At 35.5% G+C, this 72,089-nt stretch overlaps 1 non-coding gene and 1 pseudogene across 1 annotated transcript; both read left to right on the top strand.

The window, feature by feature from the left end:
• The first annotated feature begins 24,447 nt into the window (after nt 1-24,447).
• On the top strand, nt 24,448-24,555 carry LOC112798678 (small nucleolar RNA R71). The gene has a single exon (XR_003200278.1). It is a non-coding gene; the product is annotated as a small nucleolar RNA R71 (small nucleolar RNA).
• Nucleotides 24,556-54,796: 30,241 nt separating this feature from the next.
• Nucleotides 54,797-69,363, top strand: LOC112794847 (acetyl-CoA acetyltransferase 1-like; annotated as a pseudogene).
• Nucleotides 69,364-72,089: the final 2,726 nt, after the last annotated feature.

Below are 72,089 nucleotides of genomic sequence, written 5' to 3'. Positions count from 1 at the left end.
TTTTTAATGATGAGAGAGAAAAACAACAAAAATGACTCACAACATGAAAATTATGAATCAAAACTCATGATGCATGCAAGAACACTATGAATGTCAAGATGAACACCAAGAACACTTTGAAGATGAACATCAAGAACATAATTTTGAAAAATTTTGGATGCAAAGAAAACATGCAAGACACCAAACTTAGAAATCTTTAATGCATGGATTCTAACAAACGAAAAATGCATATGAAAAATAACAAAAGATGCAAAACAAGAAATCATCAAGATCAAACAAGAAGACTTGTCAAGAACAACTTGAAGATCATGAAGAACACCATGAATGCATGAATTTTTTCGAAAAATGCAAGAAAAATTTTTAAGGCATGCAATTGACACCAAACTTAAAATTTGACTCAAGACTCAAACAAGAAACGCAAAATATTTTTTATTTTTATGATTTTCTAATTTTTTTGTATTTTTATTTTATTTTTTCGAAAATATTCTTTTAGAAAAACAAAAATAAAAGAAAAATTTTGAAAACTTTTCGAAAAAAAAATAAAAAGAAAATTACCCAATCTGAGCAACAAGATGAACCGTCAGTTGTCCATACTCGAACAATCCCCGGCAACGGCGCCAAAAACTTGGTGGACGAAATTGTGATAAAAGAGTTCCAGGCCCTGTTAGAGAAGCTCACAACTCTGTTCAACTTAACCAGCAAGTGTACTGGGTCATCCAAGTAATACCTTACGTGAGTAAGGGTCGATCCCACAGAGATTGTTGGTATGAAGCAAGCTATGGTTACCTTGTAAATCTCAGTTAAGCAGATTAAATGGTTATGGGTTTCAAAAATTAATAGTAAATAGAAAATAAAAAGGGATAGAAATACTTATGTAAATCAATAGTGGGAATTTCAGATGGGCGTGTGGAGATGCTAGAATCCTTTCGAATCTCTACTTTCTTATTGTTTTCATCCAATCCTTCTTACCCCTTTCCATGGCAAGCTGTATGTAGGGCATCACCATCATCAATGGCTACTTTTAATCCTCTCGGGAAAATGGTCCTATGCGCTGTCACTGCACGGCTAATCGTCTGGAGGCATCACCCTTGTTGATGGCTACATCCCATCCTCTCAGTGAGAATGGTCCAAATGCTCTGTCGCAGCACGGCTAATCATCTGTCAGTTCTTAATCAGGTTGGAGTAGAATCCATTGATTCTTTTGCGTTTGTCACTAACGCCCAGCCTTCATGAGTTTGAAGATCGTCACAGTCATTTAATACCGGAATCCTACTCGGAATACCACGGACAAGGTTAGACTTTCCGGATTCCCAGGATCCTACTCGGAATACCACAGACAAGGTTAGACTTTCCGGATCCCCATGAATGCCGCCATCTATCTAGCTTATACCACGAAGATTCTGTTGGGGAATCTAAGAGATATGCGCCCGGCCTAGAGTAGAACGGAAGTGGTTGTCAGTCACGTGCGTTCATAGGTGAGAATGATGATGAGTGTCACGGATCATCACATTCATCAAGTTGAAGTGCAACGTATATCTTGGAATAAGAATAAAAGAGAATTGAATAAAAAGTAATAGTAATTGTATTGAAACTTGAGGTACAGCAGAGCTCCACACCCTTAATCTATGGTGTGCAGAACCTCCACCGTTGAAAATACATAAGTGAAAGGTTCAGGCATGGCCGAATGGCCAGCCCCCATGGTCTAAGGACTAATCGTCCCAAGATGTCTAATACACTAGTAAAAAGTCCTATTTATAATAAACTAGCTACTAGGGTTTACATGAGTAAGTAATTGATGCATAAATCCACTTCCGGGGCCCATTTAGTGTATGTTTGGGCTGAGCTTGATCTATCCACAAGCTGAGGCGTTTATTGGAGTTGAACTCCAAGTTATAGTGTGTTTTGGGCGTTCAACTCCGGATCATGACGTTTTTCTGGCGTTTAACTCCAGACAGCAGCATGTACTTGGCGTTCAACGCCAGGTTACGTCGTCAATTTCCGAATAAAGTATGGACTATTATATATTTCTGGAAAGCTCTGGATGTGTACTTTCCAACGCCGTTGAGAGCGTGCCATTTGGAGTTCTGTTGCTCCAGAAAATCCATTTCGAGTGCAGGGAGGTCAGATTCCAACAGCATCAGCAGTCCTTTTGTCAGCCTCCTATCAGAGTTTTGCTCAAGTCCCTCAATTTCAGCTAGAAATTACCTGAAATCATAGAAAATCACATAAACTCATAGTAAAGTCCAGAAATGTGAATTTAACATAAAAACTAATGAAAACATCCCTAAAAGTAGCTTGAACTTACTAAAACTACCTAAAAACAATGCCAAAAAGCGTATAAATTATCCGCTCATCACCTGTCAACACCAAACTTAGAGTTTGGTTGTGGCCTCCCAACACCAAACTTAGAGTTTGAATGTGGGGGCTTTGTTTGACTCTGTATTGGGAGAAGCTTTTCATGCTTCTTCTCCATGTGTATAGAAGGAGAACCTTGAGTCTTGAATACAAGGTAGTCCTCATTCAATTGAAGGACCAACTCACTGTGCCCCACAGTTGCGAGTTTGAAGCCCGTCAGAGTCATCCCTTCCCAGATCCTACTCGGAATACCACAGACAAGGTTTAGACTTTCTGGATCTTAGGAATGTTGCCAATTGTTTCTAGTCTATACCACGAAGGTTCTAATCTCAGATTCAGATGCCCCATTGTCAGAGGGGAAACGATGTGAATCGTTGATTAGAGACCGAAGAGATATGCATTCAAGCTTGTTTTCATGTAGAACAGAAGTGTTTGTCAGGCACACATTCATAAGTGAGAATGGTGATGAGTGTTACTTGATCATCACATTCATCGTGTTCTTATGTGTGAATGAATATCTTGGAATAATAATAATTTTGAATTGAATAGAAGAACAATAGTACTTTGCATTAATACTCGAGGAACAGCAGAGCTCCACACCTTAATCTATGAGGTGTAGAAACTCCACCGTTGGAAAAACATAAGTGATAATGGTGTTCATTGGTTTTGGCCCCAGAGAGAGAACCAGAATAACCAAGACCTAGGTCTAAGGACTAAACGTCCAAAGATTTCCAAAGATCTCCCAAGATTGTGAGTACAATAGTAAAAAATCCTATTTATACTAAACTAGTTACTAGGATTACAGAAATAAGTAAATGATGCAGAAATCCACTTTCGGGCCCGCTTGGTGTGTGCTTGGGTTGAGCATTGAAGCTTTCGTGTGTAGAGACTTCTCTTGGAGTTAAACGCCAGCTTTTATGCCAATTTGGGCGTTTAACTCCTTCTTTTATCCTGTTTCTGGCGTTTAACGCCAGAATTGGGCAAGAAGTTGGCGTTTGAACGCCAGTTTGCGTCATCAAAACTCGGGCAAACTATGGACTATTATACATTTCTGGAAAGCCCAAGATGTCTAATTTCCAACTCAATTGAGAGCGCTTCAATTGGGCTTCTGTAACTCCAGAAAATCCATTTCGAGTGCAGGGAGGTCAGAATCCAACAACATCTGCAGTTCTTTTTTAGCCTCTGAATCAGATTTTTGCTTAAGTCCCTCAATTTCAGCCAGTAAATACCTGAAATCACAGAAAAACAAACAAACTCATAGTAAAGTCCAGAAATGTGAATTTTTCTTAAAAACTAATAAAAATATACTAAAAAGTAGCTAGATTCTACTAAAAACTACCTAAAAATAATGCCAAAAAGTGTATAAATTATCCGCTCATCAAATTCTCACCCTTTTGGCTGTGAGTTTGATTCAAAGTATGTTGTAGGAAATGTGGACCTCAATGACAACATATATCAAGGATGGAACCATCAAAGATGGGAGGAGCCTCAAGGAATTGATCACTCCTCTTGGCAACAACCTCCGAATACTCACAGGTATAATTTCCCTCCTAATACATGTCAATTCAATATCTATGGTGAATCTTCTTGTGACTATCAACAACCACCATCATATGCCTATGAGCCTTATGTAAAGGAATATGCTAGAGTTTGTGACTAACTTGACTAAGGTAGTGCACACTTTAGCTTACCAATGCTTGAACATTCAAGGTATCTCTGTGACCACATGTGAGAAATCAAAAGAAGAGCAAAGCATGAAGGAGAGATTAGAAGCTCTGGTGGAGAGTGAGGAGTTAGGTTTTGTATTGGAAGAATTGGAAGAAGCCATGATTGTTGAAGAAGAGGAAGAAGTGGTTGAAGATTTAGGAGATGCGGAACCACCATGGGAAACTCAAGAGCCTCTCTCCAAGAAGCTTAATATTGATGTTGAGAAGGGTGTACAACCTCCAAAGCATATCATAGTTGGAGACTTTAAAGAGGGTAATCAAGAGGAAGATTCCATCATCAACGAATTCTTATCTATAATGGAATCCTCTCCCATGGAATTTGAAGTTGAAGCTATTGAAGACAACTCTATACCAAGGAACATTGATGACCTCATTGAAGACTCTTCCAATGAATGTGAAGTTGACGTTGAAGTAGATTTCACACAACCTCCCAAGTTTGACTTAATTGATAATGAGGAGGAATTGGAAGAAGTCAACAAGCAAGATGAAATTGAAAGGAGTTGTCAAGAGGTGGAAAACACCAAAGAAGAGCATAAGGGAGTGGACCTCGCATTGTCTAAGTGTGGGGAGGTTTCCGTTCCTAAATCACCATCCAACACATCATTCAAGTGGGTAAAATTCTTACCCTCAAGCTTCACTTTCTCACTTGAATATGGTCTGATTGAAACAGTTGGGCAACCTAGAGCTCTTTGTAGAACTACGAGTAAGAGGGAGTTGTGTAGTGGTTGGAGGTTTGGAATTAGGCTCATTGAGGTCAAGCTTTAAAGGCATAGGGACCATGATTGGATGAATGTTACTTTGCGTGGGCCTAGGAAGATGATTTAGCTTTCTAAAGAGAATTCTATCTGTCAACCACTGGTGCACGAAATTGTGATCACACTTTTCACAAATCCGCACAACTAACCAGCAAGTGCACTGGTCGTCCAAGTAATACCTTACGTGAGTAAGGGTCGATCCCACGGAGATTGACGGCTTGAAGCAAGCTATGGCATCTTGTAAATCTCAGTCAGGCGGATTCAAATGGTTATGAGGATTTGATAATTAAAAGATAAATAAAACATAAAATAAAATAAAGGTACTTATGTAATTCATTGGTGGGAATTTCAGATAAGCGTTTGGAGATGCTTTGTTGCTCCTGAACCTCTGCTTTCCTATTGTTTTCATCCAATCATGCGTCCTCCCTTCCATGGCAAGCTGTATGATCCTCTCAGTGAAAATAGTCTAGCTATGGTTTCTGTACGGCTAATTAACTATTGGTTTTCTCGTCTCAGATGAAAAATACCAGGCACAGGTACCGCAGGGCTAATCATCTGTTGGTTCTCACCTGTGTCGGAATAGGATCCCTTGATCCTTTTGCACACTATCACTGTGCCCAACAGTCGTGAATTTGAAGCTCGTCACAGTCATCCCGTCCTAGATCCTACTCGGAATACCACAGACAAGGTTTAGACTTTCCGGATCTCAAGAATGCTGCCAATTATTTATAGCCTATACCACGAAGGTTCTAATCTCAAATTTGGATGCTCTGTTGTCAGGAGAGATGATGCAAATCACGGATCAGAGACCCAAGAGAATATACTCCAGCTGTCGTCCAATGACTACGTTGAACATCATGTAGACCGCTTGTGGTTGTCAGGCATGTAGATCTTGGCTAAGCGAGTAATGAGAATAGTGGGTGATTGTCACGGGTCACCCCTTCATTTTGACTTAACTGAATTAAGTACGAGAATATATCGTGGAGAAGAAGTAGGCGTGAATTGAAAGAGAAACAATAATACTTGCATTAGTTCATGAAGAACAGCAGAGCTCCTCACCTTAGTCTATGAGGTATAGAAACTCCACCGTTGGAAAATACATAAGAACAAAATGGTCTAGGCATGGCCAAATGACCAGCCTCCAAAAAAATTTTGAAGAACTCCCAAAAGGTCAAAGACTTTGAATACAATAATAGATAGTGCTATTTATTCTAAACTAGTAAACTAGGTTTACAGAAAATGAGTAACTAAGTGCAGATAGTGCAGAAATCCACTTCCGGGGCCCACTTGGTGTGTGCTTGGGCTGAGCTTTGAAGCTTTCACGTGCATAGGCCATCCTTGGAGTTAAACACTAGCTTGGATGCCATTTTGAGCATTTAACTCCAATTTTGGTAACAGTTCCGGCGTTTTACGCCAGAAAAGGGTCTCTGGTGGGCGTTTGGACACCCGTTTGGGCCATCAAATCTCGGGCAAAGTATGGACGCCCATTTTGGTAACATTGCTGGAAAGCCCAAGATGGATAATTTCCAACCCAATTGAGAGCACGCCAATTGGGCATCTGTAGCTCCAGAAAATCCACTTCTAGTGCAGGAGAGTCATAATCCAATAGTATTTGCAGTCCTTTCTCAGCCTCTGAATCAGATTTTTGCTCAGGTCCCTCAATTTCAGCCAGAAAATACCTAAAATAACAGAAAAACACACAAACTCATAGTAAAGTCCAGAAATGTAATTTTTGCATAAAAACTAATAAAAATATACAAAAAACGTAACTAAAACACACTAAAAACTTCCTAAAAACAATGCCAAAAAGCGTATAAATTATCCGCTCATCACAACACAAAACTTAAATTGTTGCTTGTCCCCAAGCAACCAAAAACAAATTAGGATAAAAAGAAGATAATATACAATAAATTCCAAAACATCAATGAAGCTTAGTTTCAATCAGATGAGCGGGGCTAGTAGCTTTTTATTTCTGAATAGTTTTGGCATCTCACTTTATCCTCTGAAGTTCAGAATGATTGGCATCCATAGGAACTCAGAATTCAGATAGTGTTATTGATTCTCCTAGTTCAGTATATTGATTCTTGAACACAACTCCTTATGAGTCTTGGCCGTGACCCTAAGCATCTTGTTTTCCAGTATTACCACCGGATATATAAATGCCACAGACACATAATTGGGTGAACCTTTTTAAATTTTGACTTAGTTAGAGGTGCGCAGAGTTCTTAAGCACACTCTTTTTGCTTTGGATCACAACTTTAACCACTCAGTCTCAAGCTTTTCACTTGAACCTTCATGACACATGCACATGGTTAGAGACAGCTTGATTTAGCCACTTAGGCCAAGATTTTATTCCTTTGGGCCCTCCTATCCACTGATGCTCAAAGCCTTGGATCTTCTTTACTCTTGCCTTTTAGTTTAAAGGGTTACTGGCTTTTTTGCTCTTGCCTTTTGGTTTAAAGAGCTATTGGCTTTTTTTGCTTGCTTTTTCTTTTTCTTTCTTTTTTTTCGCAAGCTCTGTATTTTTCACTGCTTTTTCTTACTTCCAGAATCAATTTTATGATTTTTCAGATTATCAATAACATTTCTCTTTTTTCATTATTCTTTCAAAAGCCAACAATTTTAACATTCATAAACTTCACTATAAAAAATATGCACTGTTCAAGCATTCATTCAGAAAACAAAAAGTATTGGCACCACATCAAAATAATTAAACGAATTTCAAGATAGAATTCGAAATTCATGTACTTCTTGTTCTTTTGCAAATAGAAATATTTTCCTTTTAAGAAAGGTGAAGGATTCATGGAACACTCATAGCTTTAAGACATAGACACTAGATACTAATGATCATGTAATAGAGACACAAACATAGACAAAACATAAAGCATAAAAACTGAAAAAACAGAAAAATAAGAATAAGAAAATTAAAGAATGGGTCCGCCTTAGTGACGGCGGCTAGTTCTTCCTCTTGAAGATCCTATGGAGTGCTTAAGCTCCTCAATATCTCTTCCTTGCCTTTGTTGTTCCTCCCTCATGGCTCTTTGGTCCTCTCTAATTTCATGGAGGATAATGGAGTGCTCTTAGTGCTCCATCTTTAGTTGCCCCATGTTGGAACTCAAATCTCCTAAAGAGGTGTTGACTTGCTCCCAATAGTTGTGTGGAGGAAAATGCATCCCTTGAGGCATCTCAGGGATTTCTTGATGATGGACTTCCTCATGTTCTTGCTAAGGTCCATGAGTGGGCTCTCTTGTATGCTCCATCCTCTTTTTAGTGATGGGATTTTGAGATGAATCTCTCTATCTCCCATGACTCAGAGGTGGAAGAAATTGCCTTCCTTTTGCTCTAATTGCCTTCATTTTGCTCTTTCTAGAGGTTTCTCCGGTCTTAGGTGCCATTAATAGTTATGGAAAAATAAAAAGCAATGCTTTTTCCCACACCAAACTTAAAAGGTTTGCTCATCCTTGAGCAAAAGAAGAAAGAAAGGAAGAGAAGAAGAAGACATGGAGGAGATGGAGGTGTAGGAGTGGTTCGGCCAAGGGGGGTTGGGAGTATTTGTGATGTGTGAAAATGAAGGAGTAAGGAGGGGTATTTATAGGGTAAGGGGGAAATAATGGATGGATGTGAGTGGTGAAGAGATTGTGGGGAAGAGGGTAGGATTTGATAGGTGAATGGTGTTTGGGAAAGAGTGTTATGGAAAGGTGCGAAGAGGAATGAGAGTGAGTTGGGATAGCTAGGGATCCTGTGGGGTCCACAGGTCCTGAGGTGTCAAGGATTTCTCATCCCTGCACCTTTTTGGAGTTTAAATGCCCTCTGTGTGGCATTTCTGGCATTAAACGCTAGGCTGATGCCCCTTTCTGGCGTTAAACGCCAGTTTGGCTGCTAGTTCTGGCATTTAATGCCCAGAATGCTGCAAGACTGGGCGTTAAACGCCCATGCTGCTATCCTTACTGGCGTTTAACGCCAGCCAGACACCAGACTTCTTTTTCTGGCATTAAACACCAGTCTGGCTACCATTTCTGGCGTTTATCGCCCAAAATACTATCAGACTGGGTGTTAAACGCCCATTTTGCTATTCTTACTGGCGTTTAAACGCGAGTAAGCTCGTCCTCTAGGGTGTGCTATTTTTTATGCTGTTTTTTATTCTTGCTTTAATTCTGCAGCTATTTTTGTGAGTCCACATGATCATCAACCTTAAGAAGACATATAATAACAGTGGAAAATAAAATGAAATAGTAGTTAATATAGATAAATAAAATTGGGTTGCCTCCCAATAAGCGCTTCTTTAATGTCAATAGCTTGACAAGAAGCTCTTACAAAGCTTCACAGGTGCCCACAGCGTAATTGTGGCCTCCTAACACCAAACTTAGAAGTTGAGTGTGGGGGCTCTGTCTTACTTTGTATTGAGGGAAGATTTTCATGCTTCTTCTCTATGTTTACAGAAGAAGATCCTTGAGTCTTAAACACAAGGTAGTCCTCATTCAATTGAAGGACTAAATCTCCTCTGTCCACATCAATCACAGCCCTTGTTGTGGCTTGGAAGGGTCTTCCAAGGATAATGGATTCATCCTCATCCTTCCCAGTGTCTAGGATTATGAAGTCAGCAGGGACGTAAAGGCCTTCAACCTTCACTAAGACATCCTCTACAAGTCCATAAGACTGTTTCATTGATTTATCTGCCATCTCTAGTGAGATTCTTGTAGCTTGTACCTTAAAGATCCCTAGTTTCTCCATTACGGAGAGTGGCATGAGGTTGATACCTGACCCCAGGTCACACAGAGCCTTTTCAAAATTCATGGTGCCTATGGTGCAAGGTATTAAGAACTTTCTGGGATCCATGTATTCAGTTCATTGATGAGCAATGGAGGTTCATCCTCCCAAGTCTCATTACCAAATAACTTGGCATTCAGCTTCATGATTGCTCCTAGATACTGAGCAACTTGCTCTTCAACAGTGTCTTCATCCTCTTCAGAGAAAGAATATTCATCAGAGCTTATGAATGACAATAGTAAGTTCAGTGGAATTTCTATGGTCTCTGTATGAGCCTCAGATTCCTCTGGTTCCTCAATAGGGAACTTCTTATTGGTTAGTGGATGTCCTTTAAGGTCTTCCTCACTGGGAATCACTGCCTTTTCACTCTCTCCAGGTTTGGCCATTTTGGTTATAGTTATGGCCTTGCACTCTCTTTTGGAATTCTCTTCTGTATTGCTTGGGAGAGTACTAAGAGGAGTTTCAATAACTCTTTTACTTAGCTGACCCACTTGTGCCTCCAAATTTCTGGTGGAGGACCTTGTTTCATTCATGAAATTGAGAGTGGTCTTAGATAAATCAGAGACTATAGTTGCTAAGCCAGAGAGGCTCTGCTCAGAATTCTCTGTCTGTTGCTGAGAAGATGATGGAAAAGGTTTGCTATTGCCAAACTTATTTCTCCCACCATTATTGTTGTTAAAGGCTTGTTGAGGCTTTTGTTGATCCTTCCATGAAAAATTTGGATGATTCCTCCATGAAGGATTATAGGTGTTTCCATAGGATTTTCCCATGTAATTCACCTCTTCTATTGTAGGATTCTCAGGGTCATAAGCTTCTCCTTCAGAGGAGGCTTTTTTAGCACTGCCGGATGCAGCTCGCAATCCAGCCAGATTCTAAGAAATCATATTGACTTGCTGAGTCAATATTTTGCTCTGAGCTAATATGGCATTCAGAGTATCAATCTCAAGAACTCTTTTCTTCTGAGTCATCCTAATATTCACAGGATTTCTTTCAGAAGTGTACATGAACTGGTTATTTGCAGCCATCTCAATGAGTTCCTAGGCTTCTGCAAATGTTTTCAGATGAAGAGATCCACCAGCAGAATGGTCTAATGACATCTTAGACAATTCAGACGGACCATCATAGAATATGTATATGATGCTCCATTCTGGAAGCATGTCAGAATGACACCTTTTGTTTAATTACTTGTATCTTTCCCAAGCTTTATAGAGGGATTCACCTTCCTTCTATTTGAAGGTTTGGACTTCCGCTCTAAGCTTGCTCATCTTTTGAGGTGGAAAGAATTTGGTCAAGAAAGCATTGACCAACTTATCCCAAGTGTTCAGGCTTTCTCTAGGTTGTGAGTCCAACTATATCCTAGCTCTGTATCTTATAGCAAAGGGGAAAAGCATAAGTCTGTAGACCTTGGGATCAACCCCATTGGTCTTGACAGTAGCACAGATCTGGAAGAATTCAGCTAAGAACTGATGAGGATCTTCCGATGGAAGTCCATGAAACTTGCAATTCTGCTGCATTAGAGAAACTAATTGAGGCTTAAGCTCAAAGTTGTTTGCTCCAATGGTAGGAATTGAGATGCTTCTTCCATAGAAGTTGGAAGTTGGTGCAGTATAGTCACCAAGCATCTTCCTTGTATCTCTAGCATTGTTGTTGGGTTCGGCTGCCATGTCTGCTTCTTTTTTGAAATTCTCTGTAAGGTCCTCTCTGGAGTGTTGTGCTTTAGCTTCTCTTAGCTTCTTCTTCAGAGTCCTTTCAGGTTCAGGATCAGCGTCAACAAGAATGTTTTTATCCCTGTTTCTGCTCATATAAAAAAGAAGAGAACAAAAGGGAGTAGTGCAATCCTCTATGTCACAGTATAGAGATTCCTTGATGTGTCAGAAGAAAAGAATAATAGAGGAATGAGGTAGAGAGAGTGATGACATGTCACCATGTCATGTTTTTCTATGCTTTTTCATACAAGAAATTGATGATTTGTGCTTAAATATTGAATTCTTTTGTGCTTAATTGGTATATTTCTTTGATCTTTTAATTTTATAAATCTTGTAGGAAATAAGAAGAAAAAGATGCAAAGAAGCACAAAATAAGCTAAAAAGGAGAAAAAAAGAGCTTTTGGGAACACTTTGAAGTTGGAGCACACTTTCGAGCCTTAGGCCACGCTTTTAAAAAGCGTGGCCCATGACCAAATTAAAGGAAAAATTGCAATCAGCACACAAAGCTCCGCTCATGCCAAGAGCGGAGCATCATCCTGATGCATTTTCAACTTGGAAGCAAAATTTTGGCCAAGTTAAAATCTGGGCGCTTACAGCATGACCATTCCTCCTTCAAAGGGCTATAACTTGAGCTACAGATGTCCGATTGATGTGCTTCCAGTTGCGTTGGAAAGCTGACATTTAGAGCTTTCCAACGATGTATGGCAATCCATATTTGGCATGAAATTGAGTAACGAATGAAATGCATCTTTAAGGGCCAAAAACAAGCAAAAATAGACCAAAGTGCAACCACCAAGATTCGAAGAGGGAGCCTCACTCCAAGGCAAAGAGGCGCTTCTAATAGCGCTCACTTGGAGAGCACAACGCTCACTTGGAGAGCATTGTCATGCTCTCTTCATAAAAATTCAAGGAAAATCTTTTCTCCAAATGCTTTCCCCAAGGCTTGAACTTAGGACCTCCCCTTGGAAGCCAATGCTCAGCTCACAAGGTGAGCAGGGCGCTACTCATGAGTGCACACAAACATGCTTGACACGGTGCAGGCAAGGAAGGCGCGCATCATGACACGGCCAAGGCACGCTACAAGGGATCTCCAACATAAGCTCCAATGCTCTGCTCCCCACTTGAGCTGAGCATCCTCCTGGGAGCAATTTTCACATGGGCCAAAAATTTAATAAAAATCCAATTTAATTCAATTCTTCTCCAAATTGAATCAAGGCCAACCAAACCCATTTCTCCTCAAATCCAAAGCAAGCAAAGCCCACATCATCACTCAAAGGCACAAGAACAAGCTAGAATTAGGATTTTAATTAATTTGTTTTTTATTTCATTTTCATTTTGTAAAAAGCCTATATAAGGCACCATTTTCATCTTTCTTAAGAGGGTGAGCTCTAATAGAGAACATTGGTAGGCTGGCTCCAATAGGGAGTTTTGCACTCTTTAGTTTTCATTTTTGCTCTCTCTTTTAGTTTTCATTTTCTGTTTTAGAATTTTGGATTGAGATTGAAGGAATTCTGTTTCAATCATTGATCTAAATTTCACCTTTGTTCTTCTTCTACAATATTCTAAAAATCAAGGAATTGAATTTAAACTTCACTTGCTGTTTCATTTACATTTCTTCTGCAAATTATTTTCTGTTTGATCAATTGAGATCCAGATTTGCTTCCTGAGCTCGTTGCTTTTCTTGGATCCTCAAATTCTCTTTCTGCAATTTTTCATTAGAGCTGCTGTAATCTTGATTTACTTTTCTGCAAATTGTTTCTCTGTTGGATCAAGGAAGGATTTGAGATCTAGACTTGTTTTCTAGTCTCTTCCACTCCTGATATCTTCAACCCTCTTTTAAATTGCTGCAAATTAAGCATCGCACACTTTCTGTTCTTAAATTTTCAAAGCATTTTTACTCTTCTGTTTAAGATCTACCTTAATTCAATTCATCTTCTACTTGTATGTTTATTGCAGTTCACTTGTTCTTGTTCAATTCTTGCAATCCTAGTTCCCAATCCCTTTACTTTTGATGCAATTTACATTTCTTGTCATTTAAGTTTCTACAATTTACATTTCTTGCTCTTTAAGTTACTTGCCAATTTACATTCTGCAACTTTAAATTCATTGCCATTTACTCTCTGTTGGCTACAATTTCACACAATTCCTGTGGGATCGACCTACTAAATTCATTGCAACTTTAAATTCATTGCCATTTACTCTCTTTAAGCTAATCACCTACTAAATTTGCTTGATCCATAAATCCCCGTGGGATCGACCTCACTCTAAGTGAGTTTTACTACTTGATACGACCCGGTACACTTGCCGGTGAGTTTTAGGTGTTTTGGAAATTCGTTTTTCCACAAAAAACATCATCAAGTTTTTGGCGCCGTTGCCGGGGATTGATTTAGATCAACAATGATTAAGTGGGTGAGAAGTCTAGATTAAGCAGTTTTTTATTTTTGTTCTCTGTTTTAAAGTGAAACAAAGGTGTTTGAGTTTTTGCCTCACTAAGAAATTCTCATCTCTGATATGAGTAATTTCAATTTTCATTGGTGTTGTGTTTTACAAAATTCAAATGGAGTTCAACTCATCTTATGATCAAACAAATTTTATGGGATATTACCCACCATTACCAATTTCCAATGATGGCTGGGAATATCACCAACAAATTACAGATCCCGAGCACTCCAATTCATGGAGATTTGCTTCAGAGACACAAGATGAGCAAGAGAATCATATGGGATACTTCCCACCACCACAAAATGATTCAAGTCATTATTCTAATGGTGGCTGGGAGTATCACCAAGGAATGAAAGAGCATCCACCCTCACGTCCAAGTTTCTCATTTGAAAGTTCTTCATCACTTGATTATGCCTCAACACAAAGTTTCCTCCAAAATCCATACAAGTCGTCCCATCAATCACACAACTCATTTCACACCCCTCAACACAACTTCACCACAACACATCCACGTCACGAAAATTACTCTCAACCTTCATCTCTTAAACCAGCAGATGAGGATTACCTTCAAGCCATTGAAATACATAGAAAACTCGTGAAAAGATACACACAACCCCAATCCTGGAAAGAAATCATCCTCAAGAAGATGAATGGGCCCTTAGAGCAAACAAAGGGGAACTTAGAACCAACAAACAGTGAGGATGAAGACCAATTTGTGAGTGAGGAAATGGAAAAACAAGAACAAAAGGTCCCTGTTGCAAGTAAAATTGCAATAAAGGATGAGGGACATGAGCCAAGGATTTTACAATCACAAAAGCTACTTGAGGTGACAATGAAACATAAAGATTCCATCCCAAAGGAATTAATGGAAAATCATGACAAAAAAAGGGAGGAAGATACTCAAGAGAATTCACACTCAAGTGAAGTAAAGAAGAAAGAGGAAAGGCTCAAGGAACCACCAATACAAGAGGCTCTTGATGAAAAGAAGACTCCAACAATCACACAACCACTAAGACTTGGATTCAAGGAAGTGAAGGCAATTAACAAAAGCACCAAGAAGAGGATTGTGACCAAGCTACCAAAGACAATATTCATGAAGAATAAAGGGTCAACCACAAGCAATCCAACCCCTGGACCATTAGCAAGCAAGCTCAGTCAAGCCATTTACAAAAGAAAGCTTGCTGAGAGGAAACCAAGACAGGGGGCAATAGCTGAATCTTCTCCCCCCTTGAGGTCATTCCTCTTAACAAATTGGAAGAAGAGGAAGAAAGTGAAGAACAACATGCCAATAGTAGGTAATGTTTCTCTTCCTTGCTTTGCTTTCTTTCTTTGCTTTGTTTAAATTCAATAAATTGGCATATGGTTACATTCCAAGTTTGGTGTTGCCTTGCAACAAATTGTTTTCAATATTTTTGGATGATTGCATCAAATCAAAAATGAATGTGACACACCAAGATTCTAAGTTTGGTGTGCCACTTATTCTTCTAGGCAATTCATTCAAGCAACACTACTTGTCTGCATAATCATAATGCCTCTGCAATTTTATTTTTCTCTTTTGGTTTAACATTTTAGTTTCCTCCTTATTCATTTACGTGTTTTTAATGCTTTCTTTTATTAACTGTATTTGTTTATACATCACCAAGAGAGCTTTATTCATGACAAGATTCTTGGCTTGGTGATTGTATTTAACATACAACAGTTTTATTTAGTCTTGTTTCAAATAAATTGACAGAGGATTGCATTCTAAGTTTGGTGTTGCTATGCAACAAAATTTGGTTCCAATTCTTACAAGATACTTGCATTAATTCCAAGTGAAAGTGTCACACTAAGTTTGGTGTGCCACTTATCTTTTATGCAATGTATTGTGCTCACCTTCTTATATTTGCAATCAAAATGTCTCTTTCTCTTGTGCCTTGATTGTTATCTTTAATTTTGCTTGCTTAAACACATGTATTGCTAACATTTCATTGTGTAAGACATTCATGATCCATCTTAGCCCCATAGCCATTGTTCTAATTGTTGCTTGAGGATGAGCAAGCATTTTGAGTTTGGCAAGGAAAAGAGGAAGAATAGAGGAAAAAGGACAAAAATAATGAAGATGAACTACAAGGTTGTAGAGTTCCTTTTCTTCTCATTTGTTTTCAGCACTCTAAATTGCATGATTATCTTTATCTCTCTGTTTGCATGTGTAGTATGACTAAGCATAGCTTGAATTTTGATTTGTAACATGTTGCTGTGGCATTATGACTACCAACTTGAGTTTTGTGAGTTTAAAAGCAATAAAGCATCATGATCATAAACAAACAAGGAATTAAAGAAGAGTTTAGCATGTGCATACAAGTATTGGAAAGCTAGTATGATTAATTGTTGCTCAATTGCATTTGATTTTATTTAATTGAAGTTTTCATCTAGTACATTTTGTGAAATCTTTTGAAATCATGAAAACCTTGAAGAAGCAAATACAATTAAAGCAAGAAAAGAAAAAGGGAAAGAATGAGAAAGCTGAAGGCTCTGAGTACCAATGGCAATTTATTTGCTAAGTGCTTGTGGTATTTATGTATCAAGCCAAATGCTTGAAAACAAAACACTTAGAAGTCAAGGCTAGGCTCAAGTGCAAAAGCATTCCCTCAAAGCTCAAGGTTCTGAGCATCAATGATTAGAGAGTCAAGAAAAGAAAAGAAAAATGAACTTAATGAGGTCCTCTAATTCAAATGCTTGTGGTGCTTATGTATCAAGTGGTAATACTTGAAAGCAAAGCATTTATAATCGTAGCTTTGTTATTAACTCATGGGGGCAAAGCACCCAAAAGGAGAAGCTAATAAGAAAAATCAAAAGCTTGTTTCAAGGAAGAAATATAAGAGAAAGATTTCATAAATTGAGCTAGATAGAAGCATCAATCATTTACATCTCTTTTGTGATTGTAGCATGCTTAGAAAACTAGCTAACCATGAACATTGAGTTGCTATTCTTCTTACCTTGGATTGTCAATCTTTAATGCATGATTCTTTTCTTGCTTGGGGACAAGCAAGGTTTAAGTTTTGTGTTGTGATGACATGTTACCATGTCATGTTTTTCTATGTTTTTTCATACAAGAAATTGATGATTTGTGCTTAAATATTGAATGCTTTTGTGCTTAATTGGTATATTTCTTTGATCTTTTAATTTTATAAATCTTGTAGGAAATAATAAGAAAAAGAAGCAAAGAAGCCCAAAATAAGCTAAAAAGGAGAAAAAAAGAGCTTTGGGGAACACTTTGAAGTTGGAGCACACTTTGGAGCCTTAGGCCACGCTTTTAAAAAGTGTGGCCCATGACCAAATTAAAGGAAAAATTGCAATCAGCACACAAAGCTCCGCTCAAGCCAAGAGCGGAGCATCATCCTGATGCATTTTCAACTTGGAAGCAAAATTTTGGCTAAGTTAAAATCTGGCCGCTCACACCATGACCATGCCTCCTTCAAAGGGCTATAACTTGAGCTACAGATGTCCGATTGATGTGCTTCTAGTTGTGTTGAAAAGATGACATTCAAAGCTTTCCAACGATGTATGGCAATTCATATTTGGCATGAAATTGAGGCACGAATGAAATGCATCTTTAAGGGCCAAAAACAAGCAAAAATAGACCAAAGTGCAACCACCAAGATTCGAAGAGGGAGCCTCACTCCAAGGCAAAGAGGCGCTTCTAATAGCACTCACTTAGAGAGCACAACGCTCACTTGGAGAGCATTGTCATGCTCTCTTCATAAAAATTCAAGGAAAATCTTTTCTCCAAATGCTTTCACCAAGGCTTGAACTTAGGACCTCCCCTTGGAAGCCAATGCTCAGCTCACAAGGTGAGCAGAGTGCTACTCATGAGTGCACACAAACATGCTTGACACGGTCCAGGGAAGGAAGGCGCACATCATGACACGGCCAAGGCACGCTACAAGGGATCTCCAACATAAGCTCCAATGCTCTGCTCCCCACTTGAGCTGAGCATCCTCCTGGGAGCAATTTTCAAATGGGCCAAAAATTCAATAAAATTCCAATTTAATTCAATTCTTCTCCAAATTGAATCAAGGACAACCAAACCCATTTCTCCTCAAATCCAAAGCAAGCAAAGCCCACATCATCACTCAAAGGCACAAGAACAAGCTAGAATTAGGATTTTCATTTAATTTGTTTTTCATTTCAATTTCATTTTGTAAAAAACCTATATAAGGCACCATTTTCATCTTTGTTAAGAGGGTGAGCTCTAATAGAGAGCATTGGTAGGCTGGCTCCAATAGGGAGTTTTGCACTCTTTAGTTTTCATTTTTGCTCTCTCTTTTAGTTTTCATTTTCTGTTTTAGAATTTTGGATTGAGATTGAAGGAATTCTCTTTCAATCATTTATCTAAATTTCACCTTTGTTCTTCTTCTGCAATATTCTAAAAATCAAGGAATTGGATTTAAACTTCACTTGCTGTTTCATTTACATTTCTTCTGCAAATCATTTTCTGTTTGATCAATTGAGATCTAGATTTGCTTCCTGAGCTCATTGCTTTTCTTGGATCCTCAAATTCTCTTTCTACAATTTTTCATTAGAGCTGTTGTAATCTTGATTTACTTTTCTGCAAATTGTTTCTCTGTTGGATCAAGGAAGGATTTGAGATCTAGACTTGTTTTCTAGTCTCTTCCACTCCTGAGATCTTCAACCCTCTTTTAAATTGCTGCAAATTAAGCATCACTCATTTTCTGTTCTTAAATTTTCAAAGCATTTTTACTCTTCTGTTTAAGATCTACCTTAATTCAATTCATCTTCTACTTGTCTGTTTATTGCAGTTCACTTGTTCTTGTTCAATTCTTGCAATCCCAGTTCCCAATCCCTTTACTTTTGATGCAATTTACATTTCTTGTCATTTAAGTTTCTGCAATTTACATTTCTTGCTCTTTAAGTTACTTGCCAATTTACATTCTGCAACTTTAAATTCATTTCCATTTACTCTCTGTTGGCTACAATTTCACACAATTCACTTCAATGTTTGCTTGACTAAGCTAATCACCCACTAAAGTTACTTGATCCATCAATTCCTATGGGATTGACCTCACTCTAAGTGAGTTTTACTACTTAATACGACCCGGTACACTTGCCGGTGAGTTTTAGGTGTTTTGGAAATTCGTTTTTTCCACAAAAACATCATCAGAGAGAATAAGAAGAATTCAAACATAGAGGGAGAGAGGGTTCAAATTATAAGTAGAAGAGAAGTGTTAGCAAATAAATAGAAAGAGATGAGAGAGAAAGTATTCAAAAATTAAAACTAAAACAATTAGTTAATTAAAAAGATTTTTGAAAAAGTGGTTAGTGATTTTCGAAAATTGGAAGTGGAAAAGTGGTTAGGTGGTTTTGAAAAAGATAGGAAATAGTAATTGGTTGAAAAAGATTTGAAAATAATTTTGAAAAGATAAGAAGTTAGATAAAGATTTTGAAATCAAAATTTTAAAAAGATACGATTAAAAAAATATTTGATTGAAAAAGATATGATTTTAAAAAGATATGATTGAAAAGATATGATTGAAAAAGATTTTATTTTAAAATTGATGACTTGACTAAGAAGAAACTAAAAGATATGATTCTAAAATTCAAAGATTGAACCTTTCTTAACAAGAAAGTAACAAACTTGCAATTTTTTGAATCAAAACATTAATTGTTTGCAAGGATTTTTGAAAATGTGGAAAGATAAGATTTTAAAATTATGAATTAAAATATGAAGATTTGAAAAAAATTTGAATTGGAAATGAAATTACCTCCCTTGTGTCATCCTGGCGTTAAACGCCTAGAGTGCTATCCATTCTGGCATTTAACGCCCATTTGGCTGCCTCTTTGGGCGTTTAACGCCCAGCCAGATACCCATTTTGAATGTTTAGACACTATGAATTAAAAAATGTATATGAAAAATAACATAAAACACAAAACCAGAAAATCATGAGATTGAACAAAGGAAATTGTTCATACCCTGGGTCAAGCTGTCCGACCCGGGATGCTTAGCGACAAGCTGACCGACCTCTTCAGGCCAAATGCCCGACCTCTTCTCAAAGAGCTCGGCCAAAATGCCCGACCTCTTCTCAAAGAGCTCGGCCAAAATGCCCGACCTCTTTTCAAAGAGCTCGGCCAAATGCCCGACCTCTTCTCAAAGAGCTCGGCCAACTCGCCAAAGGAGCCCAAAGCAGGCCCAAACGAAGGAACACAGCCCAACCTAAAGGCAGCTAAAGCCCAGAAAGATAATGGCGGTTCCCTTGAAGATAAGATGACCTCACTTAAAGATAAGGTAAAGATAAGATAAGATAACTAACTTATCTTATCCACAAGAGGCCACATCTCACCATTATAAATACACTGGAGCACCCAGGTATAACTCATACTCTAATTCTACTCAATATCTGCTTGGACCCATGCTAACTTAAGCATCGGAGTGTCATTGCAGGTACAACCCCCAGCCGCTCAGCACACCAAGCTCGGGCCACGGAGCCCTCACCTCGGGTCCTGCCAGACGACCGAGCTGCACGTTTCAGGTAACCCCCGGAACAGAAATCATCAAGAAAAACTTGAAGATCACAGAAGAACACAATGCATATTTTTTTTTTCGAAAACGTAAAAAAATAAAAACATGCAATTGACACCAAACTTAGGATTTGACACTAGACTCAAACAAGAAACACAATATATATATATTGGTTTTTATGATTTTATTAAATTTTTTTCTTTTTTTGTATTTTTCTAAAATAAAAATAAAAAAGCTTAAACATAAAATAAAATTACACAATCTAAGCAACAAAATGAATCGTCAGTTGTCCAAATATGAATGATCCCCGGCAAAGGCGCTAAAAACTTGGTGCACAAAATTGTGATCACACTTTTCACAACTCCGCACAACTAACCAGCAAGTACACTGGGTTGTCCAAGTAATACCTTATGTGAGTAAGGGTCGATCCCATAGAGATTGACAGCTTGAAGCAAGCTATGGTCATCTTTTAAATCTTTGTTATGCAGATTCAAATGGTTATGAGGATTTGATAATTAAAAGATAAATAAAACATAAAATAAAATAAAGGTACTTATGTAATTCATTGGTGGGAATTTCAGATAAGTGTTTGGAAATGCTTTGTTACTCCTGAACCTCTGCTTTCCTATTGTTTTCATCCAATCATGCATCTTACCTTCCATCGCAAGATGTATGATCCTCTAAGTGAAAATGGTCTGGCTACGGTTTCTGTACGGCTAATCAACTATTGGATTTCTCGTCTCGGATGAAAAATACTAGGCACAGCTACCGCAAGGCTAATCATCTGTCGGTTCTCACTTGTGTCAAAATAGGATCCCTTGATCCTTTTGCACACTGTCACTGCAACCAACAGTCGTGAGTTTGAAGCTCATCACAGTCATCCCGTCCTAGATCCTACTAAGAATACCACAAACAAGGTTTAGACTTTCTGGATCTCAGGAATGCTGTCAATTGTTTCTAGCCTATACCACCGGTGCACGAAATTGTGATCATCAATGGCGCCATCAACATGGTACGCTCAATTATAATCTCAACTCTTTATCACAACTTCGCACAACTAACCAGCAAGTGCATTGGGTCGTCCAAGTAATAAACCTTACGCAAGTAAGGGTTGATCCCACGGAGATTGTTGGTATGAAGCAAGCTATGGTCATCTTGTAAATCTCAGTCAGGCAGATTCAAATGGTTATGAATAATTTATGAATAAATCATAAAATGAAGATAGAGATACTTATGTAATTCATTGGTGAGAATTTCAGATAAGCGTATGGAGATGCTTTGTCCCTTCCATCTCTCTGCTTTCCTACTGTCTTCATCCAATCCTTCTTACTCCTTTCCATGGCAAGCTGTATGTTGGGCATCACCGTTGTCAATGGCTACAGTCCCATCCTCTCAGTGAAAATGTTCAACGCGCTCTGTCACAGCACGGCTATTCAGCTATCGGTTCTCGATCATGTCAGAATAGAATCCAGTGATTCTTTTGCGTCTGTCACTAATGCCCCACAATCGCGAGTTTGAAGCTCGTCACAGTCATTAAATCCTTGAATCCTACTCAGAATACCACAGACAAGGTTTAGACCTTCTGGATTCTCTTGAATGCCGCCATTAATTCTAGCTTATACCACGAAGATTCTGATTAAGAAATCCAAGAGATATCCACTCAATCTAAGGTAGAACGGAGGTGGTTGTCAGGCACACGTTCATAGGTGAGAATGATGATGAGTGTCACGGATCATCATATTCATCAAGTTGAGGAACAAGTGATATCTTAGAACAAGAATAGGCTGAATTGAATAGAAGAACAATAGTAATTGCATTAATACTCGAGGTACAGCAGAGCTCCACACCTTTATCTATGGTGTGTAGAAACTCCACCGTTGAAAATACATAAGAACAAGGTCTAGGCATGGCCGAGAGGCCAGCCCCCATAATCTAAGAACTAGACGTCCAAAGATGATCTAAAGATCTAAAGTGATCAAAAGATCTAAGATTGAAAGATGAAAATACAATAGCAAAAGGTCCTATTTGTAGAGGACTAGTAGCTTAGGGTTTACAAAAATGAGTAAATGACATAAAAATCCACTTCCGGGCCCACTTGGTGTGTGCTTGGGCTGAGCATTGAAGAATTTTCATGTAGAGACTTTTCTTGGAGTTAAACGCCAGCTTTTGTGCAGTTTGGGCGTTTAACTCCCATTCTTGTGCCAGTTCCGGCGTTTTACGCCAGAATTCTTGAGCTGACTTGGAATGCCTGTTTAGGCCATCAAATATCGGGCAAAGTATGGACTATTAAACATTTCTGGAAAGCCCAGGATGTCTAATTTTAAACACAGTTCAGAGCTCGCCAATTGGGCTTCTGTAGCTCCAGAAAATCCACTTCGAGTGCAGTGAGGTCAGAATCCAACAGCATCTGCAGTCCTTTTCAGCCTCTAAATCAGATTTTTGCTCAAGTCCCTCAATTTCAGCCAGAAAATACCTGAAAAGTGAATTTTAACTAAAAACTAATAAAAATATAATAAAAACTAACTAAAACATACTAAAAACATACTAAAAACAATGCCAAAAAGCGTATAAATTGGTTGTGGCCTCCCAACACCAAACTTTGAGTTTGACTGTAGGGGCTCTGTTTGACTCTGTTTTGAGAGAAGCTCTTCATGCTTCCTCTCCATGGTTACAGAGGGATATACTTGAGCCTTAAACACAAGGGATTCTTCATTCACTTAAATGATCAATTTTCCTCTGTCAACATCAATCACAGCGTTTGCTGTGGCTAGGAAGGGTCTGCCAAGGATGATGGATTCATCCATGCACTTCCCAGTCTCTAGGACTATGAAATCAGCAGGGATATAATAGTTTTCAACTTTTACCAGAACATCCTCTTCAAGTCCATAAGCTTGTTTTCTTGAATTGTCTGCCATCTCTAGTGAGATTCTTGCAGCTTGCACCTCAAAGATCCCTAGCTTCTCCATTACAGAGAGAGGCATGAGGTTTATGCTTGACCCTAGGTCACACAGAGCCTTCTTGAAGGTCATGGTGCCTACTGTACAAGGTATTGAGAACTTCCCAGGGTCTTGTCTCTTTTGAGGTAATCTCTGCCTAGTCAAGTCATCCAATTCTTTGGTGAGCAAAGGGGGTTCATCCTCCCAAGTCTCATTACCAAATAACTTGTCATTTAGCTTCATGATTGCTCCAAGGTACTTACCAACTTGCTCTTCAGTGACATCTTCATCCTCTTCAGAGGAAGAATACTCATCAGAGCTCATGAATGGCAGAAGTAAATCCAATGGAATCTCTATGGTCTCAGTGTGAGCCTCAGATTCCCATGGTTTCTCATTAGGGAACTCATTGGAGGCCAGTGGACGTCCATTGAGGTCTTCTTCAGTGGCGATCACTGCCTCTTCCTCCTCTCCAAATTCGGCCATGTTGATGGCCTTGCACTCTCCTTTTGGATTCTCTTCTGTATTGCTTGGAAGAGTACTAGGAGGGAGTTCATTAACTTTCTTACTCAGCTGACCCACTTGTGCCTCCAAGTTTCTAATGGAGGACCTTGTTTCAGTCATGAAACTTTGAGTGGTTTTGATTAGATCAGAGACCATGGTTGCTAAGTCAGAGTGGCTCTGCTTAGAATTCTCTGTCTATTGCTGAGAAAATGATGGAAAAGGCTTGCTATTGCTAAACCTGTTTCTTCTACCATTATTGTTGTTGAAACCTTGTTGAGGTCTCTGTTGATCCTTCCATGAGAGATTTGGATGATTTCTCCAAGAAGGATTATAGGTGTTTCCATAGGGTTCTCCCGTGTAATTCACCTCTTCCATTGAAGGGTTCTCAGGATCATAAGCTTCTTCTTCAGATGAAGCATCCTTAGTACTGCCTGGTGCAGCTTGCATTCCAGACAGACTTTGAGAAATCATATTGATTTGCTGAGTCAATATTTTGTTCTGAGCCAATATAGCATTCAGAGTATCAATCTCATGAACTCCTTTCTTCTGATTTGTCCCATTGTTCACAGGATTTCTTTCAGAAGTGTACATGAATTGGTTATTTGCAACCATTTCAATGAGTTCTTGAGCTTCTGCAGGGGTCTTCTTCAGATGAAGAGATCCTCCAGCAGAGTTGTCCAATGACATCTTGGACAGTTCAGCCAGACCATCATAGAAGATACCTATGATGCTCCATTCAGAAAGCATGTCAGAAGGACACTTTCTAATCAATTGTTTGTATCTTTCCCAAGCTTCATAGAGGGATTCACCTTCCTTCTGTCTGAAGGTTTGGACTTCCACTCTAAGCTTACTCAATTTTTGAGGTGGAAAGAACTTTGCCAAGAAGGCATTGACTAGCTTTTCCCAAGAGTTCATACTTTCTTTAGGTTGTGAGCCCAACCATATCCTAACTCTGTCTCTTACAGCAAAAGGGAATAGCATGAGTCTGTAGACCTCAGGGTCAACCCCATTGGTCTTGACAGTATCACAGATTTGTAAGAACTCAGCTAAAAACTGATGAGGATCTTCCAATGGGAGTCCATGGAACTTGCAATTCTATTGCATTAGAGAAACTAATTGAGGTTTAAGATCAAAGTTGTTTGCTCCAATGGCAGGGATAGAGATGCTTCTCCCATAGAAGTCGGGAGTAGGTGCAGTAAAGTCACCCAGCACCTTCCTTGCATTGTTGGCATTGTTGTTATTTTCGGCTGCCATATCTTCTTCTTTGAAGAATTCTGTTAGGTCCTCTACAGAGAGTTGTGCTTTAGCTTCTCTTAGCTTTCACTTCAAGGTCCTTTCAGGTTCAGGGTCAGCCTCAACAAGAATGCTTTTGTCTTTGCTCCTGCTCATATGAAAGAGAAGGAAAACCAGAAAATATGGAATCCTCTATGTGACAGTATAGAGATTTCTTGAGGTGTCAGAGGAAAAGAAAAATAGAAGGAGGAGGTTGAAGAATTAGGATGTGAGAAAAGGGGAAGAATTTTGAAAAATAAGTTAAAAGATTTTGAAAAAGAATTTTGAAATTAGAAATAAAAAGATATGATTGAAAACTATTTTGAAAAAGATATGATTGAAAAAGATATGATTGAAAAGTTATGGTTTTGAAAAGATATGATTGAAAAACAATTTAAAAAAAGATTTGATTTTTAAAATTAATGACTTGGCTAACAAGAAAAGATATGATTCAAACATTAAACCTTTCTCAACAGAAAAGGCAACATACTTGAAATGTTGAATCAAATCATTAATTATTAGCAAGTATTTTTGAAATTGGAAAGAAATCAATTTTGAAAAGATATGATTTGAAAAAGATTTGATTTTGAAAAATTATGAAAACTTAAAAAAATTTGCATTAAAAATAGAATCTTCCCTCTTGTGCCATCCTGGCGTTAAACGCCCAGAATGGTATCCATTCTGGCGTTTAACGCCCAAAATGCTACCCTTTTGGGCATTAAACACCCAGCCAGGTGCCCTGGCTGGCGTTTAAACGCCAGTTTTCCTTCCTCACTGGGCGTTTTGAACGCCCAGCTTTTTCTGTGTAATTCCTCTGCTGTATGTTCTGAATCTTCAATTCTCTATATTATTGACTTGAAAAGACACAAATTAAAATGTTTTTTGGATTTTTAATGATGAAGAATAATCACAATGCAACTAAAATCAAATAAACAATGCATGCAAGACAACAAACTTAGAAGTTTGTATACTACTGACACTAACAAATTGAGAATGCATATGAGAAATAACAAAACACACAAAACAAGAGAATTTAAAGATCAGAGCAAGTAAATCATCAAGAACTACTTGAAGATCAATGAAGACACATGAATGAATGCAAGAAGAATAGAAACATGCAATTGACTCCAAACTTAAAATGAGACACTAGACTCAACAAGAAACATAAAATATTTTTGGTTTTTTATGATTTTGTAATTTTTTTGGATTTTTCGAAAATTATATGGAAAAGAAAATAAAGAGATTCAAAATTTTTAATAAGAATTCCAGGAATCATGCAATGTTAGTCTAAAGCTTCAGTCTAAAGAAATTAGACATGGCTAGCCAAGCTTCAGCAGGACATTGCATTTAAGAGCTAAATTGATGAAGATCAATCAGCTTTGGTGATGATAAGAACATCACCTTGAAACACTAGAATTCATTCTTAAAAATTCTGAAAATACCTAATCTAAGCAACAAGATGAACCGTCAGTTGTCCAAACTCAAACAATCCCCAGCAACAGCGCCAAAAACTTGGTGCACGAAATTGTGATCATCAATGGCGCCATCAACATGGTACGCTCAATTGTAATCTCAACTCTTTATCACAACTTCGCACAACTAACCAGCAAGTGCACCGGGTCGTCCAAGTAATAAACCTTACGCGAGTAAGGGTCGATCACATGGAGATTGTTGGTATGAAGCAAGCTATGGTCATCTTATAAATCTCAGTTTGGTGGATAATAATTGGTTATGGAGTTTTCGAATAATAATAATAAATAAACAGAAAATAAAGATAGAAATACTTATGTAAATCATTTGTGGGAATTTCAGATAGGTGTATGAAGATGCTGTGCTCCTTTTGAATCTCTGCTTTCCTACTGCCTTCATCCAATCCTTCTTACTCCTTTCCATGGCAAGCTGTATGTAGGGCATCACCGTTGTCAATGGCTACATCCCATCCTCTCAGTGAAAAAGGTCCAAATGCTCTGTCACAGCACGGCTAATCATCTATCGGTTCTCGATCATGTCGGAATAGAATCCATTGATTCTTTTGCGTTTGTCATCACGCCCAACAATCGTGAGTTTGAAGCTCGTCACAGTCATTCAATCCCTGAATCCTACTTGGAATACCACAGACAAGGTTTAGACTTTCCGAATTCTCATGAATGCCACCATCAATTCTAGCTTATACGACGAAGACTCTGATTAAGGAATCCAAGAGATATGCGCTCGGTCTAAGGTAGAACGGGGGTGGTTGTCAGTCACGCGTTCATAGGTGAGAATGATGATGAGTGTCATGGATCATCACATTCGTCATGTTGAAGTAAAACGAATATCTTAGACCAGGAATAAACTGAATTGAATAGAAAATAGTAGTAATTGCATTAAAACTTGAGGTACAGTAGAGCTCCACACCCTTAATCTATGGTGTGTAGAAACTCCACCATTGAAAATATATAAGTGATGGTCCAGGCATGGCCAAATGGCCAGCCCTCAAAAACGTGATCAAAGGATCCTAAGGTAATCCAAAAATAATCCAAAGATGTCTAATACAATAGTAAAATGTCCTATTTATACTATACTAGCTACTAGGGTTTACAAAAGTAAGTGATTGATGCAAAAATCCACTTCCGGGGCCCACTTGGTGTGTGCTTGGACTGAGCTTAAGCTTTACACATGTAGAGGCTTCTTTTGGAGTTGAACGCCAAGTTGTAATGTGTTTTTGGCGTTCAACTCTGGTTCGTGACGTGTTTCTGGTGTTTGACTCTAGAATGCAGCATGGAACTGGCGTTGAGCGCCAGTTTACGTCGTCTAATCATGAATAAAGTATGAAGTGTTATATATTTCTGGAAAGCTCTGGATGTCTACTTTCCAACGCCGTTGAGAGCGTGCCATTTGGTGTTTTGTAGCTCCAGAAAATTCATTTCGAGTATAGAGAGGTCAAATTCCAACAGCATCAGCAGTCCTTTGTCAGCCTTCTTATCAGAGTTTTGCTCAGGTCCCTCAATCTTAGTCAGAAAATACCTGAAATTACAGAAAAAACACACAAACTCATAGTAGAGTGCAGAAATGTGAATTTAGCATAAAAACTAATGAAAACATCCCTAAAAGTAACTATATCCTACTAAAAACTACCTAAAAACAATGCCAAAAAGCGTATAAATTATCCGCTCATCAGTGATGTATGGTGAAATTAATGAATATATATATATAAAATATACGATGTATGATGAATTTGATGAAAGAATGAATGATATTGAGAATTTGATAATGAAAGTGATGGATAAATTGGAATTGGTTTAATTAAGCTTAGGTATGGTATGGAAGTGTTTTGGATGATTTGGTTTGAGGGGTTTGGTTCATTTGGAAGGTTTTGAAAAATTAGAGGTTTTGAGATTTTTGGTAAAAACTAAATTTTTGACTAACTTCGGCGGGGCATAACTTGGCTTCCAAACCCCAAATTTTATTAAACTTATCTTGAATAAAAATTGGATCTGTGAAGATGAGTAGTTTAAAGAAATAAAAAATGACCAAAGAAGTGTCTAAGGACTTCCTACCCAACTTGCATCGCTCACTCTTATCCAACATATAAATAAATTAGAGTAATAAGGCAACACCTAGTCCAACCTGCCTCAACCTCCATCACCACATATCAGAAACAACCCTCAGCATCACCACTGCCAGCATGAGGGAACTCTTAGTTTTCAAACACAAACAAAACAATCCAAAGCATACACAAATAGAGAGTACAAATAGAACAATTAGATCAAACAACAGATAGATACAATTACTCAATTAGGCAAACCAAAAACAATATTCACACCCAAACAATATACACAAATGCAAATGATGCATACATATCCTATGGCTGATGCGTCTCATCTGTCAGTTATCAAGCCAACCCGACATGTCTGGTAGCGAACCCTGGACAGTTCCTAAGCACGCATCCCCAAGAGTCTATGCATATATATAATCATTCATCGATCAAATCTCATCTCATTGGGAGAATCCGGGAAGTTTAAGAGCCCAGTCACAACATGCATCAAAGGGTCAACAGAATCTCAGATATCAAACTAGAGCAAGTGGAGCCGACCCACTGCATCTACCTAGGGAAATCCAAAACTCAAACAATTTCTCAAATCTCATATCATTCTTGACCGAGAGAAAGTAGGAGCAAACTATTGCATCTATCCTAGGAGACTCAAACCATAACTCGGAGAAAGTGGATCCACGCCACTGCATATACCCAGATAGGTATATCACAATCAGAATATGTTCATCATTAATATCATTATCATATCATTATCATATCATTATCAATCTCATTAACAATCTCCTCTTCAATCTCTTCTCAATTTATATTCAATCTTAATTAATCTCATTCATCATCATCATTCATCATCATAATCGACTATCACATTCATCCTTTTCATACATCACTTCACACTTTGTTCCTCTCTTTTCAATTGATCAACTCATCTCTTAATTTGTTGTTTCTAACTCCTCTATCCTTAGTTATATAGGATATAGACTCTTATCAAGATTTATAAAGTTTTAGAATGCTTGAAGAATGGTTGAGAGCTTAAAAATTCACTTTTCAGAAAAACAAGGTGGTAGCGTATGCATGCACACGCTCATATATGCATAAGTGTAAATTTAACAAAGTTGCGTACGCGGACCACCTTTGCATACGCAGAAGGTTTGGGCAGTGAGACTTGCTCATGTACGCAGGACTTGTGTCACATACGCATGAGCGTAAACGTGACAAAGTCACGTACGCAGCCCATGTTCATGTACGCATGAATATTGGCAGTGGCCAACTCTCACGTACGTGATGCATGAGTGCCTTTTCCTTATTTTCTGTTTATTTTAAGTTAGAATTTAATGATTTTTAATCTTATTTTAGTGTTTGAAATCTCTTTGGATGCTACTTTGAGTTGCTTTGGTGTTTTAGTTATTTCAGGTGAAGTTCAGATTAGTTTAGTAGAGTTTGTGTGCAAGAAGAAGAGAAGAATTGGAATCTGCCAAGTTGGCGCTAAATGCGGACCTGGGCATTTAGCGCCAGCAACTCAGCAGTGCCTAGGAGCTTCCTGCCTATTAGGGTGCTAAACACCAAGCATGGCATTTAGTGCTAGCAAGCCAGAGATGAATGGAAGGTTCCTGCCCACAAGGGCGCTAAACGCTGCAACTGGCATTTAGCTGTAGCAATCTAGATCACCTTCTCACTAATGAAGCATCTTTAGTTGGATTTAGCTTTTAATTGTTCTATTTTATTTTATTATTTTTAATTACAAACAAAATATTTTAGGTTTAGAATTTATTATTTTATTTTAGTTTCAATTCAAATTAGGTTATATATAAAAGGGAAAAGATTCTACCGCAAGGGGGATCATCTCACTTCCACACTTTCACATTCTCTAAACTCTAGTTCTCTCTCTGAGTCATGAGCCACTGAACCTCCTCGGTTAATGTTAGGAACTCTATTTATTTCTATGTATTAAAACTATTATTGTTCTATTTTAATTAATGTATTGATTCAGTTTCAAGGATTACTTTTGTTCTTCATCTTATGAATCTGTGTAGATCGGAAGAATAACCCTTATTCTTTATGCATTCTTGTGATTCTTGAAAGATTTATCTCACTTGAACACCAGCTTAAAAGTAAATTCCTCCTAAATTGCTAATTACATGGACGTAACGGGTTACATGACATATAATCCTTTTATATCTGGGTAATTAGGATTTTTGGGGCCAATAAACTAGAATTGAACCTAACCCTCTAATCAAAATTAAGTGACCAAGACATTGGTGGTTAACTAGGTTAAAGGAGACTAAATCACTAAGACATTGGGTTTAGTCATTGACAGTTTTTCATGAAATGAATCTTGCATGATTAAAATTATTTGGTCAGAAAACTTAACCTGGAAGGATAAACATCTCTGATACCTTAACTGCTTTCTCACATATATTCCTCACTAATCTCACTGTTTACGTTCTCTACTCTCTGAATTACAGTTTAATGCTTTTGTACCAAAACATCACTTTCTGCATGCCTGACTAAGGAGTCATTTAACCATTGTTGCTCAATCTATCAATCCTCGTAGGATTGACCCTCACTCACTTGACTTATTACTTGGTACGACCCGGTGCACTTGCCGGTTTACATGTAAATTGCGAAATCCGCAACCAAATTTTTGGTTCCGTTGCCGGAGATTGACTGTGATTAACAACTAACAGTTGCTTGATTGCTTAGATTAGGCGTTCTTAGCTTTTAACTTTTATTTAATTTTAGCCTCTAAATTTTCGAACATTTAAGCTTTATTTTAGTTAAATTTTTTTCTTAATATCTGAAATTAAGTTTGGTGTCCCCCTCAGTAGTCCACTTTTTATTTTTCCTGATTAATTTTCTTTTCATTATTATTGAATTTAGTGTTCTATTTTTTTCTTTATTGATTTTTGAAATTTTTAGTGTTATTTATTCAGTATATTTTATTTTATTTCTTTTGCACAGGATACCTCATTGGAAATTTTCTACACTCTAACGTAGAGATTCTCCCCTTTTCTTTATTTTTTGATGTTTATGACCAGGAACAGGAACAAAGAACCTCTCCTAGTCATTGACCCTGAGATTAAAAGAACAACAAGAAGACGTTTACACCAGGCCAGAGCCTACAGAGCTACTGAAAATCTCAGGGATAACTCTCAGAAGAAAGTTGAAGAGTCCACTATAGTGCTCAACAACAACAACAACAACAACAATAATGTGATTAATGAAAATGTTGTTAATCCGAATGCAAATGCCCAACCTAGGAACACTTGGCTCTTATACTACACCTAGCCTGGATTTCTACGAAAATAGCATTATTGTACCCCCTATTGCTGCAAAAAACTTTGAGCTGAAGCCTCAGTTGATCTCTCTAGTGTAGCAAAACTACCAGTTTCACAAACACCCGTACGAAGATCCCAACTTGTTTATTTCTAATTTCCTACATATATGTGATACTGTGAAGACTAATGGAGTGAATCCTAATATTAACAAGCTACTTCTCTTCCCATTTGCTATGAGGGATAGAGCAAAGCAATGGCTTGATACTCAGCCCAAAGAGAACTTGGACACTTGGAATAAGGTAGTCAACAGGTTTCTGACCAAGTTCTTCCCTCCTCAGAAGTTGACTAAGCTGAGGACGGATGTTGATTAAATTGATAAGAAAACGAAGATGAAGAAAAGACGCAGCAAAAACATAAAAGGATAGATAAGGAGCTTTCCTACTAGACCTCTAAGAAACTTGTTCTTACCAACCTAGGTCACTGGAAGGGATTTCCTACTAGACCTCTAAGAAACTTGTTCTTAGCAACCTAGGTCATTGGAAGGGTTTTTCCTACTAGACCTTCAAAGAACCTGTCATTGACAACCTAGATCAGAGGGATGAAAACTGAAAGAAACCACCACGCAAATTCACCTTAGTGCTGGATCCATCAATCTTCTTCATGCAACAACTGAAGCAAATCACTCACCTCACTTAATCACACAAAAAAATGTGTATAAAGCAAATGGAAATATTATTTCTCAAAAGTTGTGTAAATTATCTTACCAACGGTATTTAAATAGGTCCCTAACAAACTAGCTAAAGATAACATAAGATAACTGATGAGCGGATAATTTATACGCTTTTTGGCATTGTTTTAGTATGTTTTTAGTATATTTTAGTTAGTTTTTAGTATACTTTTATTAGTTTTTAGTTAAAATTCACTTTTCTGGACTTTACTATGAGTTTGTGTGTTTTTCTGTGATTTCAGGTATTTTCTGGCTGAAATTGAGGGTCCTGAGCAAAAATCTGATTCAGAGGCTGAAAAGGACTGCAGATGCTGTTGGATTCTGACCTCCCTGCACTTGAAGTAGATTTTCTGAAGCTACAAAAGCCCAATTGGCTCGCTCTCAATGGCGTTGGAAAGTACACATCCTGGGCTTTCCAGCAATGTATAATAGTCTATACTTTGCCCGAGATTTGATTGCCCAAACTGGCGTTGCAAATCAGCTTCAGAATTCCCAGCGTTTAACGCTGGAACTGGCATAAAAATTGGAGTTAAACGCCCAAACTGGCATAAAAGCTGGCGTTTAACTCCAGAAAAAGTCTCTACACATGAAAGCTTCAATGCTCAGCCCAAGCACACACTAAGTGGACCCAGAAGTGGATTTTTACGTCATTTACTCATTTCTGTATACCCTAGGTTACTAGTTCACTATTAATAGGATCTTTTGACATTGTATCTGTACCTCATGACACTTTACACGTTTCTCATTGTATCTTCTACGGCATGAGTCTCTAAACCCCATGGTTGGGGGTGAGGAGCTCTGTTGTGTCTTGATGGATTAATGCAATTACTACTGTTTTTCATTCAATTATGCTTGCTTCCATTCTAAGATATCACTTGCTCCTAAACCTGATGAATGTGATGATCCGTGACATTCATCATCATTCTCAACTATGAACGTGTGCCTGACAACCACCTCCGTTCTACCTTAGATTGAGTGGATATCTCTTGGATTCCTTAATCAGAATCCTCATGGTATAAGCTAGAATTAATGGCGGCATTCATGAGAATCCGGAAGGTCTAAACCTTGTCTGTGGTATTCTGAGTAGGATTCAAGGATTGAATGACTGTGACGAGCTTCAAACTCCTGAGGGCTGGGCGTTAGTAACAGACGCAAAAGAATCACTGGATTCTATTCCAACCCGATTGAGAACCGACAGATGATTAGCCGTGCCGTGACAGGGCGCGTTGAACATTTTCACTGAGAGGACGGGAGGTAGCCATTGACAACGGTGAAACCCTACATATAGCTTGCCATGGAAGGAGTCTCGCGTGTTTGAAGAAGAAGACAGTAGGAAAGCAGAGATTCAGAAGATAGAGCATCTCCAAAACCTCAACCTGTTCTCTATTACTGTAAAACAAGTACTTATTTCATGTTCTTTTACTTTTTACAATCAATCCTGATAATTATTGATATCCTGACTAAGAGTTACAAGATAACCATAGCTTGCTTCAAGCCAACAATCTCCGTGGGATCGACCCTTACTCACGTAAGGTATTACTTGGACGACCCAGTGCACTTGCTGGTTAGTTGTGCGGAATTGCAAAAGTGTGATTGCAATTTCGTGCACCAATAACTTAATTTAAATCTTCTAAAGATAAGATAATTAATTTAAATAAGATTCAATCTTATTGGATTAGATTAGATTTGATTTAAATTTTAATATCCTAAACGATATCATAACTAATTTTAATCAGATTTGATCTTATTAGATTAGATCAGATTTGATTTAAATTTAAAATCCCTAAAAATACTTCTAAGCAAATCAGAAGTAAATCAAATCTTCCAACAAACTCTAACAATAAAAAAAACTAAAATAAATGCCTAAAAAATTCAAAAATTAATAACAAATTATGTCTCCCACTGAATTTGAAAATTATTATTGGGCTTCTTGCTGTCCTGACTCAACCCAATGGGCCTTGTGAGTTGTCGTCATTTCAGCACCACTGTTTTTTTAGACGAACTCTTCGTCTCCTTGATGTCTAAGACTGGCATAGTTTAATTCTTCTAGTATTCAAATCTTTGAACGTGACAAGATTACCATTCTGCCCCTTGTCTCTAAAATAACAAAAATGCCCTCCTGAACACATATCATCCTCTCCCTCTTCAAAAAGATTCGTCTTCGAATCTTGAATGAGAATTTTTTCTTCCCTCTAAGGAATCCAAACCCAATCTCTGGGTTCAAATTCCATGATTTGATGACTCTTCTCTAACCTCTGAATTGTGACTATGTCCCTCATGTGTGCAAGTTCAATCTTTTCAACCATACTTTTACCATCTTGTCTAAAGTGTGCAATTTTTCTTTCTTCCTTTTCATCAATATGAATGGCTCCAAAATTGACCAGTGAATCTACAAAGTCTAGAAAAATTGATATAAAAATACTAGAAATTTCTTGGTTAGATGTATGAAAAACTTTCTAGATACTGATGCACTCTTGTCTAAGATAGAACTTTCTAGATCTCTCTCACAATTGTGTTTATTGTTTTCAGTTTTCTTTTTGCTCATTGACTCCTCTCGCTCACTATTCTCCACTTTTCTCTCAAAACTCTCGCTTTCAATCAAACATGGATTCTTTTCACTCAAACACTCACTTTCTTTCTCTGTTTCTTTTCTCTCTGGATTTTTAAATTCCTCACATCCCAATGACCCACTTGAGAAATTCTGCACTTTTGGATCCTCCAAGTACCCATCACCTTATACATCATACTCAACAAATTCTTCCATCTATGACTTTGAAGAAGAATAAAAGATAGGCGTTGAAGAAATCATCTTCTTATGTCGATCTATAATATCCTTCTTGAAATCTGAAACTTTGACTTTTGCTTGATCCTCAAATTTTGCTCTTTTAGACTCCCAAATTGCTATAAATTGTTGCATATGCTCCATGTCAATGGCCAATTTGACCAAATCCTCCATGGTCTAGTAACGATAGCATTGTACTTTATCTGCAAGGTCTTCGCATAATCCAAACAAAAATCGTTCCGTAAGGACCTCAAGACTCTTTTTAATATTAGTCTTGTCCATCAAATATAGAAACTCCTCGTGGTATTCCATCACTGATTATGAACCTTGTTGTAACTTACAAAATTTTCTAAAAAATTCGTTATGGTATGATGGTGGCACAACCCGATTCCTCATGTGGTATGATGATGGCCAAACTGATTCCTCATGATTTTCTTCATCTTCTCCCAGCTGCAAATTGGCCTTTTTCTGAACCGTCTTCTAGATCTTCCTAATTCAATCCACCATATACGGGTAGCATCGAAAAAATTGGCTTGTACCAATCGAATCTTCTTTTTCTCTGAAAGGATGTAATTTGCAAAAATTGACTCTACCTTCCTTTTCCATCCGAAATAAGCTTCAGGATCATTCCTCCCTCTAAATACAGGGATTTACAATCGAGAACCCTTTTTCTCATATAAGATTTCTTTATCATTACTATTGTAATACTCAATTATTTTTTTTGCGACTCTTTTCTTTTTTTTTTGGTTTTTTTGTGGACTTTAAAGTGAATTTGCAGAAATTAAAGAGAAAAAACAAAGAGACTAAATAAGACCCATGGAACGTGTAGATAAATAAGAATTTACCTACGACCTGTAACTGATACCAGATGATAAAAAATTAGAACGAAGGATAAAGGGATAAGAAAAAAGAAGATGGAGAAAAGACGTAGCGAAAACATAAAAGGATAGATAAAGGGTTTTCCTACTGGACCTCTAAAAAACCTATTCTTAGCAACGTAGGTCACTCGAAGGGTTTTCCTTAATAAACCTTCAAATAACATGTCCTTGACAACCTAGATCAGAGGGATGAAAACTGAAAGAAACCACCACGTAGATTCACCTTAGCGTTGGATCCATCAATTTTCTTCATGCAACAAGCGAAGCAAGTTACTCACCGCACTTAATAACACAAACAAACATGCATAAAGCAACTGAAAATTTTATTCATCAAAAGTTGTGTAAATTGTCTCACCAAAGGTGTTTAAATAGGTCCCTAATAAACTAGCTAAAAGATAACATAAGATAACTTAATTTAAATATCCTAAAGATAAGATAACTAGTTTAAATCAAATTTCATCTTATTGGATTAGATCAGATCTGATTTAAATTTTAAAATCCTAAAGATATGATAACTAATTTAATCAAATATGATTTTATTAAATTAGATCAGATTTGATTTAAATTTAAAATTCCTACAAATAATACTAAGCAAATCAGAAATAAATCAAATCTTCCAACAAACTCTAACAACAAAACAAACTAAAATAAATACCTAAAAAAATTCAAAAATTAATAATAAATTATGCCTTCCAGTGAATTTGAAAAGCATTATTGGGCTTCTTGCTGTCCTGACTTAGCCCAATGGGCCTTATGAGTTGTCGCCATTTCAGCACCACTATTTTTTTAGATGAATTCTTGGTCTCCTTGATGTCCAAGACCGGCATAGTTTAATTCTTCTAGTATTCAAATCTTTGAGCGTGACAAGATTACCATTCTGCCCGTTGTCTCTAAAATGACAAAACGCCCTCCTGAACACGTATTAGTGGGCTTGGGCTCACTTGGTTCCGATTTATTCATTTTAAGCCGTTGGTCCAATTTTGAGCTAAAACCTTTAAAATTAGTGTTTTAATTCGTATCTTAAATAATCTTAGTTTTTCAAATTATAAATTTTAATTTCATAATCTCCTTCACTCATAAATTAATTTTCTCACTCACAGTGTCAGACAGATTTAAGCTGATACTGTCTTTATGCATTTTTTTGGAATAAATTCTATTTTTCCAATCAAAAAATCCTCTGAATCAAATTATCACCATTAAATTTTCTAATTCCTACATTTTAATTTTTTTGATCCGTTCAGACGCGTTTTAACTGTTTTAATTTAATGATTAATTATTTAGTTAATCATTCTATAATTTTTTTATTAATAACTTACTGATGTGACTTGATCCTTCACATATTTGGGGTGTACTTTTGCACTACAATAAAATCCATTTTTAGCGACAAACTTTTAGCGGCAATAATATAATGGCTACTATTTTCTTTATTTAACTTATATTTTTGTAGCCATTACACATTTTCAATTATTAATACTAGCGGTTAGTGCCTGTTCAGCAGCTTTTCTATTGTTTTGAAGAAATTAATTTTATTTTGATAATATATTATTCGTTCTTCAAATTTATTAGATTACCTGTTTTTAATTTTAATATTGACGTGATCTTATTTGTATCATATAAATTAGTATCGGTGTTAATATATCATTTACCCTTTAAATTTGTCAGATAAATTTTTTTTCATCATTTTAAAATTAACGTAGCCTTATTTAGATAAAATTTTGTTGAGAGTAAAATTATTATAGAAAATCTTTAAAATGCTAAATTATAAGAGCACACAACAAAGATACATGTAAATATTATCAAAAAAATGTATATTAGATTACAACTCCAATGCTAACACAAGTATCTATATTTTGCCTTTTGAAAAACATAGGATAGAAACACAAGATAATGGAACTGGTCCAAATAATAGACATTATGATAATATAAGTGGTTAGTATTTTTATATTCACCATTTATTTCATTTTTGAGTACTAATTTTTAATTTTTTTAAAAAATTCAAAAGAGAAGTGCTCTTCATCTTATTCCATCTTTACATCTATGATTTTTTTTTGTATAACTGTAGATCGTGTACTGTTCAATATCTCAAAAAGTTTCTAATATGAACCAACTTCAAACAATATATACAGACAATACTACAATTTGATGTTCAACTTTTGAAGAAATCATCTGCCTTTAAACAATTCATTTCACAAAATAAATTTAATGGATAAAATAGTAACAATAATTTTTTTAAATATTTAATCTTCATAATATAATATATAAATTTATTCAAATAATTTTTCATGATGAATAAATTTAAAAGACATGTTATTGCACACTACTATATATAAAATATCTAATAACAAATAAAATTATGAATTTCATAATAAATAATTAAAATAAATATTTAACAAATAAAAAATTTTAAAATACAAAATAAATTCATAATCTAAAACAATATATAAAGAGAATACAGAGAGAATGGTGTCCAATTTTGGTATAACAATCTTAATCTTATTGATAAATAGTAATTGACGTAACTACATTTTAAAAACTGGAATAAAATGTGATTATTATTAATTTTTCTTTATTCATATTGCGGTTACTTTTTTATTTTACATACAACTCCCACTCATTGTGTCCTCTTCTTCGTTCCACTAAATATAGTACTCTTTTTTATTTTTCAGGTAATCCTATTAGCCTCATATTTACAAAGTATAATTATCAAAGTCAGATCTGTAATTAATACATAGGTATTAATTGTGTTAATAATTACATAATTTTTCTCTATCTTTTTTTTATGTCTTTTTCTATCTCTTGGGTTATGCAAATTTTATTTTATTTTTCTAACCATGGATACAAAACCTTCTCAATATTGGAAGAGAAAGTGTATGCCTATTATTCAAATCGTCATAAAATTTTAAAGTATATTTAGTTTGAATGGTATCAACAATTTGAGAGAATAAATTTAAACTTAAATAACTATTCTTAATGAAGAGCATTGGGTATATATTTATTGAATTTTTTTAAAAAAAATGTGTATTTTATGCCATCTTTTATTTTTGTTATGATAGATAGCAGTAGTACTCACATCATCATTTCAAAATTCATTTTATAGTTACGCCAATTCATAAAGTATTTTACAAAAATTATGTTTAACTAAATTTTTTATCTTATAATTATTTTATATTTTAGGATTTAAAATTTTGTGTTTTTATTTTTATTCAAAAATATTATTTTTGTATTTTATTTTAAATCTGTTAATTTAAAAGTATCAATATTAATTTTAATTTTTTAATTTTTAGAATAAATAAAAAGATGTGATTTTTTTATAAATTAGATTATTTAAAAATTACTCATTAGAAAAGAAGTTAAGTTTAATTCTTGACATGTTAAATAAAAGATAATTTAATTAGATAAAAAAAACTTTTAAAAGGATAGAAAATTGATTGAAAATATAAATTAAATAAGTAAATTAAAGAGAAAAAAAATGTAAGTGAAAGTTATGCATGAAATAATCGAATAAAATTTGCAGTTGATGAAGACAATGAAAGACGATAGAGGCGACGTAATTGAGCGTGTTGAAAAAAGGAGAAGGGTGATAATAAGAGAAATACATAAAAGTGTGCATGAAGAACAAAATTGGTAGATTTTCCAAAAAAAGACTGTTTAAACAAAAGGATATAAACTAAAACTAACATAAAATTAAACAAAACATAAAGAGGGTGAATAATATAAAGATATTGATAAAATAGAGGATATAAACTAAAACTAACATAGAATTAAATAAAACATGTAGATGGTAAAAAATGCGAAGACATTGATGTTCACTTAGTTACAGACACTCAGTATTTTTGTATTGGGAGATGTGTTATCATAATTATAGGAGTAATAAAACTGTTTTTATTTTAGTGTGAAGTTTTTAGTTTTTTCAAAATAAATTTTATGACTATTTTGTCTTTATAATTTACTTTATGAAATGGTTTGTTAGAGGATAAATATAGTCCAAAAAAATTAAAAACTAAAGTCGTGATCAACTCTTTATATTGGCTTTATAGATTTTCACCTTTTGTTATATGGTACGAAGATTATATATAATATAATAAATGGTACATATTATCGTATATAAGAACATGGAACTTAATATTACTCTTTCATGGAGTTTCTCTACCTTAATGAAAGCACTAATATCATTTACACTTAATGTTTATTTTTGTACCTAATAAAAAAATTAATATAATTTAACTTTAATTTTTAACTTTCAAGATACATGAAAAGTTGTAACCTTTTATGTATTAGATAATTTAAAAGATACTTATTATATATAGGAAGTTAAAAATATTCTAAACTTAAAAATTAGTTTTTTTAATAACAAAATTAAATTTGTTCAAAATCGTAAGGAGATCGAGTTAAAAAGAGAAAGAGAAAGTTGAAACTTTTTAACTAATTATAAAAAATTATTACCATCAAAACTATTAAATTTGAGTATATTAAGTGAGGTTTAAGAAGCAAACCAGATAAATCTAAAAATTTCTCTCTCTTTTTATATAGTGTTTCACTTTAACTAACTATTTTTTAAGGATAGTATTCAAATGACGAACAAAATAATAAGAATATTCGTATTAGATTATGAAAAATAATCTCATCCTTATAATACGACGGCGTTATTTCAAAACATTTTAAATGAAATAATAAAGTATATTTTAATTGATGTGCACAATAAAATAAATACGAAACTTATAAAGTAGCAGTCGAATATGGATAATAAGGGTTGTCTTCTGTCCTAAGGTACTATATTAAACTGCAAACTAAATTTATAATTATTAGTTAAAAAATTTACAATTATGTGCTATTTTTTATTATTTTGGTTGAAAATAATATATTTTGATGTTGTGTTTTAGGATTACTGACATCAAATTTTGATAATTTTGAAAAAATTTAAATGCTTTATGTCTTAATTCTTTTAGCAAAACTTCGACAACTCATAAAAGTTAACACAATAGATAGTTATAAATCAAAATCATAGATAAGAGTAAAAGTTTTGATGATGATACTTAGTAATAATCAAAACTTATTTTGTTTGATATAACAGTGACGACGAGACAATGATATATATATATATATATATATATATATATATATATATATATATATATATATATGTATAGAGAACAATATATAGTAAGAAAAAGAATAGTGTTTAATATAGTGAGGCGATATAATAAAAATATAAATTAATAATTCTGAAAGAATAATGCACTTAAAAATTGTTTAAAAAATTAAATATAAAAGTAAAAAAATTATTTTTATCAATTGAAACTATGTGAAGATAAAAAGTGTTTTGAATATAAATTTTTATCTTTATTTTAAATTAAATACTATTAAAAATAAAAAAATAAATTTAATAACGTTTCTAAATAGTTAATTGTAAATAAAATTTCTAAATCTTTATTTTTATATTGTTACACATTATAACAACATAATAAGTTTGTTTAATATCTTATTTACTTTAAATTTATAATGTTTATACATTCTAAAAGTTAAATAACTTATAAAATTTTTATTTTTGTTTTTTAATTTTTTATTATTAATGTTTAGATTATTTTATTAAATTTATAATTTTAAAAATAAAATTATAAAAAATAATTTCTTCACAATAATAGAAAAGAGGCTGAACAGGCACTTGCTAGTATCATTTAAATTATCTAATACATAAAATATCACACCTTTTTATTTATCTTCAAAATTAAAGTTAATTTTTGTTATTTTTTTACTTTTTTTTTGTTTTTTAAATTAGCCTATATATTATCAACTTATTTCTGTTATTTATGCAATAATTTTTTTCTTCTAGTAGTTATTCATTAATAAATGTTAAATTACCCTAAATCAAATTTATTCTCTTAAACCACTTTTTAATCATATGGTTTGAATCACTTGAACAGGAATTCTTTAGACTCTAAAATTTTTAAAGTAAAAAAATACAATAAAATAAAATAATCCAAAAAATAAAAGATATATAAAAAACTAATAAATTAAACCTTACATGCCCCATGAGATAAAAAAGAAAATAATAATGAAGATTAAACTAATAAGAAAATATAAATTCAGATATTTATTGAATTGTCAAATTATTTAAAAAATCAAAATTAATTAACAAAGTTTTTATGTTATCCCATTTTAATGTTATATGGAATTTATTCACTTTGTCATTGATATGTATATATTTTTTTGTGTCCTCTATGATAAATACAATACTTTACATAATTAAATATCAAATTCAATACTCTAAATAATTAATTATTTAAAAAATTAGTATACTAATATTTTAAGAAACACTTGATATGTGTGATTTTCTTGCATGCATTATATACTAATTAAATAACTACGCCAATATGCCAAACAAATAATATTGTAAAAGACAAAATTAATAAATATTTTTGTAATATAATTTATTTATTTTAGTTTAATTTAAAAATATTTATATACTCAAATTTTAAATACAATATTTTAAGTAATATCAAGTATTTTAGAAAAATAAAAAAATGTTAAAAAAATATTTATAAAATTTTTTCATCCCATCATTGACAGATAGTTAAATATAGACATGTCAAAAAATAAATAAAATGTACATATAAAATTTAAAGAAATTATTTTTTTATCAAATCAAATTAACGAGAGAAAAAGACATAACACTATTTGTCTACGTAAAAAATTGGTACCAAATTAAAAAAAATGGATTAAAAATATAGATTGAGTAAGTAAATTGAAAAAAAAATTGTAACCGCAATGGAGGAAGGCAAAAGAGAAGGATGGAGGCAATTCAATTGAGAATGTTAAAGAAAGGAGAAGAAAAACATCAAAAGAAATATAAAAATGATACTTTTTTAAGAAGTTACAACAAAAGCTCTAATAAAATAATTAGAGTGAAGCTAAAGAGTACATTGTACTCAGAACAAAATGCTACAAACTAAAAGTAAGATAAAACTAAATAAAATATAATTTAAATGAATATCACAAATATAATAATTTTTACCAAAATTACTCATCACTTGATGTATGGATTTGTTTTCCTCGTCTAATACTTTCTCGATAAGCTACCTCTGTTATTCACTATTTTGTCTTCGTTGACTGGCATAACCTTGCCAAGTTCGTCGACCACCTCCACGTAAATCTTCCATTAGTATGTTGTCAACTATAATTAATGAAAGAAACATATAAAGATAGTTTTACACTTTTATTTAATGGAAAAAAGTAAATTACAGTAGGTTTTACATTATATTTAGGTGAAGTGAGAAGAATGCCGGAGAAGACGGAGGAGAAACGAAAAAAAAATTTCTATTATAGAGTAACCAGTGAAGTAAGAGAGATTAAGAGGAGAAATTAGTATCCTATTAGTTATTATAGATGAAGATGAAGAATAAGTAGTGAAAATTCTGTAACGTGATGTGAGAGAAATTAACGGGAGAAGTTATATTGACATGAACGTGAAAGAAAATGAAGTAGCGGAAATTCTGTAACGGCAAGTAAGTTATTAAGAAGGATAAAAATGAAAAAAAAATGGACACCAAAATGAGTTTTTCCATTATATATTGTTATAGATCAAATCAAATTAATGAGAGAAAAAGGCATAACGCTATTGTCTACGTGAAAAATTGGTAACAAATTAAAAAAATAAAAAATAGATTAAAAATATAGATTGAGTAAGAAAATTGAAAAAAAAATTGTAACCGCAGTGGAAAAAGGCAAAGGAGAAGGATGGAGGCAATTCAATTGAGAATGTTAAAGAAGGAAGAAGAAAAACATCAAAAGAAATACAAAAATAATAAATTTTTTAAGAAGTTACAACAAAAACTCTAATAAAATAATTAGAGTGAAGCTACAGAGTACATTGTACTAAGAACAAAATGGTACAAACTAAAACTAAGATAAAACTAAATAAAATATAATTTATATGAATATCACAAATATAATAAAATTTACCAAAAATTACTTATCACTTGATGTATGGATTTATTTTCCTCATCTAGTACTCTCTTAATAACTGTCACGCCTTCTGGCAAGGTGTTGCTGCCTCTGATTTTCACTCATATTTTGTCTTCGTTGCCTGGCATAGTCTTGCCAAGTTCGTCGACCACTTCCACGTGAATCTTCTATTGGTATGTTGTCAACTGTAATTAATCAAAGAAACAAATAAAAATAGTTTTACACTTTTATTTAATGAGAAAAAGTAAATTACAGTAGGTTTTACATTATATTTAGGCAAAGTGAGAAGAATGTCGGAGAAGATGGAGGAGAAATGAAAAAAAAAATTTCTATTATGGAGTAACCAGTGAAGTGAGAGAGATTAGGAGGAGAAATTAGTATTCTATTAGTTATTATACATGAAGATGAAGATTAAGTAGTGGGAATTATGTAATGATGTAGTAAGTAGTAAGGTGATGTGACTATGTGAGAGAAATTAATGGGAGAAGTTATATTGACATGAACGTGAATAAAAATGAAGTAGTGAAAATTCTGTAACGAGAAGTAAGTTATTAAGAAGGATAAAAATAGAAAAAAAATTGGAGACCAAGATGAGTTTTCCCATTATATATTGTTATAGATATGTTATAATGGCAATGATTATTATTGCCACTAAATTATTACTTCTTTTACTTTTATATTTATTTTTTCAAATTAATAACGGCCATTGTTATTATTGCCGGTAAACGTATTCCTATTTTCCTAAACTAAATTGATTGAAAAAGAAAAAGAAAAAAACTGTTCTTGTGTTGGAGTTTGGTTCATCAGAAGACTCACTTTCCCTCGTCACTACTTTAATGGAACTCACTTCCCTCCATCATCAACCATCACCGCCATAGGCCTTGCCACCGCTGACAGTCGCCGTCCATCATCCTACACTCATTCAAACCACATCTCTATTCCTCCACCTTAGATATGTGTTGTAAATTCATGATTCCTTTGATCCAAATTGGAAAACCAAAAAATAGTGTCAGTGTTGTGCCATGGAAACTTGAGCTCGTAGTTTTGATGTGAGTCCTGCGACTGTGATACTCTTCCTTCTCTTTCTTTCTCTGCTTACAATGAAGGACTCCGAATCCCATTCGCCTTCTGTCATTCGCCTCACATCGGTATGTTTCTTATCTCTCTCACTCATTCCAATCTTTCTTTTCCCAATTCTCTAGAATTAGGAATTTTATGTAATTGCGAATTTATTATTTTGGAGTTTGGACCGTTCAATTCTTGGTTGAAGAAAGATGAATATATGTCATAATTATGTATTTTGGTCCTTATTCGTGAAAATTTTTCGCAGAGGGCAAGAAATTCTGCACCACCACTGATACATTGACTCAGTGGGAGCCTGATTCAATGCTGGCTACTATGTTCAGTGGTCGCCATACTCTCTTCCTAGATTCTGATAAGGCAATGTCAAATTCTGTCTTTCTTTGTTTATGCTTATATATGGTTTCCTCAATTATGCACGTTTGGCTTTGTTTATTGATTTGGTGAAAATTGCAATGACTGGTTGCAGGGATATGTCTTTGTTGACAGGGATGGTAAACACTTTCATCACATTCTTAATTGGTTGAGAGATGGTGTGGTTCCCATTCTGGAGGACTCTGAATATAATGAACTATTGCGGGAGGCTGAGTACTATCAATTGCTTGTAAGTATCGCTCTTTTCTAATGGATTGTGGTTCAATGATTTGGAAGCTAAAATTTACATTCTTAGATGATGACTACGCATCATGATATATTTTTTTATATTTTTTCATATAAAAAATGAGTACATAATGACCAATTCTTGAGTATTTGTGTGCTTAAGTTGAATATTTCTTTGATTGCTTGAGTTAATAAATTTTATAGGCAATGGTATAAAAAGAAGCAATAAAAACACTAATAGAGGAAGCACACTTCCAAGGTGGCAAAAAAGTTGGAAACAAACTCAAAGAGAAGCAAAGAGGATTTGCAACCCTGACCTCTTCACACTCCAATAAGAATAACTCGAGATAAAAAACTTCAAATGAAGTGATCTCAGTGCCATTGGAAAGTAGGCTTCTATAGCTTTCCAACCATATATAACACTCTGTAGTGGACACTGGATTTGGGGGTGCAAATTGCCATTTGTTTAGCTTTACAATTTCAGCGTAAAACAAGGCCCTGCACTTCGCCAGACTGACCACTTCACCTTCAAAAGATCATAACATGGGCTAGAGAAGTCCAATTGACATGTTTCCAGTGGCGTTAGAAAGCTGAGATCTAGAGCTTTCCAAAGACATATAATAGTCTATAGTGGACATTTAATTTGGAGACCCAAAGAGATCAATATTTCAACATGCAAGGTTTCCCAAACCTTCACAAGCCCAAAATGCCACTTCAATGACACTCCACATTGGGCCACTTCCAAATACTCCCATTGCTTCATTTATTCTTCAATATTTAAAGCTTCTATGAAGAGAATTAAAAGTTCACAAGCCCAAGTCAAGCCACAATTAACAATCAATCAAGGCTACAAGAATCATCTAGAAGTAATTAAGAAATTTGCATTTGATTGTAACTTCATTTGAATTTGTAATTTAGGTAGCTTATAAATAGGGCCTTAGATTCATCATTTCACACACACCATGGAGGGGTGGAGGTGACTCCACTCCCCTTTCACTCTCATTCTCTTCTCTTCTTACATTTTCTTTCATACACACTTTTGTAAAAAATTTTGCTATGATGAGTTTCTAATTTCCAACATTTTGGAAAGAGAGCTCTATTGCAATTTGATGGGTTGATTTATTTTTATTTTTCATCTTCAATTCTTCTTTTATTACTTCTTTAGAGAGGGTCTTTGTGCTTCAAAGATCTAATTACTATCGAGAGAGGGATTAGATCTATTTGAATTCTATGTTGAACTTGAGAAAGGAGTCATAGAATTTAGTTGAGGCTCTTCTCTCACAACTCTCTTGATTGATAATTCTTAGCTTGATATGTGAGATGTAATCACTTTGAATTGAAATCTTGAGGGTTGTGTGGCTCTAAATTAGAGACCATTCTTCATCTCTTCTCATGAGTAATTAGATCAAGAGATTGGCAATTGATCAAGTTAAGAAAAATCAAATCACCAAGAGATTGTGGTTTGATTACTTATGATTTGCCAAGAGATCAATGATTACATGATTGAAGTGGAGATGAGAATTGTTGATCTTGAGAATGCAATATCTCTTGATCCCAATGTTAATTTCATTCTTACTTTTTGTTATTTACTTTTTGTCTTTAATTCTTGTCATTTACTTATGCATATTTATGGCTTTATTTACTTTTACACATTTGTGCCTTCCAAGTGTTTGTAGAAATACTTCACTTGGTTTTACTTTCTAGTCATTTACTTTCTTGCACTTTACTTTCTTGTACTTTCCATTCCTTGCAATTTACATCCTTGCACTTTAATTTTTAGCACTTTAATTTCTTGTCATTTACTTTCCTTGCACTTTATTGCTTTTATTTAATTTCATGTTATTTACATTTCTTGCTTGATTATCACCCAATTGTGCTTGTCTAACTAGAATAATCAATTAACTATTGATTGCTTAATCTTTTAATCCTCGTGGGATCGACCTCACTCTAAGTGAGTTTTACTACTTGATGCGACCTGGTATACTTGCCGGTACTCTTACGTGAGAATTCTAATTTTTACGTATCAAGTTTTTGGTGCCGTTGCCAGAAATTGAAAAAGATTAACAATGATTAAGTGAATGGTAGTTTAGATTAAGCACTTTTCTTTTCTTTGTTAAGCCCACTAATTGTTTGATATTTTGTTTCACTAACTCTAATTTAACTCTAGCAATAGAGTGTTTCGATTGTGTTGTTGGTTTGTGTTTGTTTGATGTCAGAGGCAAGGAGAGAAGTATCCACTTCCTTTAACCTTGAAGACGAGAGAACTCTCCGGAGACTAAGAAGAAAAGCAAGAGGAAAGGGGGTAATTGGTGAGGAAGAATCAGAAGAGGACCAGGTCATGGAGGACAACTTGCATAACCCTCCTGAAGGTGTTGCCAACAACAATGGACCACCTAGAAGGGTGTTGGCCTCCTACAAAATTCCTGATCCAAGGTATTGTGGGAGCAGCATTGTCACCCCAAATGTCCATTCCAATAACTTCGAGTTAAAGCCCCAACTCATCATTTTGGTACAAAACAACTGCTCTTATGGAGGGGGCTTCTTGAAGATCCAAATCAACACTTGTCTGTTTTTCTGAGTATATGTGATACGGTGAAGACAAATGGAGTGCATGCGGACATTTAAAAGTTGTTGCTATTTCCATTCTCTTTGAGAGACAAGACCACTCAATGGCTAGAGTCATTCCCCAAGAAAAGTATCAACAATTGGAATGATCTGGTGAATAGATTTCTAGCCAAGTTTTACCCACCTCAAAAGATCATCAAGTTGAAGATAGAAGTTTAAACTTTTAGGCAAATGGAAGGGGAATCATTGTATGAAGCCTGGGAAAGATATAAGGCACTAATGAGAAGATGTCTACCTAAAATATTTAGTGACTGGGTTAAACTCCAAAACTTCTATGAAGGCTTGACTTTAGAAGCAAGGAAGGGATTAGATTACTCATCAGGAGGATCACTCAACATGATGAAGACTGCTGAAGAGGCTCAAGACCTCATTGAGATTGTTGCCAACAATCAATACTACTACTCATCAGAGAGGCATCACAACTCAACTGCAAAGAAAGGTGTGATGGAGCTTGAAGGTGTTGACGCTATATTAGCACAGAACAAGTTAATGCACCAACAAATCTAGCAACAAATGGAAATGATGACAAAAAGAATAGATGGCCTCCAACTAGCCTCAGTGAGCACAACAAGTCAACCTTCAGTTGAATGGGGCCAAGGTGAAGGAAGAAACATTGAACAGCAACTTGAACAAGTTCAATACATGAAAAATGCTTCAAATTCTTCTTAGAATGAATTCCATGGTGATACATACAACCCATCCTGGAGAAATCATCCCAACCTGAAATGGGGTGAGAACTAAAATGATTGGCAAAAGAACAACAACTCCAACCACTCCCGTAACACAAACAACCAAAATCACCCTCCTAACAACACTAACTAATACAAGAAACCACAAAACATATACCAACCACCTCACAACAACCCACAAACTCACCAAAACAACTTCCATCAACAACCGTCAACCCCTATCATATCACCAATTGACCAACATGAAACCAGAATTTCAAGCCTTGAGGTAGCCTTACAAACACTCGCACAAAACACACAATCAATTGCTCAGTCCACTTAAACCTTGATCAAAGGACAAGAGAGATATGAAGCTACCATGAGGACCTTGAGCGGCAAGTGGGACAATTTGCCAAATAAGTTGAACGGCCAACCAATATCCTCCCAAGTGATACAATACCCAACCCAAGGGAAGAGTGTAAAGCTCTGCAGTTGAGGAGTGGCAAGATAGTTGGAGAACATTCCAATAAGGAAGCAACAAAATCCAAAGAGCAAGAAACACTAGACAAGCAGGAGGAAGAAAAGGCATCAACATCTCAAAAGAGCAAAGAAGGCGTGAAACCACAAGGCAAGCCGCCCACTCAAGATATCCACCCTGATAACAAGGAAAATGTGAAGCCATAGCAAGAGGCCAAGAATGAAGGAGTAAAAGCCTATGTACCCAAACTTCCCTACCCAACTAAGCTACACAAAGGAACAAAAGACCAACAATTTCCAAAATTTTTTGAAATCCTTAAGAAACTTGAGATCAACATCCCATTGGCAGAAGCTTTGGAGCAAATGCCACTATATGCAAAGTTTCTTAAAGAATTGATCACCAAGAAAAGGAGTTGACAAGAAAAAGAAACAGTGGTTCTCACTTAAGAGTGCAACGCCATCATTCAAAAGGGGCTGCCACCAAAAATCAAAGATCCAGGCAGTTTCCTCATACCATGCACAATTGGGAACATAGCCATTGACAAATCACTTTGTGATCTGGGAGCAAGCATCAACTTGATGCCTCTTACCATGATGAAGAAAATGATGATAGAAGAGCTTAAACCCACAAGGATGTCACTCCAACTTGCTGACAGATCTATCAAAATACCAAATGGTGTAGTGGAGAACCTCTTGGTGAAAGTGAAAAATTTCATATTCCCAACCGACTTTGTGGTCCTAGATATGGATGAAGAGGGGAGTAACTCAGTTATTCTTGGTAGACCCTTTTTGGCCGCAGCTAGAACAATCATTGATGTGGAAAAGGAAGAGATGATCTTCAGAGTACATGATGAGCAAATGACCATAAATATCTTCAAGGCAATGCAATACCCCACTGAAAAAGAGAGTTGCATAAGGATTGATATGGTGGATACTTTGGTTGAAGAAGTGTTTGAAACAAACCATCAAGTAAATCAGGAGGAAGTTAAAGACATACAAGAGCAAGAGATGGAAGAAATACTAGCACTAGAAGAACCAAGTGAAATAAAGAAAGAAGAGGTGCCACAACAAGAGTTGAAATCACTACCTCCTCATCTTAAATATGCATTTTTTGGAGAGAAAGACAACTTCCCAGTAATCATCAACTCTACATTGAGTGCAGAAGAAGAAGAAAAACTCCTTGTAGTATTGAAAGCTCATAAAGATGCATTGGGGTGGACCATTGATGATTTGAAAGGCATAAGCACTGCCATATGCATGCACAAAATACTCTTGGAAGAAAATTTTAAACCAGTGGTGCAACCCCAGAGAAGGTTAAATCCCACAATGAAGGAGGTTGTTCAAAAGGAAGTGCTGAAGTTGTGTAAAGTTGGGATCATTTATCCTATCTCTGATAGCCCATGGGTTAGCCCAGTGCAAGTGGTGCCCAAAAAAGGTGGTATGACTGTTATTATCAATGAGAAGAATGAGCTCATCCAAACAAGAACAGTGACAAGGTGGAGAATGTATATTGACTATAGGAGGCTGAATGATGCCACATGAAATGATCACTTTCCCCTCCCTTTCATTGACCAAATGCTTGAAAGACTAGTTGGCCATGCCTACTATTGTTTTCTTGATGGGTATTCTGGCTACAACCAAATAGTGGTTGACCCCATGGACCAAGAGAAGACATCATTTACTTGCCCCTTTAGAGTCTTTGCATACAGAAGAATGCCATTCGGATTATGTAATGCTCCAGCTACATTTTATAGATGCATGCAATCAATCTTCTCGGATATGGTAGAAAAATTTATTGAAGTCTTTATGGATGACTTCTCTGATTTTGGTGATTCCTTCAATACTTGCTTGTACTATCTTACCCTAGTCTTGAAAAGATGCCAAGAAACCAATTTGGTTTTGACTGGAAAAAGTGCCATTTCATGGTACTTGAAGGAATTGTTCTTGGTCATAAAATTTCAAGAAAAGGTATAGAGGTTGACAAGGCAAAAGTAGAAATGATTGAAAAACTCCCTTTACCAACCAATGTGAAAGCTGTTAGAAGCTTCTTAGGGCATGCTGGGTTCTATAGAAGATTCATCAAAGATTTTTCCAGAATAGCAAAACCACTCAACAATTTGCTAGTGGTGAACAATTCATTTTTCTTTGATGATGAGTGTAAACATGCCTTTGAGACTCTAAAAGCTAAGCTCACCATAGCACCAATCATCACACCCCCAAGTTGGGGATTACCTTTTGAGCTCATGTGTGATGCAAGTGATCTTGCAATTGGTGCTGTGCTTGGGCAAAGGAAGGATAAGAAGCACCATGTCATATATTATGCGAGCAAGGTATTGAATGAAGCTCAAAGAAATTACACCACAACAGAGAAAAAGTTACTAGTCGTGGTGTATGCTTTTGATAAGTTTAGGCAATATTTGATAGGGTCTAAAATTTTGGTTTACACTGATCATGCTACTCTTAAGTATTTGATATCAAAACAGGATGCCAAACCAAGGTTAATTAGATGGATACTACTTCTACAAGAGTTTGACATTGAGATAAAGGACAGAAAAGGTAGTGAGAATCAAGTTACTGACCATCTATCAAGGCTGCCACAAGGGACAAGTCAAGACATCTCTCAACCAGTGAATGAAAGTTTTTCAGATGAGCACATCTTGCAAATTCAACAAACTCCTTGGTTTGCAGACATGGCCAATTACAAAGCTGGGAGAAGCATTCCACAAGAATATACAAGGCAACAAGTCAAAAAGCTACTACATGAGACTAAGTTATTCTTGTGGGATGAACCATTTCTATTCAAAAGATGCCCAGATGGGATGATTAGAAGATATATGCCAGAGGGTGAGATGAATGATATACTATGGCATTGTCACAACTCAAGCTATGGTGGCCACTTTGGAGCTGAAAGAACTGCAGCAAAGGTGCTTCAAAGTGGATTCTACTGCCTTTCTATCTTCAAGGATGCTAGAGATTTTGTGAACTACTACAATGAGTGCCAAAGAGCAGAAGGCTTGACAAAGAAGAATGAGATGCCCCAGAAGTTTATTTTGGAGGTGGACTATACACATTCAAATATATCCTGGTGGCAGTGGAGTATGTTTCAAAATGTGTGGAAGCAATAGCCACCACTACATGTGACACTAATGTGGTACTGCAATTCCTAAGGAGAAACATCTTCACTAGATTTGGAGTACCGAAGGGACTTGTAAGTGACGGGAGAAGTCACTTCTGCAATAAACAATTGAACTCTCTACTCCATAAATATGGAGTAACCCACAAAGTGGCCACACCCTATCACTCACAGACAAACGGGCAAGCTGAACTTGCAAACAGGGAGCTAAAGAGAATATTGGAGAAAACTGTGGGAGCAATAAGAAAAGATTGGGCAAGGAAGCTAGATGATGCACTTTGGGCATACAGGACAGCATTCAAAACTCCCATAGGAAGGTCTCCATTTCAGCTAATGTATGGGAAAGCATGCCATCTGCCTGTAGAGCTTGAACACAAAGCCTTTTGGGCCACCAAACTACTGAATCTTGATGCTCAAGCAGCTGGAGAAAAGAGACTACTATAGCTCAATGAGCTGGAAGAGTTCAGACTTGAAGCCTATGAAAGTGCTAAGATATACAAAGAAAGAACAAAAAGGTGGCATGACAAGAAGATCTCTCCAAGAACGTTTCAACTAAGTTTGGTGTCCACACATACATGAAATGTTAAACCATGGAGCAAAAGTGTAGTTATATCTTTTAGGCTTATGCAAGCAACTCTTAGATTTAATTTTTGTTATTTTTATTCATTTGCATTATGATCTCGTTGAAGTTTGCTAGCATAAGTCAAGACATTACAAGAATCTCAAGTTTTTGTAGTTTTGCTGCAGGAAAGTGAAAGAAAGAAGTGATGGAGAATCTTGGAAGAGGAGTTCACGGACACACACAAGGAAAAAGAAGTCACATGTGCCTTGGGTTTTGTGTATTGGGAAGAGCAACTCAACATGCACTAGCTAGAAGATTCATGCTTCCCATGACTTGACCAAACCATTAAGACAATTCTTCCATCATTTAAAGTGACGTGAATTCTCCCCAACAACAATAATCAAACTTCACCCTAACTTCACATCTATATATAGACCACTCACCATCACCATATTTCACCAATACACCTACCCGAATCATCCCACTTATTCAATCCTCTTCACAACCCTTTTCGAGATTGCTTTTCTTACCTTGTGAACCTATCCTCCTAAGCCTCACTTTAACGTCTCTTGTATGCTTGAGGACAAGCATTTATCTAAGTTTGATGTTGGGTTCGGCCATCACAATTGAAATTCAATGGCCTCATAATCAGGAGCTAAGAAAGGGAAAGATAAGCAACATATACAAGAGCAAACCACATTCGATAAGAGAATGTTCAAATCCAAACAACATGAGTGCATCTTTAATTGGATGATAAGCAAAAACATTGTCCCAGAGGCACCCTTCAAGCTAAGAAAGGAGAAATATCCTGAGATACAAAAGGTGATTAGAAAAAGGGGATGTGAGCTTCTTTGTAATCAACTTCAAATTGTAAGCATGCCTCTCATCAATGAGTTCTATGCCAATGTCATAAAGAAAGATGATGATGAAGAACCATACTTGAGCTATGTAAGGGGGGTGGTGGTCGACTTTAGCCCAGACACCATCAATAGGGTGCTAAAGACCAAGCCAAAACGGTTTAAGCAACCTAGCTATGATGAGAGGATTAAATATGACCCAAGATGTGAAGATGTGCTAAGTGACTTGTGCAAAGTGGACACGGACTGGGTGTTGGACTCACAAAGAGAACCACTCAAACTTAGAAGAGGTGATCTCATACCACAAGCCAAAGGATGGCATGACATAGTGAGAAGATCATTATTCTGCGTTTATGTGAAGAAGCTGGAGTACCTCTTGAAGAATTTGAAGACACAGACCTAGTGTCCATTGCGAAACCCATCACCAAGGAAAGATTGGAATATGTCACCACAGGCCAATTGGAGAGGCAACCCCTAGCAAGAAGAAAGAAGTGGAAGGAAGCAAGACAAGAGGAGGAGCAAGAAGACAGGGAAGAACCAAGTGCTTTGAACATGAACCAACTTCAAGCGGCTTTGGAAGGAATCTCTGGGCAATACTCACAAATTCAAAGAAGTCTAGAGGAACAAGTTTAACAACAAAGGGACCTTTGGCAATTGATGGATCAGCAAAGAGGATTTCAAGCTCAGTGGATGGATCAGCAAGGGGAATTTCAAATGCATAAGATGGAACAACAACAAGAACAATATGCCAAAATGTACGAAGCCATCAACAACTCAGCTGCTGAACATGAAAGGTCCATGGAGAATGTAATACAAGAACAGGCTCAGATAAGGAAAGAGCAGGCTCAGCAAAGGGAGCTCCTCCACAGGATGGATGGTAGACAAGACACTTTTCATAGGGAATTCAATGAAAATAGAATGTTCAAGGAGGCTAGACATAGAGATAGAATTGAGTATGATATGTGCACTCAAGAAAAACTCAACTACATTTGTAGAACACTCCCAGTGCTCAACCCACAAATCCTAACATTCAATGAAGCACACAAGGTATTAGAAGAACAAGAAATTACAAGGGTGAAATTTAATATTCAAAGGCTAAAGGAAAGGATGGTAAGCTCAGGGATATGGAGAAGAGAAGAGGAGGACTCAACAACAAAAGAACGAGGAGAAGTAAGAAATAAGAAAAGGGAGGATCCGAAGGGCAAATGAAAGCAAGGAGAATCAAGCAAAGGAAAGGAACCTAAAGCTTAAAGGTGGTGAAGTTCTTTTAGTATTTTAATAAATAAAGAAGATGTATATCTGAAACATGATATACCTTCTAAGCTGTTCACTTTTACAATATGCATTTTCATGTTTATGCTATGTATCACTCATATGCTTGGAATGTATGCTTGTCATCAGTATTTTTACTTGCTAATGGAATAAAAGATGTGGTTTGAACAAAAAAATAGAGAGGAACCTTGCTTAGAAAGAATAAGGTTGTCCTACAAAAGTGCTAGTATATTTGCTTTCATTGTGAACGAATTAGGGCTCAAGAAATTAAAAGGAGTTAAGATGCTTGCTTACACAAGGCTAGTTGCTTAAGGGTTACAAGACTTAAGAAGTTAGAGGCACAAAATCCTTGACAATAGAAAAAATAATAAGGAAAACAAAGAACACAAAATGAAAAGCTAAGCATCAATGACAAAATTTAGATATGTGTCTGTGGTGATTGATGTTAGGGGACATACTTGGGCTAGTAAATCCGAGGGTGCTTCATCACCCGGTAACTTGAGTTAACTAACTCGGGATTATCGATTGAAAACTCACATTCAAGAGTAGCTCCATAACAGAACATTTAACAGCCCAAAGAGGTGCTGGACACCACTGTCCAAATAGAATCTCAAAGTTATATGCCTGTGATTGAATGTGTTAAGGAGAGAGGCTTGAGTTAGTAAATCTTTAAGAGTATTTCAACACTTAACAACTTAAACCAACTGGTTTGGAATTCTTGATTGAAAGCTTATGCTAAAGAGCCACCTTAAGATAGGATTTTTAGCTCAATTGAAACAAAGGAAACTGAAAAAAGAAAAGAGAAGCAGAGAAAAATATAGTTGAGGATTATATGCTAAGGTGTGAAAAAGGAGTCATGTGAACCTAACCAGTCTAGTATTGAAGCAAGCATTTTAACTAAAGAAGTTGAATTAGTCTTGATCATTTGCATTAAACAAATGAATACACAAATGAGGATGACACATTTCATGAAAGAAGTTTTTTTCTGTTAAGATATTCAATTCTTGCATCTTAAGTTCTTTTGCCAAATTCTTTTATCTCTTGCTTGAGGACAAGCAACATTTTAAGTTTGGTGTTGTGATGCATTCGCATATTTGCTATTTTAGCTAGTTAGTTTAGTTAGTTTTAGGTTAATATCACTCATTATTACTAAAATAAACAAGCAATTGTGTGAGTTCTCTCTGCATGCATTCATGAACCAAGAACTAGGTGAAATTTGGCATAATCCATGCAAATGATTCAAGGAGTTTATAAACAAGTTGATGTGAATGATTCCCTTAAAATCTATTGCATAAGATGGCAAGACTTTGAGGAAGATTCTTTAGTTTATGTTAGGTAATGAAGCAAGAAGGCAATGGAGCAAGAATTGGAGCAAGAAGGCTTGAAGATACATCAATCTTGGCAAGGAAACAGGAGATTGCACGTTGTCAACTCCAGCATGTTTGTGGACAACGCCAGGAGCAAAATGTTTTGGCCCAGGAGAAGAAGCATGCACGTTGCCAACGCCAAGTTCTATGGGCGTGTTTAGCAACAACGTGGCGTGCAATCTTGGAGAGCTAGCCTCGAGCACGTTGCCACACTTGGGGAATGCTAGCGTGTTCCTTGACAACGCTGGCAACAACGCCAGGATCTTGAAGCAGGGCAAGGAAGAGCTCGAGAGCGTTGCCAATGCCAGGAAGAGCTGGCGTGTTCTTAAGCAACACCAGGATCTTGGAGTAGGCCAAGGAAGGCTCGAACATGTTGCCAAGCCAAGGATGAATTGGCGTGTTCCTTAGCAACGCCCACAACAATGCTAGGCCAAGAAATGCTAGGCCAAGGAAGGCTCGAGCACATTGTTGGCTTGAGATAGCATGGGCGTGTTTCTTAGCAACGCCCACAACAACGCTAGGCCAAGAAATTCTAGGCCAAGGAAGGCTCGAGCAAGTTGTTGGCTTGAGATAAAATGGGTGTGTTCCTTAGCAACGCCCACAACAATGCAAGCAAGTAAATCTTGGTGCCAACTAAGAGCTTGAGAGCGTTGCCAAGCTTGAGAATGAACTAGAGTGTTTGAAGGCAACGCCCACAACAACGCAAGCAAGCAAAGCTTGGTGCCAACCAAGAGCTCGAGAGCGTTGCCAAGCTTGAGAATGAACTAGAGTGTTTGAAGGCAACACCCACAACAATGCAAGCAAGCAAAGCTTGGTGCCAACCAAGAGCTCGAGGACGTTGATGCCTTGAGGATGAACTAGAGTTTTTGATAAAAACGCTAGCAACAACGCAGGCAAGCAAGATTTTGGGCCAAGGAAGAGCTTGAGGACGTTGTTGCCTTGAGGATGAACTAGTGTGTTCATCAACAATGCCAACAACAACGCCCAACAATACATGGCAGCCTTGGAGAGTGATCTTGGGCGTTGCCAACTTGGAAGAAAGGGTGTGTGTTAACCAACAACTCCAGTAAAGTTGGCAGCTTGACCTCACCTTCTTTAAGGATGCATAACTTGAGCTACAGAGATCTAATTTGAGTGCTTCTAGTTGCGTTGAAAAGCTGACATTTAAAGCTTTCTAACCATATATAATAGTTTATAGTGAAGCATGAAATGGAAGCTTTAATCAGAGTCATCTTTAGGCCCCAAAAACAAGAACAAGAAGATTGAAACTCAAGGAAGCATGAATGAGCCCAAAAAAAAGGCTCGAGCACATTACCAAGGCAAGGATGAACTGGCATGTCCCTTGGCAACTCTAGCAACAATGCCAAGACCAAGAATTTGGGCTAGGGGAGTTAACTAGCACGTTGGCACTAGCGTGTTTGGCAAAAATGCCCCAACCAATGCAGCCTGACCTTGCCCACTTCAATGGAGCATAACTTCAGCTTGGAAGATCCAATTAAGATGACCCTATGTGCATTGGAAAGAAGATATTCCAAGCTTTCCAATGATGTATAATAGTCCATATTGAAGCAAAGGATTGAAGCTCAAAGTTCAGGCAACATCAAGCATGAAAAGTGAAGCTAAGAAGGAAGAATGAGCCAAGTGTTTGGCAATAACTTGGGCAACAACGCCCAAGCACCAAGCTTCTAGCCCAGAAAATGCCATAGCACGTTGCCAACGTGCAACAAGGCTGGCGTGTTTGCCATTAATGCCCAACCAATGGGCCATAAGCAATGTAAATGAGCTTTACTTCCTCTATTTGGCAACACTTCTTTCATTGAGCCAAGAATTCAATAAGGGTAAAGCCCACATTGCAAACCCAATTGAAGATTTCTAAATGGGTTTTAGGAGTAGTATAAATACATAGGAGTTTTGTACTTTGAAGGGACTTTTAGATACTTAGACACTTTTACTTTCCACTCTAGTACTGGAACTTTTATAGCATTCTTCAATTTCAGGAAGGATACTCAAAAGCTATTTTATTTTTCTTGCAACTTTCAATTTCCAGTTTTTTAAGAACTTCTTCTTCTTCATTCTTCCTTCTTCTCTACACTTAGCTTTAATGTCTATTTTTTCACTTGTTGTTGAATTGAGAGCAATGATTCACTAAACCCCATTTTCATTAGGGGGAAGAGCTCTGTTTGTTTGAATGAATTGATAATTCTCCTTCTCCTTCTCAATTCAAGTGGTTCATCCAAGAGAAAACTCTTGTTCTTCAAAGATTCAATCACCATCGAGAGAGGGGTTGAATCTATATGAATTGTGTTGTGAACTTGAGAAAGGAGCCACATAACTCAGTTTAGAGTTCATCCTTTCATGATTTCTTTGATCAATACACTTTGGGTTGGTATGTGAGATGTAACCACCCTTAGTTGAGATGCTGGAAGTTGTGTGGCATGAAGGATTAGTAAATTGTGCTTCATCTCTTCTCATGAATAATTAGATCACGAGAGTGGTAATTGATTGTGTTGAGAGAAATTGAGTTGCCAAGAGATTGGAACTAAATTACCCACAATCCGCCATGGATCAATACCCATGATTGAGAAGGAATTGAGTAACATCAATTCATGAGAATTCACATCTCTGATCCCTAATGATCACTCCACCATTAATTCTCATCTCCTTTGTTCTTTAGTTATTTTGATTACCCATTACCCAACTCCCTTCTACATTCTTGCAATTTATTATTCTGCCATTTATATTCTGCTCTAGATTACTTGCCATTTAATTTCTGCACTTTAAATTCCTGTACTCTACTTCTTTGCACTTTATCTTTAATGTCATTTAAGTTTCTTGCACTTTAAGTTTTAGTCATTTACTTTCATTTCCTTTCTTCATTACAATTCTTTAGATTCCTTGTCATTTAATTTTTGCAATTACGTTCAAGAATCAAAATCTCATGAAATCAAAACCATGTTTGCTCAACTAAAATACCGTTTAACTAAAGTTGCTTAATCTACCAATCTCCGTGGGATCGACCTTACTCTAAGTGAGTTTTACTACTTGATACGATCCGGTATACTTGCCGGTTGCGCGTTAATTCTTAATTTTTGGCGTACCAATAGATTGCTTCTTGTTTGCTTTGTGTAGTTCTAAGATTGTCATCATTGTACTGTCTAGTTTTCATCTTTGACTAAAACATGTGTAAATGAGTTCCTTCTTCGATTTGTCATAAGAATATCATCACCATGGGAATGCCATGCACCATCATTATATTGATAATGTGTTTTTAAATTTTAATCAAAGAAAGGTTTTGATGTTTTTAAATTTTAGTACACAGTTCACATTTGTTTTGACATTTGTATTGAGAAGAGCAATCTGTGATGGAATTACCCCCTTCTTAAATGTAAAGAATGTCCTTCACTGTATCATAAACGAATAGAATGCATACTTGCACCTGCTATTATTGATTTGATAGCTCCATATGCCTTAATGTTGAACTTTAATTTCCTCATATACCCTCCTATAGCTTTGCTCCAGTTACTTGATTATTTTGAAAAGAAAGTAAGAAACTTAAACTTCAGGCCTTCATGGATCCTTGATCGGCTGATCTTGTGAGTACTTTTGAAATTTCAATGGCTAGTAGTTTGATGGTTTAGATTTATGTTCGACGCATTATCATCTATGTAAAAGATGAAGAGTTACGTTAATCTTGACAGAAATCATGCTACTACAATACTGTTTTGCAAGTTATCTTATAATTAGCTCTGTTCGGTGCGAGTGGTGAGTGACACTTGAAAATGCAGGCTCTCTTCCGTTGAATTGAGTTGAGTTGTGTTCAATATCTTGTCCTGTTAACAAAACCGACGATTTTAGTATTAATATTTATTATTGCTCGTGCTCAATTAGTAACAGTGATTAGACACAAAGACGAAGAAGGAAAAAAAAGAAGAGAAATAAAGGAGAGGTTCCTTCCTGTTTTGCTGTTAACTAGAAGGAATGAAGCTAAAGGTCAATTGGGATTCACCACTCTTGACACCCGTAAGTATTAGATCTTTTCCAATTTCTATTTCAGTTACGATTAATGGTTTCACTCACTCCCTTAGGCATAGATCGTGTTGCCAATCCCTTCAGATATATTTCTACATATTCTATCTAATTTCTTGTAATTAGAATGGTAATCAAATGGTTCATGATATATCCATTTAGCGTTTACTATTTACTTTTTTTTTTATTTTATGAAATAGTGAAGTGAACAAGGGAGGAATCCAAGAAGCAAGTGCATTGCATTGCATGCTGAGTAAGAGTTTGTAGAGAGTGAGTGTGGGATTAAAAAAGGGAATTCAAAATTTAGCGACTGGGGTCAGGGGGTGACTTGCCCCAATCTGGGGGTGAGTACAACCCTTATCGCGTGCCGCGCAGGGTCAATTTTAGCCGCGGCATGATAATCGATGATGACAAGTAGACTGGTTCTTTGGGGCCTTACCACGACAGGCCAAGAACTTTCCCCAATAGGCCAAAATTATACACTTCTGCCGTGTTCAAATGATTTTCTTGTGGTATTTCAGTAGATACTTTATCCCACCTAGTTTCACCTACTAAGTTGCTTGCATTTTTTGCTGGGTTTTTAATTCTGATTTTACACTTTGGTCTCCTACAGGTTGAAGTTTCTAGTGGAAGAGAAAAACCCTCTAGAATAGTTGATAAAGATGAAGGATTAGAGAAGGTAAGCAGATCACAGTATGTAATTACATGTGTTAACGTATCTCTATCGAACATAGTGGTAAATATTAGGATTACATTGTAATGCCATGTGTATGCGCATCTATAGTATAATGTACTAACCAGAGGTACTCATAAAAGAGAGTTTATTAGAATTTAGAGTTTCTTTCACTTTACTCTTTTTTTTCTTTTTTATTTTGTGGTACTTCTGCCTCTATTGGTGTAACTAGAGAAATTTGTCACCAAATTCACGTCAGTTCCATAATAAAAACAAATTTGTATCTGTTGTTGAATTTTATAAGGCAAGGGGAATTTTTCAGTTCATTGTTATTTGTATTTTCAGTGTTATCTCAACATCTAGTGATGAGCGGATAATTTATACGCTTTTTGGCATTGTTTTTAGGTAGTTTTTAGTAAGTTTGAGCTACTTTTAGGGATGTTTTCATTAGTTTTTATGTTAAATTCATATTTCTGGACTTTACTATTAGTTTGTGTGTTTTTCTGTGATTTCAGGTAATTTCTGGCTGAAATTGAGGGACTTGAGCAAAACTCTGAAAAAGGCTGACAAAAGGACTGCTGATGCTGTTGGAATCTGACCTCCCTGCACTCGAAATGGATTTTCTGGAGCTACAGAACTCCAATTGGCGCGCTCTCAATGGCGTTGTAAAGTAGACATCCAGAGCTTTCCAGCAATATATAATAGTTTATACTTTATTCGGAAATTGACGACGTAACTTGGCGTTGAACACCAAGTACATGCTGCTGTCTGGAGTTAAACGCCAGAAAAACGTCATGATCCGGAGTTGAACGCCCAAAACACGTCATAACTTGGAGTTCAACTCCAAGAGAAGCCTCAGCTCGTGGATTGATCAAGCTCAGCCCAAACATACACCAAGTGGGCCCCGGAAGTGGATTTATGCATCAATTACTTACTCATGTAAACCCTAAGAGCTAGTTTATTATAAATAGAACTTTTTACTATCATATTATCATCCTGGATTGTATTTTGAATCCTGTGATCACGTTTTGGGGGCTGGCCATTCGGCCATGCCTGAACCTTTCACTTATGTATTTTCAACGGTGGAGTTTCTGCACACCATAGATTAAGGGTGTGGAGCTCTGCTGTACCTCAAGTTTCAATACAATTACTATTACTTTCTATTCAATTCTCTTTTATTCTTATTCCAAGATATACGTTGCACTTCAACTTGATGAATGTGATGATCCGTGACACTCATCATCATTCTCACTCATGAACGCGCGTGACTGACAACCACTTCCGTTCTACCTTAGGCCGGGCGCATATCTCTTAGATTCCCCAACAGAATCTTCGTGGTATAAGCTAGATAGATGGCGGCATTCATGAGGATCCGGAAAGTCTAAACCTTGTCTGTGGTATTCCGAGTAGGATTCTAGGATTGAATGACTGTGACGAGCTTCAAACTCCTGAAGGCTGGGCGTGATGACAAGCGCAAAAGAATCAAGGGATTCTATTCCAACCTGATTGAGAACCGACAGATGATTAGCCGTGCTGTGACAGAGCATAGGAACGTTTTCACTGAGAGGATGGGATGTAGCCATTGACAACGGTGATGCCCTACATACAGCTTGCCATGGAAAGGAGTAAGAAGGATAGGATGAATGTAATAAGAAAGTAGAGATTCAAGAGGAGCACAACATCTCCATACGCCTATCTGAAATTTCCACTATTGATTTACATAAGTATCTCTATCCATTTTATTTTCTGTTTATTTTTATTAATCATATTTGATTTTCTAAATTCCATAATTTTATCCTCCTGACTGGGATTTACAAGATGACCATAGCTTGCTTCATACCAACAATCTCTGTGGGATCGACCCTTACTCACGTAAGGTATTACTTGGACGACCCAGTACACTTGCTGGTTAGTTGAACGGAGTTGTGTCCACACATAAGTGCCATAATAAGGATTCCATACAACAACAAAGAATACTACATTGATGTGATCACAATTTCGTCCACCAAGTTTTTGGCGCCGTTGCCGGGGATTGTTCGAGTATGGACAACTGACGGTTCAACTTGTTGCTCAGATTAGGTAATTTTCTTTTCAAAAATCTTTTTCAAAAATTTTTCTTTTATTTTTCGTTTTACCAAAAATATTTTCGAAAAAAAATAATAAAAATACAAAAAAAATCATAAAATCATAAAAACCAAAAATATTTTGTGTTTCTTGTTTGAGTCTTGAGTCAATTTTTAAGTTTGGTGTCAATTGCATGCTTTAAAAATTTTTTCTTGCATTTTTTTGAAAATTCATGCATTCATGGTGTTCTTCATGATCATCAAGTTGTTCTTGACAAGTCTTCTTGTTTGATCTTGAGGTTTTCTTGTTTTGTTTTGTTTGTTGTTTTTCATATGCATTTTTCGTTTGTTAGAGTCCATGCATTAAAGATTTCTAAGTTTGGTGTCTTGCATGTTTTCTTTGCATCAAAAATTTTTCAAAATTATGTTCTTGATGTTCATCATGATCTTCAAAGTGTTCTTGGTGTTCATCTTGACATTCATAGTGTTCTTGCATGCATCTTGTGTTTTGATCCAAAATCTTTATGTTTTGGGTCATTTTTGTGTTTTTCTCTCTCATCATAAAAAAAATCAAAAAAATAAAATAATTATCTTTTCCTTTTTTATCTCCTAATTTTCGAAAATTTGAGTTGACTTAGTCAAAAATTTTAAAAATTAGTTGTTTCTTACAAGTCAAGTCAAAGTTTCAATTTTAAAAATCTTATCTTTTCAAAACTTTTTCAAAAATTAAATCTTTTCCTTTTTTTATTAATTTTCGAAATTTTTTTTAAAATATTTTTCAAAATCTTTTTCTTATCTTTTACATCATATTTTCGAAAATTAGCTAACAAGTAAATGTGATTGATTCAAAAATTTGAAGTTTGCTACTTTCTTGTTAAGAAAGGTTCAATCTTTAAATTCTAGAATCTTATCTTTTAGTTTCTTGTTAGTTAAGTAATTAATTTTAATTTTAAAAATTAAATCTTTTTCAAAACTAATTTCAATCATATCTTTTTAAAACCATATCTTTTAAAATCATATCTTTTCAAAAAAATATCTTTTTAATCTTATCTTTTCATATCTTTTTATCTTATCTAATTATCTTATCTTTTTATCTTATCTTTTTCAAAATATTATCTTTTTCAAAATTTGATTTCAAAATATCTTATCTAACTTATTTTCTAATCTTTTTCAAATTTGACTTTTTGGTTGTTTCTTATCTTTTTTAAAACCACCTAACTACCTTTCCCTCTCTAATTTTCGAAAATACCTCCCTCTTTTTCAAAAAATTCTTTTTAATTAACTAATTGTTTCAAGTTTTAATTTTAATTTTAATTCATCTTTAATTTTCAAAATTACTAACTCCTTTTCAAAAATATTTTCGAAAATCCCTCTCTCATCTTTATTTATTTATTTATTTATTTACTAACACTTCTCTTCATCTCTTATCACCTCCCCTTTCCTTACCCTTTATACAGACTATTCATCCCTCTCCTTCCATTATCCCCTTTCTTCTTCTACTAATAATAAGGATCTTCTTTACTATGACATAGAAGATTCCTCTTCCTTTTCTTTTCCTCTTCTCTTTCATATGAGCAGGAACAAGGAAAAAGGCATTCTTGTTGAAGCTGATCCAGAACCTGAAAGGACTCTGAAGAGGAAACTAAGAGAAACTAAATTACAACAATTCAGAGACATAGTAGAGCTCAAGGACATCAATGGTCCTTCAAGAAGGCGCCACCCTCACTAAGGTGGACTTATTCCTTGTTCTTAAATTTTTCTTCTGCTTTTCATTTTTTTATGTTATATGTTTATCTATACTTGTGTCTTTATTACATGATCATTAGTAGTTAGTAACTATGTCTTAAAGTTATGAATAAATCCATTAATCCTTCACCTCTCTTAAATGAAAAATGTTTTAATTCAAAAGAACAAGAAGTACATGAATTTCGAATTTATCCTTGAATTTAATTTAATTATATTGATGTGGTGACAATACTTTTTGTTTTCTGAATGAATGCTTGAACAGTGCATATTTTTGATCTTGTTGTTTATGAATGTTAAAATTGTTGGCTCTTGAAATAATGATGAACAAAGAGAAATGTTATTGATGATCTGAAAAATCATGAAATTGATTCTTGAAGCAAGAAAAAGCAGTGAAAAAGAAAGCTTGCGAAAAAAAAGTGGCAAAAAAATAGAAAGAAAAAGAAAAAGCAAGCAGAAAAAGCCAATAGCCCTTAAAACCAAAAGGCAAGGGTAAAAAGGATCCAAGGCTTTGAGCATCAATGGATAGGAGGGCCCAAGGAAATAAAATCCAGGCCTAAGCGGCTAAATCAAGTTGTCCCTAACCATGTGCTTGTGTCATGAAGGTCCAAGTGAAAAGCTTGAGACTGAGTGGTTAAAGTCGTGATCCAAAGCAAAAAGAGTGTGCTTAAGAGCTCTGGACACCACTAACTGGGGACTCTAGCAAAGCTGAGTCACAATCTGAAAAGGTTCACCCAGTTATGTGTCTGTGGCATTTATGTATCCGGTGGTAATACTGGAAAACAAAGTGCTTAGGGCCACGGCCAAGACTCATAAGTAGCTGTGTTCAAGAATCAACATGCTTAACTAGGAAAGTCAATAACACTATCCGAAATTCTAAGTTCCTAGAGACGCCAATCACTCTGAACTTCAAAGGAAAAAGTGAGATGCCAAAACTGTTCAGAAGCAAAAAGCTACAAGTCCCGCTCATCTAATTATAATTAATATTCATTGATATTCTAAAATTTATAGTATATTCTCTTCTTTTTATCCTAATTGATTTTCAGTTGCTTGGGGACAAGCAACAATTTAAGTTTGGTGTTGTGATGAGCGGATAATTTATACGCTTTTTGGCATTGTTTTTAGGTAGTTTTTAGTAAGTTTGAGCTACGTTTAGGGATGTTTTCATTAGTTTTTATGTTAAATTCATATTTCTGGACTTTACTATGAGTTTGTGTGTTTTTCTGTGATTTCAGGTAATTTCTGGCTGAAATTGAGGGACTTGAGCAAAACTCTGAAAAAGGCTGACAAAAGGACTGCTGATGCTGTTGGAATCTGACCTCCCTGCACTCGAAATGGATTTTCTGGAGCTACAGAACTCCAATTGGCGCGCTCTCAATGGCGTTGTAAAGTAGACATCCAGAGCTTTCCAGCAATATATAATAGTTTATACTTTATTCGGAAATTGACGACGTAACTTGGCGTTGAACACCAAGTACATGCTGCTGTCTGGAGTTAAACGCCAGAAAAACGTCATGATCCGGAGTTGAACGCCCAAAACACGTCATAACTTGGAGTTCAACTCCAAGAGAAGCCTCAGCTCGTGGATTGATCAAGCTCAGCCCAAACATACACCAAGTGGGCCCCGGAAGTGGATTTATGCATCAATTACTTACTCATGTAAACCCTAGGAGCTAGTTTATTATAAATAGAACTTTTTACTATCATATTATCATCCTGGATTGTATTTTGAATCCTGTGATCACGTTTTGGGGGCTGGCCATTCGGCCATGCCTGAACCTTTCACTTATGTATTTTCAACGGTGGAGTTTCTGCACACCATAGATTAAGGGTGTGGAGCTCTGCTGTACCTCAAGTTTCAATACAATTACTATTACTTTCTATTCAATTCTCTTTTATTCTTATTCCAAGATATACGTTGCACTTCAACTTGATGAATGTGATGATCCGTGACACTCATCATCATTCTCACTCATGAACGCGCGTGACTGACAACCACTTCCGTTCTACCTTAGGCCGGGCGCATATCTCTTAGATTCCCCAACAGAATCTTCGTGGTATAAGCTAGATAGATGGCGGCATTCATGAGGATCCGGAAAGTCTAAACCTTGTCTGTGGTATTCCGAGTAGGATTCTGGGATTGAATGACTGTGACGAGCTTCAAACTCCTGAAGGCTGGGCGTGATGACAAGCGCAAAAGAATCAAGGGATTCTATTCCAACCTGATTGAGAACCGACAGATGATTAGCCGTGCTGTGACAGAGCATAGGAACGTTTTCACTGAGAGGATGGGATGTAGCCATTGACAACGGTGATGCCCTACATACAGCTTGCCATGGAAAGGAGTAAGAAGGATAGGATGAATGTAATAAGAAAGTAGAGATTCAAGAGGAGCACAACATCTCCATACGCCTATCTGAAATTTCCACTATTGATTTACATAAGTATCTCTATCCATTTTATTTTCTGTTTATTTTTATTAATCATATTTGATTTTCTAAATTCCATAATTTTATCCTCCTGACTGGGATTTACAAGATGACCATAGCTTGCTTCATACCAACAATCTCTGTGGGATCGACCCTTACTCACGTAAGGTATTACTTGGACGACCCAGTACACTTGCTGGTTAGTTGAACGGAGTTGTGTCCACACATAAGTGCCATAATAAGGATTCCATACAACAACAAAGAATACTACATTGATGTGATCACAATTTCGTCCACCATCTAGCCTTTTGGTATCGCCAAGATTAAGGTTCTTCTGAACACCCTAAAATTAAGCTCTGTTAATATGGTATCATACAATGGTTAATGTTGTTGTGATTACTTCTGTTATTTAGTTCAGAAGTTCTTCTGACTTTTTACGATTCGCAGTTTACTTGATTTATGATTTTCTGACTTGCTTGGCATTGGATTATGGTGGAGACTTGTGCATTTTGATTGATATCTATATTATTTTCCTTATGGCTAGTTTAATGCTGCAAAGTTAAAGAAGCTTAGAGAGCAAACTTCAATCCAAATGGTGGTACTGTGACTGCTGGCAATGCTTCTAGCATAAGGTCCATCTCTAAAATCTAGAATGCATTCTTTATTCTTATGTGAATTCATGGAAATGGTTCCATGCATCATTGCAAGAAATTTGATTAGTTTTAATCATACCATTCTAAAAAACTGTGATATAGCAATCACAAGGTTGTGAAGTGCTTGCCCTTTTATTGATAATAAACTGGTTTATGGATTTGACTAGTGATGAAGCTGCTGCGATAGTGCTAGTGAGTAAAGAGAAAGCACGTGAGCTCAGATTGCATGTAATAGCAAAGATAAGAGGATTCACGGATGCGGCTCAGGTCTTGTGACTGATTATTCTAAACTGTTTTGATCTTGATAAATATGATCATGTAGAGCTGAATCAAAATGATTTTTACAGGAACTTGAATTATTTACAACTGCTCCTGCCCTTGCAATACCAAAAGCTATATCAAATGATGGTCTAGAGGCTTCTCAAATTGATTATTATGAAATAAATGAAGCTTTTTCTATAAGGAATACAACACCCTTTACTCATTCATTCTTATTTCCTTTATCTTTTGTTCTTCTAATTTCTTCTATACAGGTTGTGTCTCTTGCAAATCAGAAGCTTCTTCGTCTTAGTCCTGTGAGTGTTCATGTGACTAAACTAGTTCTTTGCACATTAATCTGACATTTTTTTTTGGCTAGCATGGCTGCTTCTCCAATTTGATTCCTTCATTCTGCCCCATTACATGACTACATATTGTATATAATTCATGCATTTCTTATTAAATGCAAGACAAACTTAATGTACATGGTGGAGCTGTATCATTAGGCCATCCACTAGGTTGCAGCGGGGCTTGAATCCTAGTTACATTAATATGGGTAAATTGCAATCTTGGTTACTATAAACATCTTATTCCTTCACCCTTACATACTTTCGCATGTATATGAACCAACTTGGGTTTGGCTATTTTAGGTATTGAGACAGAAGAATGGGAGATATGGTGTTGCTGGCATCTGCAATGGCGGAGGCGAAGCATCTGCACTTGTCCTTGAGCTCATGTAAGCACTTTTTTACCTTGCCAAATTACATTACTCTATCCCTTGGAATATATTATTTCAACTCATTGAAAACCTTAGTTAAATCAAGTATTCATCTTGCTATTCTTTTTTTCTATGTATATCTGTTAGGATTCGTATGCCATTTAAAGCTTTGAGAGAGGAATAGCTGCTCAAAATGCTGGTCATTTTTCTTGGGAAATAGTTCTGGTGTGATTTCTAACTGCACTGAACTGTTGATAGCTTTAATTGATATCACTGACTAGTGTTTCAGCATGTCTTAATGTTCTAAAATCTCACTAATTTTGTTTTGTTAACAGATACTTGGTTTAGCATGTCTTAATGTTCTGACTAGTGATCTCTTGATAATTTTACATACTTGTGTTAATGATATATGATTATTATTGTAGCAGAGGCAGCTATTCTGTTGAACCAGAATCTTGTCTTTGGCACCACACCAATAAAAGACTTGGTCAGGCAAATGGAGTACACACTTTGGCATTTTGGCCTAAACATGTTAGGACAAAATCCACTTTGTTTTCTAAATATATAATGTAGATTTACTTTTAAATTTTTTTATAATATTTGTGTTGTTTAAATTTGTATTATACTTTATTACTTTTCAAGAGAAATTTGTGTATAAATATTTTGAATTTAATGAAATATTTCATTTTGTATTAATTAATTTTAGTATATTGATATTACGTACAATAATAATAATTGTTGGTAAAAATAATTTGAAATTTTAAAAAAATAATAGGTTGTCATTCCTAAAAGAGTGAACATAATTAAAATTTTAATATTTTAGTGACAATAGTAATGGCAACTAAAAATGAATAACATTACAATTTTAGAATTATTTTTAGTGGCCATATAAATTGCCCGTAAAATGGGTTTTGGCGGCAATAGTAATGGCCACTAAAATTGAATAACATTGTAATCTTAGAATACTTTTTGTGGCCATATAAATTGCCAAAAAAATAGCTGCTAAAAGTTATATACTTTTTTGCGGCCATTAAAAAGGTCTTTAGCGGCAAAGCATAAGACGGCTAATGTCTAATTGTCGGTGAATGTATTATCGGCTATTTTTATTATCGCTAAAAACAAAATAAATAGCCGCTAAAAGTGATTATTTTTGTAGTGTTGCCAAGTTAATCCTTCGCTATTTTAACTATTTTTAACTTAATTTAACTATTTTTCTTTAGAATTTCAGACAAACAAACCGATAAATATGTGAAAGAACGAAAGTGGATGGCACCGATACCCAAAAAACAGTTGTGGAGGGCTTATTTGGTTGGAACTTTGCTGAATTTCAACTCTATTCCCAAAATTTATTAAAGGCAAAACCAAAAATTTAAACCATTTGTCACAAGTTATGAATAACAAATGGTTTGGCTTCTTGCTAAACTATTTTTACCTATCATTGGGGAATCATAACTAGGTGGAGTACTTTTAATTTCCTGGAGAAAGAAATAGCGACTCACATAGTGGAACCGAAAAGATTTGGGTATGGCTTATAAAGGAGGGTGGATAAAACTGAGAGGGCATCACTTATTATTCTTTGTGTGTTATACGAGCATCCATTGCTCATTCATATAATATTCTATAAACTTTAACAAGAAAATTCTGGTCCATTATTTTGCTCTATCACTCTAAAGCATCCATTTGCAATTACTGACAAGGCCACTCCCTAATTGTTCGGAATAGTTTTCCGACTTTTTCTTAATTCACTTGGAATTAATGCCCGATAAATTATTTTATATATGATACGAAGTTGGTACACTAAACTATTAAAATGATATTCAAAAATTTATTTTGCTGATAAAATAAATTTCAAAAATTAAAAAAATAAAAATATTAAATATTAAATATATTTTTAAAAAACAATTTTAAAGATTAAATTTTGATGTAAGTTTTTGTAATTATGATTCAATTAAGATTTTTTTATTTTCAAAATTTGATAATTTTTTATCAAATAAAATTTAAAAAAATTTATTATCAATGACTATATTAATTTTGATTTTTTTTGTGTATTTTTTAAATATGTATTAAAATATTGTCACAAAAATTTAAATTTAATTGATAAGTCATTTGTTAAATATAAATTTTTTTTAATACTTACAAAAATATAATATTTATTAATATATTTTAATATATTTTTAAATTATTCAAAAATTATTTTGTTAATAATATTTTTTAAGAATTATCAGCAACGAATCTTTTAAATATTGAATTGGTAGTTAATTCGAAGTTGATATTTACTAATTTATTACATGGCTCTTGAAAGAAGGGGTGAGTTATTTCTAGTCTAGTCTATCACTCTAGCATTGTTATAAAGATAGTTATGTTACATTTGTTCCTTAGGAAGATATATATATATATATATATATATATATATATATATATATATCAGGTAGATATTCTTTTTGCTTTAATTTGGTTTATATTCTCTTAGATCAGATAGGAATGAAGTTAAAGGGCAATTTCAACATTGGAAAGCAAAATGAATAACTTCGTATAGCTAAGAACGCGGAAGAACATATTCACAATCGTTGTCACATAAATAAAAGATTCTAGTTAAATACTCTAGGTGTGAAATATCTATTGACACTATAGCCGAATTGGTGTAGTTGAGAGTTTTCATTTTCCTAATATCTCATGCTTAAATATTTATAGTATCACTATTTTTTTAGCTAAAAAATAATATAAAATAATTTTGGATTGACATGAAAT

This window comes from Arachis hypogaea, chromosome 4 (genome assembly GCF_003086295.3).
Source record: "Arachis hypogaea cultivar Tifrunner chromosome 4, arahy.Tifrunner.gnm2.J5K5, whole genome shotgun sequence".
In the NCBI taxonomy this organism is placed as follows: Eukaryota; Viridiplantae; Streptophyta; class Magnoliopsida; order Fabales; family Fabaceae; genus Arachis; species Arachis hypogaea.
Note: the sequence above shows the minus strand (reverse complement) of the source record. Positions and strands in the feature narration are given on the sequence as shown.